The 68601-nt window shown below is 32.5% G+C and overlaps 4 protein-coding genes and 1 long non-coding RNA gene across 9 annotated transcripts; 2 read left to right on the forward strand and 3 right to left on the reverse strand.

The window, feature by feature from the left end:
- Window positions 1-331: 331 nt before the first annotated feature.
- Window positions 332-1315, reverse strand: LOC112792738 (uncharacterized mitochondrial protein AtMg00810-like). Its single transcript, XM_025836119.1, has one exon. It carries the CDS (start codon window positions 1313-1315, stop codon window positions 332-334), a length of 984 nt encoding a protein of 327 aa, XP_025691904.1.
- Window positions 1316-26690: 25375 nt separating this feature from the next.
- LOC112792105 (pentatricopeptide repeat-containing protein At4g20740) lies at window positions 26691-32424 on the reverse strand. Of its 2 annotated transcripts, none has more exons than XM_025835212.3 (4): window positions 32042-32424; window positions 28098-30556; window positions 27695-27853; window positions 26691-27042 (listed from the first exon to the last, which is right to left on the reverse strand). In XM_025835212.3, the coding sequence occupies exon 2, from the start codon at window positions 30482-30484 to the stop codon at window positions 28322-28324; it is 2163 nt and encodes a 720-aa protein (XP_025690997.1). In that variant the 5' UTR covers window positions 30485-30556; window positions 32042-32424; the 3' UTR covers window positions 26691-27042; window positions 27695-27853; window positions 28098-28321. The 2 variants fall into 2 exon arrangements, with proteins under 2 accessions (XP_025690997.1, XP_025690983.1); XM_025835198.3 differs by having other exon boundaries at window positions 28098-30620.
- A 711-nt stretch (window positions 32425-33135) lies between these two features.
- On the reverse strand, window positions 33136-34331 carry LOC112800374 (uncharacterized). Its single transcript, XR_003201442.3, has 5 exons — window positions 34073-34331; window positions 33885-33980; window positions 33665-33756; window positions 33451-33567; window positions 33136-33365 (listed from the first exon to the last, which is right to left on the reverse strand). It is a non-coding gene; the product is annotated as an uncharacterized lncRNA (long non-coding RNA).
- A 7491-nt stretch (window positions 34332-41822) lies between these two features.
- LOC112792126 (pleckstrin homology domain-containing protein 1) lies at window positions 41823-42693 on the forward strand. Its single transcript, XM_025835224.3, has one exon. It carries the CDS (start codon window positions 42068-42070, stop codon window positions 42551-42553), a length of 486 nt encoding a protein of 161 aa, XP_025691009.1. The 5' UTR covers window positions 41823-42067; the 3' UTR covers window positions 42554-42693.
- A 6625-nt stretch (window positions 42694-49318) lies between these two features.
- On the forward strand, window positions 49319-60702 carry LOC112792134 (villin-1). 4 transcript variants are annotated; one of them, XM_025835237.3, is made up of 23 exons: window positions 49319-49457; window positions 50229-50366; window positions 50784-50883; window positions 51127-51195; window positions 52055-52288; window positions 52580-52757; window positions 52866-52992; window positions 53336-53501; window positions 54394-54544; window positions 54645-54730; window positions 54828-54983; window positions 55389-55457; window positions 55553-55621; window positions 55715-55882; window positions 56364-56492; window positions 56660-56807; window positions 56944-56954; window positions 57460-57600; window positions 58147-58272; window positions 58410-58475; window positions 58612-58828; window positions 59848-60026; window positions 60300-60702. In XM_025835237.3, the coding sequence occupies exons 2-23, from the start codon at window positions 50311-50313 to the stop codon at window positions 60411-60413; spliced, it is 2760 nt and encodes a 919-aa protein (XP_025691022.1). In that variant the 5' UTR covers window positions 49319-49457; window positions 50229-50310; the 3' UTR covers window positions 60414-60702. The 4 variants fall into 4 exon arrangements, with proteins under 4 accessions (XP_025691022.1, XP_025691039.1, XP_072092396.1 ...); XM_025835254.3 differs by having other exon boundaries at window positions 55715-55852; XM_025835245.3 differs by having other exon boundaries at window positions 49445-49986.
- The last annotated feature ends 7899 nt before the right edge of the window (window positions 60703-68601 follow it).

The raw sequence follows: 68601 nt of genomic DNA on the forward strand, positions 1-68601 counted from the left end.
TTTCTTCTGATATCCTCCCTTAACCTAAAGGATGGTATCTTCCTGGCATTCCTTCTCCTAACAGCCTCCCTTAACTCAGAGTGTGGGGTTTGTGTCAACCACTCGAAGCTTCGGTCAGAAGTCAAGAAACGCGGTCTAAGGGAGTGGTTTGGTAAGTATTTCCGCAAGTTGATCCTGTGATGGGATGTGAATTACATGTGCAAGCTGTTGCACCACTCTGTTTCTCACAAAGTGGAGATCAATTTCAAAATGCTTCGATCGACAGTGGAGAATCGGATTCTTGGTCATCAGCACTGTGCTCTAATTGTCACAAAACAATGTTGGTGCTGAGCTAGGTGGTAGATGCATCTCTTGTAGCAGTTTTTTGCAACCAAATGGTGTCTGTCATGGCATCGGCTAGAGCTTGGAATTCAGCTTCAGTGCTGGACCTAGAGAATATCTGTTTCTTTCTGCTGGACCAAGTGATCAGGTTTGAGCCAAAGAAGACACAGTACCCTGAGACAGACTTGCAATCATCGGTGTCCGTGGCCCAGTCCGAGTCACAGAAGTTCATGACCCTCAAGCTATCACTCTTATGCAGCTGCAGCCCCATATTGATTGTCCTAGCTAGAAAATGAAGTATACGTTTGAACGCTTTCCAATGTTTGTCTGTTGGAGCATGCATGTACTGGGACACCTTACTGACAGAGTAAGCAATCTCAGGATGAGTGATGGTGGTGTACTGAAGCCCACCGACCACTGACCGGTAAAGTGAGGGATTGTGAAACGGGGAGCTGGGGGTTGCTGTGAGCTTGGGACTGCTTAGCATGGGAGTTGGGACTAGCTTGGAGTCACGCATGTTGGCCCTCCCTAGGAGCTCTTTGATGTACTTCGACTGCTTGAGAAGAAGAGCATTCGGTGAGCTTCTGACCACTTCAACTCCAAAAAAGAAACTCATTTCACCAAGATCTTTAAGGGTGAAGACTACATGCAGTTGGCGAATTAGGCCTTCAATTTCCTCTGCACATGGGCCAGTAACAAGAATGTTGTCAGCATAAGAGAATAGATAGATAGTGGACGTCGAGCTGTGGTGTACAAAGAGACAGGAGTCAGAGGTGGAACTTTTGAAGCCAAACTGGTGAAGTGTGCTACTCAATTTTAGGTACCACGCATGAGGCACTTGCTTCAACCGGTAGAGTGCCTTTTCCAATTTGTAGACAAGCCCAAAACCGAGCTCATATCCCTTTGGCTGTACCATATGTACGGTTTCATGCAGATCCCCATTAAAGAAAGCATTATTAAAGTCAAACTGTCTGACTTTCCAACTATTGGTCATTGCAACTGCTAGAACTGTTCTCACTGTAGCAGGCTTAGCAACTAGGCTTAGCCTCCCTTTAGTGAAACCCCTTAGCTACTAGCCAGACTTTATATTTTTGCACCATGCCATCAGGCTGCCGCTTCACACGGAAGACCCATTTGCACCCTATTGGGTTGGTACCAGCCGTTGCAAGAACCAGATCCCAGATCCGGTGTTTCAACAATGCACCAAATTCCTCATCCATCGTAGCCTTCCAGTACGGCGAGCTGAGTACCGGAGATACTGAAAGTGGTTCAGTCTCGGTGAGGTCCAGACTCACAGAGTTCTGAAGCTGCAGATGATACACTTTTGGTTTGAAGATGCCAACACGAGATCTGGTGACCATCGAGTGACTCCAAGGAGGAGCTGGTGCCAACGGATCTGTTTCCATAGTTAACCCTGCATCTGTACAAGAGGAAAACACAGCAAAACGAGGACATAAATCTGTATTGTTAGATAATGAACAAGGATTAGCATCGCTAGTATTGGCAATCAACTATATAGCACGGTTATTAGGGGTGGGGATGGCACCAAGAGTGGGCAAGGGAAGAGAGCTATAACCTTGAGCAGTGGCAGCAGGATTCAGGAGAAGATCGGCCACAGAAAGCGATGAGATGCCAGGAGAGGGATCAGGGGATGGATGAGAGGGGTCTGACTTTTGAGGGTCTGAGGACTGGAGGGAAGAATTAGAGGACAGAGGGGAAGCCAAGAGCTGTGAAGCAAGTTTGAAGAGTTGAGTGGATATGGCGTAGGGTTGATGAGGGATTGCACAGGTAACTTTTTGTTTTTGCAGGCTGGGAAAGAGGTTCGAAAAAGGAAAATCGGTTTCATCAAACAGCACATGCCTAGAGATACGAATTTTTTCAGATTGTGTCAAGCACTTGTAACCTTTATGAAAGAATGAGTAACCAAGAAGCAGGCACTTTATGATCTTAAAATTAAATTTGTGAAGTTGGTAATGCCGTAACTGTGGGTAACACAAGCATTCAAAGTTTTTGAGAGCTTTATAGTCTGGGATTCAGTGATGTAGTAGTTCAAGGGGGGATTTGTGGTTGGTGACAGAAAAGGGCAGCTGATTTTTCAGGTATGTAGCAGTGAGAAAGGCCTCATCCTAGAACTTCAGAGGCATAGAGGCTTGTGAGAGTAGGGTAAGTCCTATATCCGTTAAGGAATAACTCATTCTATGGGCAATTTCATGAGTATAGGGACAACTCATTCTATGGGCAATTTCATGTTGCATCAATGTCTTCGTGAAGTTTCAGGTGGTGTACTCCTTCCCATTATTTGTCTGCAATATTGTAATCATGCAACCTGTTTTATTTTAAAAGAGCAATTTGTATTGTAGAAATGCTTGATGTGCGTGAGCTTTATTGTGCAAAAGGTAAATGCATGTGTATTTGGTAGCTACATCAATGAACACTATATAGTGCCTATATCCAAAGCCACTAATTACAGGAGCTAGACCCTAAATATCCGTAAATACCAGTTCCAAGGGTTGAGTGTAGGTAGTTTTAGAATTTGAGAAAGGTAAATTGTGATGCTTGCCATAGCAACATGCACTGCAAAGGCCTTTTGTTACTTAAGAGCTGTTTTTATTGACTTCACGACTAGTAATATTACACAGTTTTATCACTGTTTGTACACTATGAGGAGCTGGATGTCCCAACTTTCTATGCCAAACATAAAAAATTTACACTGACTTAGACCTATAATTACTCTCTTCTAATCCTACAATGTAAACAGAATTTTCAACAGTGACTTTTGCAATGGCAGCATTGACTTGAGCCATATCAACATTGATAATAGAACCTTCACTTAATTCTAAATTAGAACTTAAGCTACAGCTGTGTTTTGTTGCATTTACAGTACTGTTTTTGTGGTTAGTGGAAACTAGGTAACTAAAGTTGTATGCACTAGACCTATTGTTGCAGCCCTCACTCTTTATTTTTGAGGTAGTACTGGCTTGGGCCTTTGCCAATACTCCAATAGCATCAAAATGATACAACCTTTGCCTAAGAGAGCCTTGGGAAAATGTCTTTCTTGTCTCCTGTGATTTAACAAAGTATAGATGGCCAGAATTTAAACAACACTCGGTTATCCAAAGCAAATTTTGCCACACTGATAAGATTCTTAAAGATTGAGGGAACATGAAGCAGGTTTTGTAGTTTAAAATAGGTTTGGGGTTTAGTTTATGAGAATAGAGCAGTTTTACCAACTCTAGAAATGGTCATACCTTGGCCATTACCTGTGAACACTTTATTTGTGCCATCATACTTTGTGCCTGTAATCAGACTGTTCCCATCGAAGGTCAGGTGGTGCGACGCGTCTGTGTCCAAATACCATACTTTATCTGTCAAGAGAGTGGACGGTGGTGCTGTAGCTAGGAGCGCACTGGCCTGATGCGGCGGCTGAGGCTGGTGAAATGCTTGTGAAGGAGGCAGTGGATGTGTGCTTGTGGCCGCAGTGTTTGGATTCGGATAGCTCGCATTGAAGCGATGGTAACACTCCCACACAGTATGGCCAGATCTTCCACATAGTTGGCACACGATGCGATTGTTCTGAAAACCAGATCTGTCACCTCTGTAGGTTCTTCTTCGTTTGTACCGACCTCTGAAACCCTGGAAGGCTTGACCTATACCTTGAAATCCTTGCTGATTTTAGTTGTCAAAGTAGGAATGTTGATGATTGAACTGCTACGACGGCGGATCTTTTTCTTGTTAGGGCGAGCTACGCTGTTATGAGGAGGTGCCTTCGCCTCCTTGAGTTAGGTTTACCTGGATCGTGCCTAATTCAACATTTTTGAACCATTCAATCAGCTCCTCTTGACTCAACAGTTGTGCTTCGACTTCACTCTCTGTAACAGTATCAGTTTTGGCGAAGATCATCATGATAAACACACTGTAGTCCTCCTTCAGTCCCTGAGTGATGGCATCGACAAATTCCTCATTTGAAAGTGGAGATCCCAGTGCGGAAAGAGCATTTTTAATTTTCTTGAGTTTGGACATATAATCAGTTGTTTCACCTTTGATTTTAACCTCTTATCAAAATACTCGTCAAGTTTATTCCAGATTTCACAGGCATACTCACAGTTTGCCAGCTAACTTGTGAACGATGGATCAACCGAGGCAAAGAACCAGGAAACGAGGAATTGATCATCCTTCTCCGGCGTCAGAAATTTTTGAGTTTCATTGTGTGAAATTCTGTCTTTCACACTCTCATACATGTATAGAATTTTCTTTGGATTCAAGTGATTTTTGAGGCCGTTTGACTTGATGAACGCAAGTGCTTGACGCTTCCATAGAACAAATTTGTTCTCATCTAGTTTCAAAGTGACTATATTGATGGATGATCACACTATTGCTGCTGCGGAAGCTACAGTAACATTAGCATCTGCCATGGTTCACAATCTGATGTTTTGAAAAAGGTATCAGAGATCTAGATGAGGTAACCAAAAAGAGAGAGGAAGAATCTGTGAGAGAGAGAGAGACAGATCTAGATTTAGAAAAATGAGAGAAATTGATTATTGTTGTTAAATTTGAACTGCAATATACAATTTATAGTGGTGTTGTTAGCTGGTGTCAGCTCACTATAGTCTTAACTGTCTTAATAGTTCTAACTTCTTTAACAATTAGCTTAACAAAATTGTATATTAGCTAACTACTTATTAGTTTCTTTTGATAATATCAAACTCTAATAAAATTTAAAAAAATACAATTATGAAACTAATATCAAAATTAAAAAGTAGAATAAGGATTAAGGACTTAAGTTATGTTCTGAAAAAAAAAAAATCATTAGTTGTTGGACTAAAAATGTTTTAATCTCTTTCCATAGTCAAAATATTTTATAAATATAAAAATCAGTTATCATATATTAATGTTTATTTATATGTGTTTATTTTTTAACATATTAGAGTACATAATCAACTATTAAAATAATATATATCATGATAAATTATCAAATATTTTATAGTAGAGTAATTCATATTTAAAATTAAATTTTATTATATTATTTATAAAATAAAAAATTTGGACGCTGACAAAATTGACCATAAAAAAATAAAATTAAAATTATACTCAGATAAATTTTATTTGATAAAAATAACTAATTATTAAATTTTTTTATAATTTTATAAATACCCCTCTCATTTTTCCTTCCTTCTTAAACCCTAACCCTAACCATTTAACTGCCCTTCCCTTCTTCTATCCTCTACCTTTCTCTACCTTATAAAATAATTAAATCATATTTAATTTATTAATAATTATAATAATTAATTATATATGTAAAGTATAATATATCAAACTGTCAGTTCACATATGTATTATGTATATAAAGTATTAATTTTATTAATAAAATATCATTTTTTTGAAAAAAAAAAGAAAATCCCTCTAAACACGATTTCTATTGTTTTAAAACTCGTAAAAGAATTCACTTTTTGTTTATTTTAATGGTAGGTTTTCATTTTTTATTGATACCAGTAAATAAGACTCTAAATTCTTCTACTATTAAAATTATTCTAAGAAAAAAAGGAACGATTAAATGATTAAGTTAGAATTAGGAAAAGAAAAAAGAATGAAATATTTACGAAATTATAAAAAAATTAATAATTAATTATTTTTGTCAAATAAAATTTATTTTATATAAATATAATTTTAATTTCAATTTCTTATACCCAATTTGATCGTTATCTGAATTTTTTATGATAAAAAATAATTATATATATATTTATTCCATATGAGTCATCATAAATACGGTACGTACACTGATATAGGTCAGAAAATAAAAGGTTAACCAAATGTCAATACATAATTCTCAATCTCATTCAAAGGTAAGGAGACCCGGAAATAATTGCATGTATCATTGTTGTGGGTCGGTGACATAAAATATTAAATATTGAGGGGTGTGCATGCATGCTAAGTATAGATTCTCATTCCCAAGAAAGTTTGTCAAACTTTCTAGCAACATAACATGGAGTATGGATACATCTATATTCTATAGTAAACATTAACAGTAACAATAAACTTATCTATAAACACGTGTAAAATTAATTGTTCCATACTAAAAGAATGAAAATTCTTACTTGTAAATCATTTTTTATTTATTTATTGTTTTTTCTCTTTTCTTCTTTCTTTCTTACTTTGATTTATTGAGGTCATGATTGGAGGTGCATTCGAATATATATTGGCCATAGATGCGCACAAGGAGGATGAAAGGTTTAAACTTTGCTGAAGATGAATGATGCAGTAGAAGGAAGTAGAGAGAAAAATGGAAAAGATGATTTATTTCTATTAAATGAGAACAAGAACACATGAATAATTTGGAATAATACATGTTTTAGCAATTAATTATTATGTTAAGTGGATATAAAAATCAATTATTAAATTATTTATTTATATATAAAATACCATTCGAATATGAAATATATATTAAAAAAATTAAATAATATATATTTATTTATATATAAATATATAATAATTAATTTTGTAGATGTACATAATATACCGACGAATTTATTAAAATTATTTAATTAATTTTTTAACTAGTTTAATTGTCTAAGTGTGTTTTTTTTATCACTTCTATCAACATAATTAATATTAATTTTATTATTTGAACTCTTTAATTGTTCTAATTAGAGTTGTTTATAATTTGGTCTAGTTCGAAAATTTGGTTTGGACCAATCAATTTAACTCAAATTCGGTCCGGTATAAATAAAAATTGGGTCAGACTCAAATTAAAGAAGATCTAATGTATCAATTAGGTTTAGGTCAGTATTTAGATTTCTCAACTCGTTCCAGTAATAAATAATCAACGGTCTCTTAAATGGATCTCGGATCACAATAAATCAGTTCTTAACTTGTCGGATTGGAAGATACCGTAAATAAAAAAAATCAACAATTTAAAATTACACTCACTTAGCCTCTCTCTCTCTCTCTCTCTCCCAAACACTAGCAACGCCCCTCTCTCTCTCTCTCTCTCTCTCTCTCTCTCTCTCTCTCTCTCTCTCTCTCTCTCTCTCTCTCTCTCTCTCTCCCTCCCAAACACTAGCAACGCCTCTCATTCTCTCTCTCAGCAAGCCATCACATTGGTGCCTCGCCTTTCCCTCTTTGTTGCAACTAAGAGTGATAAACGAAGCGAAACTACTACAAAAAATGTTGGTTAAAATGACGCTTATATTATGGCGATTTTATGTAACCGCCATAATTTTTGTTAATTTCGACAGAAATTAAAGTATGCCATATTATTCCAGTGATTGGTGGCGGTTTTTGTAGAATATGGTGGTTTAAAACGCCATTATCTTTAGTCTTCCTTTCTGTTTTCTTAAAAAATAAAAAGCTAAGACTTAGAGGTGATGTTGTGCATATGAGAGGATGAGAATGAGAGTAATGTTGCGAATGAGAGAATGAGTGTGACGTGTGAATGTGACGAACCAAACCCTAGTTTTCTACCGCCGTTCATCTTCTCACCACCGTTCAGCAAGTTACCGTAAGCAATGTTATCATTGTTGTTGCCTTTGGCGGAGGTTCTAGATCTGCTTCTCTGGCTTTAATTTGAGGTTTTATCGCCGTTGTTCATCATCGGCCATTCATTTGCGCGGCACCGCTCAGCTCCAAGTTGCCGCAAGCAACGTTATTGTTGTTTTTGTCTTTGGCGGAGGTTCTAGATCTGCTTCTCTGGCTTTGATTTGAGGTTTTATTGCCGCCATTCATCTCCCCGCTGTCGTTCATCTGCTTGTTGCCGTTCATCTCCTCACCGCCTTAAGCAACATCGTTGATGTTGCCTTCGGTGGAGCTTCTGCGATCTAATTTTTTGCTTTGATTTGGAGGTTTGCTTTCTGTTCACAACCGTTTATCATTTCTTCGCTGCCGCAAGCGATGTAGTTGTTGCTCTCTCTGACGGAGCTTCTGAGATGTAGTCCTTTAATTTCAATTTGCATATTCAATCTGGTTCTCTAGCTGTGAAGTTATTATTGTTGCCTCCAATTAAGCTTGTATGATTTGGTTCTACCATTCATATCAATTCACAGTAATCTACTTCATCTTTTTTTTTTATTTTCCTCCTCCATACGATTAAAATAGTGTTAACTAATTTAAATTACATGATTAATGTGCAATTAATTAATGATTACCTTATTGATATTAAAGTTTCAGGAAAAAGAGGTAGCAACATAAAGAGACCTAGTAATTTCGGAGGTTCCAAAGGAAAAGTTCCTCTTAGTGACCAATTTTCTAGAACACTTTTTGTAGGGAACATTAATAGCAATGTAGAATTGAATAATGTATATCCAAACCATGTATAACGCTTGCAAGCATAGTAGATTTGTTATGATTTCTCACTTCTGTATTCTCTTCTTCTTCGATCCACTCAACATTGTTCGTAGTGTGTTTCTGTTCATTTTTAATTTCTATTTTTATTCGCTTTCTCTTCTTATTCATTTTCAATTTTTATTTTTATTTTCTCTCTCTTCTTATTCATTCTCAATTGCTTGTTTTTTAACTGTATTTCAGTTCAGTATTGTTATGCTTGCTATGTGGTTGATGAATTTTCTGAGAGATGAGAAAAATGAAAAAGAATGGAACTTATTTTCTATTATAAATAATAATTCTTTGGTGCTTATTATTTTTTGTTACAGATGCATGTTCATCATTGTGTATTTTTGAAATTCAAAACTAGCTTAGCTCCCAATGTGAATCCAACAAGGACATGCTTTTTTTATTTTCTTTTTTCATCAATGTCATGACTTGTATGATCACATTTTGTTATTTACTTGAAGAAAGAAATAAAAGATTATAATAGAATCTTTTCCAACTGTGCGAGCACGGATTTCTTGCGAGGCTATTCGACTAATAACTTTAGTGACTGGAAGTCCTCCTTCCACTGCAGGAGTGAATGTGTCAAATTTAATGTACCAGATAATAAAATATCATTTTAATTTATGATACTACAAGCAAACATTTTATTTAAATGTAAGTAAAAATGACAGAAAATTTTGAATTTTGTAGAACTTATCAAGAGAGCAAATAAGAATTTGAAAAAAGATACTGAAAGTGAACTGCAAATTAGTGAGAATGATGATAATTTAATTAAAAAGAAATGAAAGCATAAGAACCTAGAAATTTAATTAACCTATATATTTCGATATGGGACAGGTTCACCCTCATTTTCTCTCTCACCAAAAAGAAAATTCCATAGACAATGTTATTATTTATTTATGATTTCTTTTATTTATATGAGTGAAAAAAAATGTCACGAGTGGTTGCATTGAATTGAGTATTCTCAAATCTCAAAGATTTTCCATTAGGTCACTCTCGTACGTAGTAACTAGCACATGCAACAACGATGTTCATGTCCATAAACTGTTGTTATTATGAAAATAAAAATTATACATTGAAAAATTAAAATAAAGCGTCGCATTGTGACAATTATTCATGTTATGTGTTGAGGAATGTTAACAAAGACTTCCAAGAGAATAGGACGATCGAGTGATATTAGAGCATATATATGATTAAGTCAAACAAATAAAGCTTCTAAAAGCAAAATTCCAAATAAAAATTTCTACTCATTAACAAATATATAGAATAGTAATAAGATGAGGAAACAATAATGCAATCGTTTTCATACAAAAACAAATCAAGCATAGTAAAGTCTATTTTATTTATTTTTAATTTTTAATTTATGTGTTTGAAATATTTGTTATGGAAAGCCACGTTAGTTTACGAAAGCGCTATATGAATGAAACTAATTAAATGAAACAATATATATGTTCAAAAAAGTTGAGCCAACATCATGTGGGAGAAAATGAAATACTACTATGTATCTTATCGTTTTTGTTTCACACTTATGCATTGAAATGAAAACATGGGTTTTTTTCTTCTTGGTTTCATGCATGAAATATTGAAATGAAAACATGTTAGAAGCATATTCTAGCTATGTGCCATATAGAATTTGCCAAAATGCTATGTATATATATGTATGACTTTTTATTAATCATCGATTGTCATTATCATTAATCATGTATTGCCCCCATCCCTCTTTTGTTACTTATATTTTGGCCTATAGCATAACTTCTTTTAATTAAATTATATAAATTCTATTAAGTATACACTAAAATCAGTCACTAATATAAAATATGTATTAAAAATAAATTAAATTAAATATATATTTATATATAAATTTATTGGACTGATTTAGTAATTAATTTATGTGCAAATAATATTTTTAAAATACTATATATAATAATATAAAATGTTTTACATAATCATCCAATTACATCTGTTTTTTTTATATGACTATTCACTTGGTCAATACAAAAATTAATTATTTTTACTGATGTAATATTATATAATTGAATACACTTATAAAATTACTTTACATTAATAGTGTATTAAAATTAAATTCCAATCTTATAAATGAATTTCATTCATAAAATTGTACCTCCTAAGATTCATATGGTGGAAAAAAATTTCATTAGATTTTTTTCTTTTATGTTTTTTAACGATTGTTTTAAAGAAAATAAGATTCTTTTTTGTGATTATAAATTTTGGAACATTTAATAGATTGAATATAAGCATTGATAATTTAATATTTTTTATATTTTCAACTAAAAGCTTTTGTTTTACAACCTTAATAATGTTCTTAGACGCTCGTTTATAACATCTTTATAGTAAGAAAATTAAAGTAGAAGACAAATATTATTGTATGATTTGAACCCTCCCATCATAGTTTAACTCAAATTGATGAAGTTATAACAAATTATGGGTAAACTCAAGGTAATCCAGGAGGCTGACCTGATTATATCACTAATTACTATTTAACTATTTCACATAATCTTATCTTAAGCTAATATGTGTAGATTTTCCATTACATATTTTATTCAAGCTCTGAACATGATAATTTATTTCACTATCACTATAAAGATAGTGACTTGAGCATGAAGAAAGAATATTTCATAGAAAAGTGAAATGATTATAAACTGAATGAATCACTATGATTAAGCTTATTGAATGTACATTATGTTACGCCATATATGTATACTACATACACAAGCTAATAAAGCTAAAGTGAGTAATCTTAACTAATATAACAGAATATGTTATTATTAATTAACCTTGACAATCACAATTCAAAGATTTATATGATTGCCTTGATTGGTGGTCTGTTGTCATCACTTGCACTAATTATCCAAGCATTAATACGTAGTGAAAAAGTCAAGAGATTTAACACATTTATTAAGCCAATATATTGAATTAGTACTTAATTTTTATACTATTAAAATTTGAAATTTAAAATTTAGTATTTAAGATTTAAATTTATCTAAATATTGATAAAAAAATTTAAATTTTGTTGGTCATATATCATTTTTTCGTTAAGACTTGGAAATTGTTATTGTCAGAGACATATTATTGGACAAAGGAGAGGAGTTAGTTTTGACAATGAAAGGGCTATAATCTCCCAAAATTTTTATAAGAGAACTAGTAGTATTATTATAAAAATAAATGTAGTTAAATTGATTTAAGTCACATATTTTTATATTAAGTTTGTGGAATTAACTCTATTTGTTCAATCTTTTTTATTTTAAACATTAATATATTGGACTTGAATTTTAATAGACTTTTTTAAATTAAAAATTTTATTTATTTATTCATACAAATTAAAATATCATTATTATTATTATCATTTATTATTATCATTATCAACAAGATTTTACAATTTTAATATTACGATTAATTGTAGTAAAACTAATTTCTTTTATTTATATAGTTATTTATTTTACAATAACATCTTGGTTTGGACTTTAATAGACTCTTACAAATTAAAAGTTTTATTGATTTATTTATACAAATTAAAATCTCATTCTCATTATTATTTATTATTCTCATTATCAACTAAATCTTATAATTTTAAGGTTGCAATTATTAGTTGTAGTAAAATTAATTTCTTTTATCTATAATGTTATTTATTTTACAATAACGTCTTGGCTTGGACTTTAATAGACTTTTACAAATTAAAAATATTATTGGCTTATTTATATAAATTAAAATCTCATTCTTATTATTATTTATTATTTTCATTATCAACTAGATCTTATAATTTTAATGTTAAAATTAGTTGTAGTAAAATTAATTTCTTTTATCTATATAGTTATTTATTTTATAATTTTAATTCTAAAATTTTTAAAGTATTTTATAATATCTGTCTATATAATTATTTATTTATCATCGTATTAATAATAAACTTAATAACAATTATATTTATAAATTTTATTTTAATATAAATACTATTATATAATTTTATGTTAAAACTTTTTGTCCTTCAAAAAATCTCTTCAAACTCCATCACTGTTTAGACAACAACTTATTGATAAATAATAAATTATTAAATAAAGTTTAAATTTATAGTAAATTTATTCTTAACCTATTAAATTGGGGGATATTATGAAAAAAATAACTTAAGATTTTGGAAAAAATGATTTCATGATATGATATCATAATTTTTATAATCGAAAGAGTTAGAGTTTAATTTTTATTAGACAAAAAAAATTAGCGGCATAAAACAAATTATAAAGAAAAAAGAGAAAACAAAAAGAAAATTTGTATAAAAATTCAAGTAAATTAAAAAAAGTCTTATCTAAAGAATATGTTAAAGATATAATTATTTATGTTTTTTTTATCAATATAAATTTTTTAACGAAATAATTTAATGAAATTTGCAAAATACTAGCTTGTAGTAATCTTGATCAAGCTCATTTTGTCTTTTCTAAGATATTCTAAAATCATTTGTATTTCTTTCCAGTGATTAGTATCAGGATCACTACTATATTTTGAAAGCTTACAAATCGCAAATGATATATATTAGGCCTTTTACAATACATCACATTCACATGCATAAGACTACCACAGTGAAACAAAATTTAAAAAGTTGTCAAATTTGATTTTAAAAAATTGTACTTTTTTGTATTAATAATTAAAATTTTGATTTTTTTTCTTTGCTAGCCGAGTCTAAAATGAATTTTTGCTTGCCTTGGTTTCAAATAAAACTGATTAATATTGGATATATTTTCACAATGAGATACTAAATGAAATGAAAACAATAAAACAAAAATTAGAATCCTTAATGCAAGTTTTTTAGTTAAACTCATGAAAAAGTATTTTTAATGTTTACAATATTATCCTAATTTGTATGTTTTACATGTTTTATTTAATATTTTAATTTATTTTGATGAAAATAATTGAGACCGAGAACTTTCAGTAATCTTTAAAAAAAACATTTTAATATATTCAATATTGCATATTTTTTCATTTTAATTCATGTGGTTGAAAAGTATAGATTTTTTATTTTAATAAATAAAATAAATATATTAATTATCGAATTAAATAATTTCAAAAGTTATTACTGAAATCCGTCATCTTGTCATATCTCGTTTACCCTGTGTACAAGATGAATTTACACGTATTTTGTTTACAGTGTAAACGAGATAAGACACGTAAATGTCATACGTGTATATCTTGTTTACACTTGAAACAAGATATGTGTAAATTCATCTCGTTTACAGTGTAAACATGATATGGCTTGGAGACGGCTATATATATATATATATATATATATATATATATATACTACTTTCTTTTCTTTTTTACTCCTTTCTGAGCATATAATAAAAAATTACGATGATGGCACGTGCAGCTGATAACGACAAAAACATCAACAGGCTGAACGACACTTCGCATTACGTTAGAATAGTCGACTTTGCGGTTAGTTTTAATTTATTATATTTTAAAAAGTCCTATATAAATAAATGTGTGTATATAGCTATGATTAGGATAGCAGTGAAGAAGTAGAATATAGCTTGTATAGTTAGCATGCAATAGGTAACTAGTAGAATTTAAAATTCTCTTTTATTTCACTTGTCTTAAGTTGTTAGTTCATAATTATTAGCTTGGAATGCTATCTAATTTAGTTATTTTACCTCCTTTTAATTTAATAATTAGAGTCTTTTTATATCACATATATTAAAACTTACGGAATAAGACTTTTCTAAAAAATATGCAACTAGATATGTAATTACATTATTATTTATAAAATCTATAATTTCTAAAGAAGTATTTATTTAGGTTTAATATTATTTTTTTTATATATCTAAGAGAAAATAAAAACATGATAGGAACTTTAAAAAAATATATATATGCACCTATTTAAAAAATTAGTGACATTGTACATTGTACGTTAAACTTAAAAGAACCAATAAAAATTTTAAAATTACTTATTGATAATTGTGAACATATATTTTTTTTTTTCAAAGGCCTCGCCTTCTACCACCCTGCCGAGTGAGTCACACCCTTCCTCCACCGGACGTCATCGTTCCGTATCTGAGAGAGGCTGGATTCAGAGACACAGTGTCTCTCAGGGACCTCACATTCGATAATGCCCTAATTACGACATTCGTGAAGCTATGGCGTCCGAAGACGCACACGTTTCATCTCTCGTGGGGTGAGGTTACTATCACCCTGTAGGACGTTGCGTACCACCTAGGGCTATGCGCCCACGGGGACCTTGTTGGGGGGTGCTTCCGTGACTTTGGTAGGTGGTACCACATGGAGATGTGGTAGTTGGTGGAGCGGCTGTTGGATGCCAGGCCTCTGGTGACTCAACAGCAGGCGACATAGAAGAAGGAGTCATTCACATTGAAGCTGGTGTGACTGCGGGATTGTGTTCGACAGATGCCTATTATGGACGACCCAGAAACCCTCCGACAGTACGCTAGATGCTACATCATGTTGCTGATCGGAGGATATCTGATGACGGATAAGTCAAACAACTTGGTCCATCTCCGATGGCTCCCACTTCTTCAGGACTTTAGCCAGTGTCGGGCATTGTCTTGGCGGCACACCAAGGTGTCATGAACATCGCTGGCTGCACTCTATTATTGATGTCCTGGATATACCAGCGATTTCCTCAGTGGTGTCTACCGGAGCGAGTGATCTACATGTATCCTATGGCGGCGAGGTAACAACTGTTTATGTCTTCATTTATTTATGAGTTTGTAATTATCTCGAGCTTCTGTATAATGAACTGGTTTTATTGTCTTTATTGGTATCAGGTTGGTTGGACTACAGCAGCAGAGCAAAAATCAGCATGAGACCAAGGTCCTGCATTAGAGAGTTTCGATTGACAAATTACGATTCGATGATGTTAGTACCATGCTTTACCTAACTGCAATTTCAGTTTAGTCGCTTATGTTGCATTTGTATAAGTACTAATTATTTGTTATGTCACGATTCTCTCAGTTTGTATGGAGGACGTATGATGACCCTGCTCTGGAGGCCCTGTGCCCTCCTAGGTTCGTCGAGGAGGAGGAGTAGAGGACATGGATGTCAGTTGTCCCTCTTGTCTACTTCAATGTTGTGCAGTTTCACCAGGTTGACTGGATGAAACGGCAATTCATTGGAGAGCGGCAGGTTCCTGGCACTTTAGTGAAGCTTCACAGGTATCGCTGAAACCTTATTTAAATTTGCCTCACTGATTTTAAAGTTAAATTATTACAATATACATATGTAGGCCACATCAACCCCGTCAGACTAGTTACTTCTCTGTATTTATTCTGACAGGTTTCTGACCTCTACTGGCCGGAGTGAGGATGTCTGGTGGCCTGACAGACATCGTGATTGGTACGAGTGCTGGGAGACCCGTTTCCATCCAGGTCACAGGATTTGCATTGTCCACACATTTGACACCAAGCCGACGCAGGAGTATTACGATTGGTGGCGAGGGGCTTGCCGTGTGAGGTACCTATCAGGTGAGGAAGTACTCGAGGATCCGAGGCTTGTCAAGTTATCCGCTGATGTACAGCCCACTGCCAGCCATCGAGAGACGATCTCCACCTTCCGCGGGGCGTGCCGGATTGGCATAGGCGTGCGGCTGAGGTTAGGGTTGATATCCGGCGACCTGCTCAGAGGGACAGGGGTGTTAGAGATCGGAGACCGGGGAGGGGGTTAGGCGGGAGAGGTTTAGACCTCGTTGGGCGTGACTGGATGTAGAGTTCAACGAGGAGGCAGAGTATGACCGACAGGAGGATCATGTAGACCTCCCGTCAGACAGAGAGGATGCACGTGCTCCTCCAGTTCCTCTACTTCCTCCTCTTCTACCTCCACCAGCCCATGCACCGCATCCTCCATCCGGATCAGGAGGGCCACAACATCGGGCCATCTGGGACACACCACCACCCATTTGGTATGATGCAGGACCATCGAGCATCCATCAGAAGGAGCAGATGGTGGAGGAGATATTCTTCGATGACACCTTTCAGCTTCATACCGCTGATCCAGCATCGTTGCAGCGCATAGCAAAGTCATTCCAGACTGGGAGAGAGCAGGGTGTCAGACAGTATCAGCATCCATCTGCGCTCGCGTATACCTCGACGTGGATGCCACATATATCGCCTGCATCTGGATCGTTATATGCGACGAGGTATCGACTGGGTGCACAGTATGCCACTTCGTGATCTACACTTTTCTGTAGGAGGGTTTCAAGTGATAGCTGTGATGGACCGCACCTTGTAGGACAGGGATGCTGACGGAGGAGTTGGACTGTATCATATAAGCAAGATGACCTTGTAGATGAGATTGCTGTCCAGCTGTCGGTGGTCCTGGGACATGGTGGGTGCTAAACAACTGTGAACTCCTCCAACCCTTCGGACCTCCCTGACGAAATAAAATAGTGATGTTTAGATGGCATGCATAAAAAATATGTAATCTATGGAAACCATGAACTACATGTTACCCCTCAATGAATCTTGAACTCACCAGCATCCGAGGTTCTGTCGAAAGACAACATGAAGACTCCATGGACAGCCATTTGTAGCTTGACGGCATTGCACATAGTATTTTAGTCGGTCGGATTCGATCACCCGGTACTTTGCACTTCGGCAAATACTGTAGTTTTTCACACCCTGCATCATTGCATCTCGGCATTTGAATGTGTGGCCGACCTGAAACTCTATCCCACCATCTAGGTTGGAATCATCCTCCCCCATGCTGGAAAATGAAGTTCTCTCATGCATGGCGTCTAGATCCAACGTATGTTAGTGACTTGGTACATCGGATAGCGCCGGAATTGGGAGGGGGAGAGGCAAAACATAGCGCACAGTTGTCTGAGCGGGCGTCTCTGGTACAAACTCCTCGTCATCACCCCCTTCGAAAGAGTCACTGTCGCTACTATCGGCAACGTACTCCTCATCAGAGTCTTCCTCACCCATCTCCTTGTCCTTCACTGGAATGGCGACATAAATGGGTGGTGGTATGAGAGGTCGGTCATCTTTTACGTAGGTCGAGTGAACAGAACTACTGCCACCAACATCTCCAACCTCGGCAGAAAACTCCATCACTTGCTCCGCTATGATTCTCCCATGGATGTCGAACATCAGTCGCACATACTCGTCCCCTATAAGTCGAAATAGTCAAAACTGGAACACTCCATTACCCAGCGGTGCCAGCAATCTATAGCCCAGTTTTCTGACCTCTCTCGTTTCGATGGCCCCAAGATTTCTTAATATCAAACTCTTCAACTCGTACAACGAACTCACACGCTAAGTCCGCAACAAAATCAGATTCTCACACTCAAATATCACCTCATTGCCGCCATTTCTCATACGACAATTGGGGTAAACACACACAACTATGTATACGCTATTACTGGCCATTGTTGCCTTCTTTTGTGAGAAAAACGGGACAGAAGAAGATATGAAATGAATGTGGAAAATCTCAAAGGTTAGACATCCTTTTATAACTGCTGGAAAATTGTTTACACGTATCTCATTTATAGTGTGAACGAGATATACACGTGTGATGTTTACGTGTCATATCTCGTTTACACTGTAAACAATGTACGTGTAAATTCATCTCGTTACAGTGTAAACAAAATTTGACAAGATGACAAATTTTAAAAAAAAAATTTCAAAATTATTGAATTCAGTAACTAATACATTTATTTTATTTATTAAAATAAAAAATTCTGAAAACTACCATAAATAAAAACCTTATTGTAACTATTTTGTATATATAGGTGGATATTCTGAGAGAAGGGAGGAGGAGTTAGGCTTATGTTATATACTTATATAGAAAATAAAAAAGAGCGGTGTAGATCATAACAATATGCAATACCAATATCATACCATTTTCATTATTTTTAGGTTTAATTAATTTATTATTTTCTATAATTTTATTAAATTTGTAATTAAATTTTTATATTATTTTTAATTTTATAATTAAATTATTTTTATATTAAAAGTATTTAACAGATTTTTTTTAAAAAAATATGTAGCAAAAAAAATTTAATTATATTCTTAATTGTTAGATACTTTTATTTTATAAAAACATATTTAATTAAATCTAAATTTTTTATATTAAAAAATATTTAATTATAAAATTAGAAAACATAAAGATTTAATTAAAAAATTATAAAAATATAATTATAAATTTAATAAAATTATAAAAAATAATATAATAATGCCAATTTAATATAATTATAATATAAAAAATTAAACCCTATTTTTATGTGTAGCTCTACTTGTGAATAATACAAATGATGAAGAGTGGTCACGGCATTTATAAAAGTGATGGGACATTGAATAATAATGCCCTTATTAGGTGTGAAAAGTCTAAACCATTGTCCCTGTCTGTTGGAGAGTACCTTAAAGCAGTGGGGTTGGTAACTCACTCACAACCAGCACTTTTTGATTGCTACACATTTCGTATTCAAAAACACTGAACTTGGTAACCTTATGACTTTTTAATTGCAAATTGTTGAAGCCAAACCACAAAAATCTTGAAACTATGTCACACATAGAACGAAATTAGAAAACACTGAAAAATAGATCATATATATACTTGTTTTAAAGATATATATATAGTTGTTCAATTTTATAACAGAAGCTATATAACTTATATAATAATATTTTACTTATTAAATAATTATTTTTTGGTACTCATATAGGATAATAATTTCTGATCTCTTATAGTGGTTTAGTTATACCTTGTAAATTACTCTAGATCTCTCCATATTGTGAAACGTGTTTTATTTAAATCTTTTCAAATTTTTAAGAAGCAATAATTTATTTTTCTATTTTATTCTTAATAATAAGGTAATTTCAAAAACGAACATGTTATTAATTTTATAAGTTTACACATGAATAATTATATCTCACATTAGTTATATATTTATATATATTAGCTACTATCAAGATTTTTTATTTACTTTTTGGAATATTTATGAATGCAAAAGTTTAGAGAGAGCAATAGTGAAAAATTGTGTGTATATATATATGATAAAGGGAATATTCCACTTGGGAAGATTCGCATGATCATCACTCCTATAGTTACATAAAAAGTTGGCATCGAGTAATAAAATTATTGGAATTTGTTACGGTGGCTTTTATATAAAGATAATTTTTTTTATGTAATCAATAATATAAATTTTTATTTTCAAATTTTGAAAATTAATTTTAATTAATAAAATATGTGACAATTTTTAAACCGTGTATACTACTATAAGAAATTAAGAATACTAATATCCTGAAATTATACATGGTACTGTACCAAAATTATTTGGTAGATGTTATGATTTTCTACCACCAATTATTGGAATGAGAATTGGAGGTTGAGATCCATGTGGTAGTCCTTCTTTGAATCTATAATTGTAAGGCTGTGATGTCAGCTTATTGTTACATTTATGACAAAAATAGAAATCAGAACGTGAATTGAAATTAGAATGTGAATATGAATGTAACCGCTATATATATGTGAATTCATCAATGTATCTGCAACCTCCCTTTCTTGCTTTAAATTTTTATTAAAAAATGCTACATAGATAATAAAAATTAACCACTAAATCAGTTATTATAAATTTATATATATAGTATTTAATTTATTTTTAATATATATTTTAGACAAATAGTTAATTTCATGACTTATTTTTTTTATACACCTAATATGATAGATTTTTATTGTGTCACATTTTTATTTTCACGCAAAGTTGTTCGTTCGTCAAGCTAATAATTAATACTGAAAAAAAAAATTCAAGTTTTAATTTGATTCATGCATCTACCATAACTGAACTGAATATTTTGTCTCTTTACCATTTATAAAATAACTATTTAATTTTCTCATAAACATATTATACTACTTAAGTTTATATTATTGCTGGCTTTGCATCGTTGCATCTGCATCTAATTTTGACTAAAAACATTAAGGCTGTGTTTGTTTTTGATAACAGAATAGGATAAGGCACTGAAAGCAGGATAAGATAAGACATTGATGGATAGAAACACAAAATTTTATATTTTTGTATTTTATTTGGTGATAAACTAGAACAAATTATGAAAATTTATTTTATTCTTATTTTGTTCTATTCACAAAATTTGAGATGAAAAATATAATAATAAAAAAATATAATTATAAAAAATTAACAAAAATAATAAAAAATAAGTTGTGTCTTTGTGTCTTTTCTGTCAGGATGAATACAAAATATACTAATTTAGTGTCTCTGAACACACTGTTTCTGTCCATATCTTTATTTTCCGCCAAACATAATTTTGTATCTGTGTCTATGTTTTAGTGTCCTGTCTTTGTAAACAAACACAATCTAAAGTATCACTAATTTGAGCGAAGTAAAATGAAGCAATAATTGCCATTTTTTAAAGACAAAACTTTCGCTTATAGAATAGTCAAAACAGTGAATTATAGATAGCAGAGGAAAACATATAATTTATATCTAATAAAAAATATAAATATTTTTTACGATGAACTATTATTATCTAATAGCTAAAAGACGCAATATTTAATTCCAAAAAATTTTAATTGTAATTCCTCCATCGTCAGAAAACTATTCCCTTGAATAATTGGCAGAGAATATAGTACCATGCACATAGTCCACAAAGTTATTGCACTACAAAAAACTAGAATTAAAAAAAAAGAAGATAAAACTTCTCTTTTATAGAAGAAACAAATTCGTTCATGGTGGTGTTACGTGTGTGTAACCCTAATAAAAAGGTGAGGTTTTATTTAGGCATGTAGATATGTTTAGTAGTTAGAATTTGGTTTGGAAAGAAACAGAAAATTTGTTTTGTTTTTTTGTCTTTAGATTTTTTCTTAGAATAAAAATATGACAAATTAAATTTGTCTCTTGAATTGTCTTATATATTCATATCAAACTTTTGATTATTCTAGTAATTAATATTTTATTAAAAAATATGTAAAATAATGTATATATGGCAAATAATTTAACAGATTTTATGAATTCGTAACAAATTTTTGTAAATATAATTATGAGTTTAATTTTGATACGATGACAGTATTAGGGGCGGAGCTTAGTTGAAATAAGGGGTCATGGTCCTCCAAAATTTTAAATATTAGTAGTATTTTTTAAAAAAATAAAAAATAGTTCAGTTAACTCAAATATTTTATTATGACTTAAAATATTTAGGTTCAATCTTCATCTCTTCTTTTTATTAACTTCAATAGTTTTTAGTTTTAAACATTCAAAACATGTTAGATTTGGACCAAACTGAGCGAGCTTTTGTTGGCTTTCACAACATATTAGCTACTACAGAGTGATCATTTTCAGCAATGAAAATAATGAAGACAAGATTAAGAAATAAGATGGAGGACGACTTTTTTGTGGATAATTTTGATATTTACATTGAGAAAATTTTAGTTTTGATTTAATTATTGAAGATTTTAAGTTACTAAATACTCTAAAAGTACTATTATAAACTATTTTATATTTTTTATCTGTAGAATTATTTATTTATTATTTTATTAGTAACAAACTTAAAGAATAATTATATTTATAAATTTTATTTTAATATAAATATTATTATTAAATTTGTGTTAAATTTTTAACTCTCCAAAATTTTGTTTCAAGCTCTGCCAATGAACAGTGTAAAGTATTTTACACAATCGTGCAATCATCACATCCGTTCTTTTAGATAATTATTCATGCTGTCAATGTAAAAGTAGTTATATTTGCTAATATAATGTTATATGATTGAACGTACGTGTAAAACAATTTTATATTAATAATGTATTAAAATTAAATTCATATAATTAAACAAAAATATTTTATAACAAAAAATAATAAAAATTAATTAAAATTTATCTTATTTAATATTTATTAATTCTAATAATAATTAATAAATATTAAATAGAACAAGTTGGACTTTTTTTTTTCTTTTGTCTCCTACACCACCACATGGAACTAAACCTAAAATAATATTTAAGAGATTGAATGAAAACTTATTGGTCCATTGAATATGGAGCAGCCGTGTCTAAGTAAAACTAGTACACTTTATTTATTTTGATAGATAATTCTGGTTAGCTTTACTTGGGAAACAAAAAATCTTTCCCAGCTTTTTCACTACTTGAAAGGGCATTTAGATGTGGCGTCTGTTGGGTTTTGCAGGTTTATAAACACCAATTTATTTCCAGCCAGATATTTAGAATTTGTGATGTGAATGTCATCAATAATATCTAATATCTATCTTGATTTTAGTTACTTAATTAGCTTGGTTCCACTTTGCTAGCACTACTCTTTAATAATTTAATGTGTTCTTATCTAATTTCTACTTACATGGAGGTAGCTCTATCAAGAAAGAAAATGATTTAACTTTAGCTATCCATGATTTAATTTAAAATTCTTATTTTTTAAATTTTAAAATCTAAAATTATTAATAATTAACTAATCATCTGATTTATGATTTATGATTTTATTTTTATTTTTTACTTTATTATTCATATTATTTACTATCCTTATTATCTCTCTATACTTTTTCTTTAATAATTAATTAATAATTTTTCATTTTAGTCTTACAAAATTAACAAATCCTCTAACTTAATCCCCCTCTTCTCCATAATATAAGATCAAATTACATTAGCATAATAACTGATAAGTGTTTTCATAGAATAAATAAACACTTGAATAATTTGTAAGACAAGCTAATATAATTAATTTTGTTGGTCATATTATTAGATATTTGGATTTTGTGACACAAGAAATGACGTTTATTTACAACCTTTATTTTTGTACAATTAGAGGGTCACCTACTACTTGATAAAAAGAATTTTTTTTTTTGGAAAAGTAGATTTGAGTGAAAAAGCAATTTTTTTTAATTTATAAAGAATATCTACATTATATATAATAAATTTTTTGATATACTTGTTTTCTACTCCCTCTCTTGACAAAAGTTTATCTAGATACATTAATCTTTCAATAATCTAAAAAGTGGAAAAGATATTTATTTTAAAACGAAAAACACAAAATATATATTAGATATATAACTGCTTGTGCTATCAGACCAAGCTTTTAAAATAAATAATTTTATACAACAACAATAAAGCATTATCTCGCTAAAGGGGAATTGAATGCTAAATTAGGGTTCTTCCAGAAGCGGTTGTTGTTTCTACGTGAACATAATCATGCAATAATAAGTCCAAACTAACTCAGCAGAAGAAAAACGTTGAGAAATTAAAAAAAAGAAGCTGAATAAATAACATGAATACATGATAGGATTTGACATATAATAATAAGGTGAAAACTCAAGTGCAGTCAACTTCACATAAAGTTGATGGTTGAGAGCGGTTAGATAATTTGACTAATTTGACTAAGTTTTTATCTAACGACTCTCAATTATCAACTTCACATGAAGTCGATTGCACCTAAATTTTCACCTAATAATAATAATAAGAAAAATGTTACAAGATCATCAGAATTTATTTATTTTGGTCATCAATTCAATTTCTTTATTCTAGTTTCTTTAATCTAAAAATTAAATAACATATTTTATCTCTGATGACGGCTAAAATAATAAATTTTGATGGCTCTAGCATTCCTCTAATAATAATAATAATAATAATAATAATAATAATAATAATATACGAGGACAAGAAGTCAAAATAAAAAGGCACTATACCCCAGCACTATGTACCCTAAGTATATTATGCCACATTCAATCTTCTTATCTCCTCATCCAATTCTTCTATTGTTCTAATCTCAATCTCCCTCTCTCTCACACGCACATTGTGGCTCTTTCTTTAATTTGTTCTCTTTTGCTACCAATAACATCATCAACCTAATATTGACCAAAATAACTTTCCGTGTATAGGCCTTATTCTCAGCCACTTATGAACAAAAATCCTAGTGTTGTTATGCATGGATGAGAGGATATTTTTGTAATATGAATTATTCACTTATGAACACTCGAATATATCCGTGAAAATATCATATAATATACGTACCACGCATAAATTTTCACTAAGAACTCTCGGTTATGTATATTTTATTTAGATTAATTTTTTTAATTAATGATAATAAAAATTCAGACATTATTTAAATTATGCGAAATTTTTAGATGAAAGAATAATCGATTGTAAGAAAATATCTTGGTGTTGGAATGTCCAAGTCACTATCTAGATGCCACACCTAATAGTCTCTATCGGCGATTGCTTCGACTTTGAGGGGCCAATTTTGATTGTTAGCATTCGTGAATTGATTTCCCATTCCTATTAATGCATAAATATATAGGTTACAAAGTCCTTATATTCACTATGAAATATAAATTGGGGGAGGATAATAATTAGGTTATCTTTGGTTGTCATTTAGTCCTTTTTTTTCAGATATTGCTAAATAAAAATTAGAATCCAAAAAACATGATATAGCATTGTTTGTCCTTTTCAATTTTTGTAAATAAAAAATGTTATCTTGATTAATTCATCACAAATAAAATAAGAGACAAGATAATAAAACTTATCGTACTATTATCACTTTAAAAGTCGTTAAACAATAAACACAAGGAAAATGGCGACTTTTAACTAAATTTTACTATAATATCTGAATACTAGACTAGTCACGAGCCACGACTGAGAATATTATCAGAACATTCATGCTCATTATTTTGAAAACAAAAATATTTTTTAGTAGAATTTAATTGAGATTACTTCATGTGATCTCTTTAATAAGTATCCTCAAACTCCAATTTTTTTCCACTAAAGTATTGATCTCCTAATATTTTTTAATAATACTATAATTAAAAAATGTACATAAAAAATACAAGTTAAATATAGACTTTTTAATTTTCTATGAATTAAATGTAGTGAAAGAACATTCAAAACTTTCTATAGGACACCTTTTAACTATACATATGTATGTATGTTTCACAAAGTTATTGTTTTTACGAGGGGGAGTATCTCATTATCTTTGGGTATTTTTTTTGTAAGGAGGATGAAATTGTACGGCTTCTAACCTTAGATATTATACATTACAACACTCATTCACACCCAAGACTAAGTTTCCATTAGGACAGTCAAATGAATTAGCCCAACTTGCCTAAACCTGCCGGTTAAACAAGCTGACCTATTTAAATCCATTTTATTTATGGATCATAATTTTTTAGCATAGACTGTTTATAAGCAGCCCCATAGTTCAACGGGATTGTCTATTTCTTTTATCTTTTTCTAAAAAATATTTTAACAAAAAATATCACTTAGATAAAAATATTAAAAAAATCTTTTTAGTTAATGAATTAAAATTTTAGGTTGGATAAGAGAGAATGTTGGCTAAAAGCCTAAAAGTGCTAATTTTGAAAAAAAATACAAAAACTTAAACGTGGGCTGTTTAGTCCACAAGTTCACCCATTTAACCTAAAATTTAAAAGGATATAATTTTAGAGAAAAAAAACCCACCTATTTAAACAGGTTAACGCCTTAACGGGTTGGCTTGACGAATTTGTCCCGTTTTGACATCCCTAGATCCCATCCACTATTAGTCTCGGCCATGTATTGAATCCGATGCACATATTGCAAGGCAAAGATCATAACCACTAGATTAAAGCCTTGCATATATGTATAAAACAGAGCAGGATAAATTGTGGATCGAAAATAAAAGGATAGTGGGTATATTGAGCCACAGTTCATGGATTGGATTGGTCCACTAGAGTTGCACCAACTCTTAAAGCGAAACAGGATGTTGGATTACAGCCCATTAAAAACTTGTGGATTAAAACTGTTTTAAGAAACTTCAAACTTCTGGCCCAAAAAAAAATTATCTACGGAAAAATTTGAACAGAAGAATAATCGCTTGATAACATAGCATGCACATGCCCCGTCCCAAAAAAAAAGAAAAAAACATAGCATGGACAGGCATGAGAATTACTTACAAGCATGTCACATCACATGCAAATGTCTTGCATAAAGCAATTTTCTAACACTAATGAATTGCTAATTTCTCCTCGAGAAGAGAATCGCTTAATTAATATTATGGGGGAAGAGTATCGGAAACACCCGGGTGTTTCAGTTATTTTAAACGTTAATCTGAATTATAAAAAAAATATATAATATATATTAATTAAAATCAATTATTAAAACAATTGGAACACCTGTGTTCTCAGTACCTCTGAAATTTTTCTAATATTATGATATTGTCTGGCTGTTATTCTTGAGGAGACAAGAATCACTTTATTGTTGTTGAAAGTTGTAACTAAACCCTAAGCTTAGTTATAAAACTAGAGACCATGACAAATTAATGTTTTCTTCCTACAAGGTGCCTTGCACATCAGGGAAAAAGTAATCTTAAGTATCTTACCATGGCTTTAGCTAGTTGACTGAAAATTCTCCCCAAATAATTTTAACATGCTTTATCAAGGTATATCACCATATATGATGAACCACCTGCATATGCACAAGAACGCAAGCCATTAGATTTGTGGTAAAAAAAACTACAGTAGTGTAAAAGCATCTCAAATGTATGTGTATCAACATAGATACAACAAAGCCTTATCAATAGAGGTAGGTTACATGATCAAACAACACCATTCTCTTTTGATAAGTTCTTCAAAGTTTTCTTTGTCTCCTCATATTCCTAGCAACCGGTATATCCCTCATTTGATCCACCTTCCCGGTAGTATTACTAAAATCATGTTTACATGGACACTGTGTTATCAAAGCGTAAATGCAGCTGACCCTTCTTGTTACCGGGAAAAATGGAAAACTTGATTGGTTATTTTGAAGTTACAGTGTTGCACAAAAAGAGCAGGGTACCCAACTATTATCATAGTAAAGATATTTGGCTGAAGATGATAAACAACTCAAATATTCAATAGGGGAAAACTAAAACAGAAATTATAAGTAGAGCATGAATAACAAATCTCTACAACTGGAAGCTTGGGACTAATTCGTCGCTAATCTCTAAATGCTTTCAAATGATATTTGGCATGAAGTGAAACTGTTGAATAAGCAAAGAAAAGAACTAAGAACAGAAAACAAGTCCGTACAAAATGTGCATGCTAATCTAATAATAATTGTGAATTGTTTTAATACATACTTTTGCTCTTGAGATATCAACAGCAATGGCGAATTGTGCTTCACAAATCTTCGTCTGTCCAATCAAATATTAAATTAGTTCAGCTTCGGCTCCTTAGGAAAGCATCTTCCTGTATATAACGTTCCAACAAAATGCATCTTGTCGGAATCATCACTGGACCTGAGAAATGAAATTGAGAAGTTACAACAAAGCTTTTTCAATGGGTTACAAGACCTAATGAGAGGAGTGAGAGGATAAAATAAGGAGAAGGATCATCTATGTAATACTCTTAATTCTACTCATCAAACAATACATTTATGTAAAAAAAATCATGAAGCAACGATGAGCTTATGCTATGGATTAATATCGAATGCACCGAGGTGACATTATTTTGTCAAAGAAGCAACAATGCAGAACAGATTACCTCGACAGAACTATGGATTATGAGTTATGTCCAGCAACCCAAGTCTGATGCTTTGAAAAATCATTTAAAGCTACCATCACACATATGAACCACAAGAAATAAGATGTTTGAGAAGCAGCCAACCACAACATTGGAACTCTCCATTCCCTACTGCTTTTCTGCATCACTATGCATATTCAACATGTTGAGAGAAGAAATACATCAATTGATCCGCACAACAGTTTTCAACTTGGCAAAAACTTAAAACCCTTTGATTTTAGTTTAGATTCTAAACCGAAGAGCTTAATTCCTGATAGCACCAAGTCTGCCGTCCTTTGCTTTGTGTGACTGATTAGTAATTCGTCATACACAATGGTGTCAGCTTCGGTTAACAATCTGCGATCCCTCAAGTTTGAAAAAACCTTCCTGGCCTCTTCAATTGTTCCATGCTTAGACATGCCAGATATAACTGCAGCACATGCGACAATGTCCAGAGGGCAACCCTGTTGCATCATCTCATTCAATACTTCAATCACTTTCTCGGCATCATTTGACTTACATGAGTGAATGATGGTAAGACTATATTTGAATTCCATAGGACCACTGTCTATGTTGGCAAGGCAATCACGGACAAGCATCATGCCTGCATCAATCTCGCCAATTTTACAAAGCCCCTTGGCAAGGGAACTGTAAGCAGCAACAGAAGGAATACAAGACATCTCAATGATCTTATTGTGATACTCACATGCCTCCTGAATTTTACCAAGATCAACATGGCATAGAATTGTTATACTGTATGTAAATGAGTCAGGTTTCAAGTTTGAGGCATTCATTTCGTCAAAGAGTAATAGAGCCTTCTTCATCTCACCAACCTTGTGTAGAGAATCCATAAGAATATTGTACATTTCAACACTAATATAACCTTTTGCCTTCAAGTGTGTAAAAGCCTCTAATGCTACTAATGGTCCCTCCTTCACCAGAAGGGATAAGAATTTGGCAAGATCATCAATAACTGGAAAACCTAACTTCTCCATCTGCTTGAGAAGCTTGAAGAGTTCTTCCATTTTTTTTGCTTTAGCATAACACAGCAACAATAGTTTCACTGATAAAAAATTTGGCTCAAGGCCCTCCTTAATAGTAACTTGGAAAAGCTTGTAAGCCTTCTCAATCTTATTCACATTGCATAAGCCTTCAATAAGGGAATTATAAATTTCTAAATCCGCCCTATATCCTGAGTTAACCAAATCCTTCAACAAATCGAAAGCAACACCAATCTTCTTTTCCGCCACAAACGACTCTATAAGTGACCCATATATAGCTCTATCTATCAAATGACCCTTACTCTTCATCTCCTTGAAGAACTCATAACCCTCTTCAACCCTCCCTCCTTTCGACAACCCTATAATTATAGTAGCATAAGCCATCACATCAGCCTGAACCTTATCCTTCTTCATTTCTTCCCAAACCCTCAAACAACCATCCAAATTTCCCTCCGGAACCAGCATCCGAACCAGAGCGGTATAAGCAAACACGTCCGGCTTGCACAAATTCACCCTCATTCTCTCCAAAACCTCCAGCATTTCGTCGATTCGCCCGGCCTTACACAGCCCCTTAATCAAAATCATGAAAGTAACAGCCTCTTCCACCAACCCATCCTCCCTAAAATCGTCATAAACCGAGAGCGCAAGATCCAAATGATCCGTCTTTACCAATGCATCCATAACCCTATTATACAAAAATACCCTAGGCTTAACACCAAACTTCTTCATCTTCTCATACACATAGTAAACCCTAAGTCCCCTATTGGCATCAGAATGCATTCTAATCAAAATCTCAAACTGCTTCTCACTGGGGGGTTTCCCCTGCGAGTCCATAAGTTCGGGCAGCTGGTCAGCTGCCCGGAACCGATTGCTACGGTTCAAGCAATAAGCAAAAGCATTATAGGATGCAAAATTATGGTGGAAGCCTTTCTGCTTACCAGCCCAATGGAAGAACTTGGAGGCGAGAGTAGGGTTTGTTTGGAGCTTGAGAACCTCAGCAACGAGGGTGGGTGGGACCCTACGGAGTTTGTTGAGCTCGGAAACCACGGAGGGGCCCCAGGTGTGGCGGTTCTTGCGGAATGCGTCGATGATGAATCGGGCGATGGGAGAGAGGCGAGGGGAGGAGGAGAATGAGAATGAAGGAGACGGGGAAGGAGGTGGTGAGGGGTTTTGGGGGAGGAAATGAGGGTCCCACTTGTGAATGTCGAAGGGAATGGAGAGTTTCGAGGGGGTCTTATGGGGTTTGAGGGTTTGGCGGTTCGAGAAGAGACCGCCGCGGACGGTTGGGCGGTTCTGGGAGGGCGTGCGGTGGCCGTAGAAGAAGTATGGCTTGTTTGCTTTGGGGGGTGGTGATGCTGGCGGGGGCATTTCTTAATTGGACTGCTTGCGGTGGTGGTGGTTGTGATTCCGGGGCCGGCGGTGAAAGGAAGAGGAGTGTGACTGTGTGAGAGCGAAGATCGAGCAGAGAAAAAAACTGCGTCAGTTTTACGAAGTTTATGTGTGCCTGCAAATTAATATTCTTGACATTAATTTTTGAAGTTTGATTTCAGCTTTTATCTTGTTGTGCAGCAAATTTCTCGATATAGGAGATTTATACAGTAGATATAGGAGTATAGGCCTATGGCAGTATTTTTTTACTTGTTATTGGGAATGGGTTTTGAGATGACACAACACAGCACAAACGTCCTAGTGAGAGTTAACTGAATGAACCATAGTTGTTAAATCCGAACAGGTGATAGAACCCATCAGGCTATTGAGTCACTAAATAGTTTAACTATACTTATTGGTTTAATTAATTAATTCAGTTTCACATAAATAAAAAATATAAAATAATAAAAAATTTAAAATTTAAAATTTAAGTCTCAAATTCTGATAGTGTATTTGATAAAGCCATCCTAAAACAATATATATACAACAGCAATAACATAGAATAATATATTACACTTTAAAACAAAAAAATGAATAATCTACCTAAGAATCAACAAGTTATAATCGATCAAAATCAATAACAATCAAGAATTAACAGATTTAGTTAATCAACATCATTAATCAATTACTCGGTTAATCAACTTATAACCAATTACTCAATTAATCAACTTATAACCAAGGTTCTACGAAATAATTGTTTTATAATAAAATAATAAATAAAATATAAATAAATACACTAAAACATAATTATAATCTAATATAAATTTTAAAATGTCATTTAAATTTAAAGTATTATAACAACTAAAGTCTTATGATTCTATTAAAATACAAACTAAAAAATCAAATAACATAAGGGAATATTCAAATATAAAAAACATAAAAATTTCTCATCAATCATCAAAATCCGCAAAAATTTACTGCAGATTCATTGCATAAAGATCATCTTCACCTTTATTTCCACCGTCTTAAACAGAAGAATCAAAAAATACACAAATAAATATTTTTTGATCATCCATAGCCGAAAGAAAAATTCATTGAATTAACTAACTAATTCAATTTATGCTTTTCTTTATTGAATTAACTTCAAAACTGAGCAATTTATGTTAGCACAACAATAAACAACTTTAACAAAAATTGACAAGATTTAACAAAGATTAATAAAGTTTTTAACATAATTTTAAGTTTTTAACAAGTCTAAGTACAAAAATTAACAAAGTTTCCCAATTTTAACAAACTTAGCACAATGATTAAGAACAGAAAAAAGCACAGAATGTCTGAACGAGCACAAAATTGATCATCAAGAAAATTTAACAACAAAGGAAAAAAGAATCAAGATTGAGCAGTGAATCAGTAACAGAGTTATCAAATTATCATCAAGCATTAAGACAGTAATAGAGTTATCATATTAAATATCATCAGGGAGCAAACTCAGCAAAGCCAATCAACTAAGAATAAACACCGAGAACTGAGCCACTGACTGAGCATTCGAGGCATTACCTCCAGCGAGGGCAGTGAGCAGAGGCTTGAGGGAGAGCGACGGACGACGGGAAGCTGGCGACAAACACTGGCGAGCTGGCGACGGACGATGGGGAGCTGGTGACGGACGACGGCGAGCTGGCGACGAACACTGACGACGCACACGACGGATGGACGACGGAAAAGAACTGCGGAGCAGGACCTGGAGATGCTCGCGTTGGCGAACTAAGGGAGGGTCTTCGAGCACGACGAACCAAGAGGATTAGCGAACGACCACGGTGAGACAGGAGGGCGGCGCGATGAGGCTAAGGTTATCAAGGAAGGGTTGTGCGATCGAAGACCTTTGGAACTTGGAAGAGCTGCGGGAGGGAGAGGGGAGAGACTGGGTTTCAGTCTTTCAGAACGGCAGAACCCTTTTCCTTTTTAAATTAAATATCAAAAGTCAAAACGGCATCATTTTAGATAAACCGGCCAGGTTCCGGTTCAGTTCAACCGACCAAGAACCAACCAATTCAACGTTTTTACTTTTTAGTACGGTTTCTCATTGGCGGTTTTTTTAGAGGACCGAACCGATAATACCATTGGTTCATGGTCAGACTGGCCCGACCAGCCGGTCATATCTGGTCTTCAGAACCATACTTTAACTCACGAGCTAAAATACTGATTACTGAATAACTTAAAGAAAATTTAAAAAATATACCCGATGCAATTTGCACTCAGCAGTGGGTAGTGAAGAGGGAGATCGGAGACAAGCACGGCGACGAAGACGACAACGTCAAGGACGCCAATGAAGGAGATGTACAGGGGCCAACGGGACGAGACAGAGTACCCGACACCAGCGCAGCAATCGGCCGGTGGTGTGAGCCTCTCAAGAGTCTCAGGTGGGGATCGGGGCTTCGTTAGCCGTTTTAGAGTTTCCCTTTTTGGTTAAGAGCAGCCGGTTCGAACTGAGTCTCACCGGTTCATTTTCATGTACCGTCAAATAGCTCACCCGGGCCAACCTTGTGACAAATTCGCCAGTTTTTCAGTTTGACTGGACAGATCGATCCGGTTTTGACAACTATGTAATGAACTCATGATTTGATAATAAAAAATGAGCGTAATTTTTTGTCAGATGAATTGAATTAGGTACTTGTGATTTAAATTGTGAAGGGTTACAAGAGAATGCAAAACATAGACAATGGTAATCACCTTTTCGAATATCTCAGGATAACAATCAGGGATATTACAAAACCTTCATTGACTATCTAGGAAAACAAATAATCGGAATATCTTATCACAGCTGTTGCTTGTCAGCTGAAAATTCTTCCCAACTCCCAAGCAATTTCATATATAATGAAATAACCTGCAAGAGAACAAGGAACCAAAAAGTAAGGGCATGAGTTGCATTTAAGAAAAATTAAAGGCATGTAAAAATAAGGGCTTCCAACCTTTATCTATGTAGTGGAGAACATAAAACTAATTAATCTACTGTCTCACATCAAGCTAAACCAAAATCACCAATCATGAGTGGATCATTGAAGACAATTTCTAAAAAATCGGATTCCCTGTGTCATGAAATTTAAATAACACAGAAATGTTACTGCAAATTCAGAAAGAAAATGTAAAAAAATTATACAAGGTCCTAAAGGCCAAAACCACTACCAGCAATGCAAAAGTAATATCGGCCTAGTCAACTTTTAGTGTTACCCTTTTCAATTTATCCTCTCGTGATGGTCCTAGTTTAAAATGAGCCCCTGCAGTTATAATATGTTTCATCATTTTACTTATTGCCACTTTGCTCCATCGGAATATTCATAATCAATGGCAGAAAGCTACATCTAGAAATCCATAATCAACTTCTGTACTGCTTTGTTTCAGATACCTGATCATTAAGCACTCTGCACATGTTTGAGAGTTCCAAGATTCCTGCTGGGGGAATCAGTGATGATTTGCATAACTCAGAGTAAGATTTATATAGCTGCAAGATTACTAGAACCTTAAGAATCAATATATATATTAAAATAAGAGGAATCATTTAATTTTTGCAAATTCAAAAGCTGTAAAGAGCACCTTTCCAAGGATTGTATCTTTCTTAGATCCACGGAAATATTTCATGGATGAGCAAAGTATAATCTGCAAAAGGTACAAATTCAGGGGTCAAAGGTTATAAACAGTAGCTTATTTGGTATTAAAACAATGCTTGTGCAATTAGGATTGGTTACTACTCTCTAAAAGAAGAACAAAAAACTTGATTACATGTTCAATACCTAATGATCCTTGTTAAATAAATCTTCAACGACCACCTACCCTCTTAATATATGAAATTGCTACGGGTGTGTTTCTTTACCCACCCTTCAACGACTTTCAACTTTCTATGACAGCTCAAATGTAGTCAATGCGAATTTTCTGTAAATTTCTGTCCAATTCTAGTTTACAGCGCAATTAAATTCTAGTTTACAGCGCAATTAACTTTATAGTAGAGACTATATTACAGAATTTTGGGAATTCATTATAATTAAGTGTCCAAATAAACATTTCTTTCATTTTCTCCGCTCATTTGATAGTACTCTTAAAAAATAGTTACATTGAAAGTAGAGATCACTTAGCCTAGCTTATATACTCCTCCTTTAGTGAACCGACGAGCGCGGGTCAGAGCAGCAGTACGAGTGTTAGAACCCCTTCTGAGATTATTGAGATTTATGATAATGAAGACGAGGATCCTGAGGAGTGTTCAGATGTGATTGAAAATTTTTCTGACGACGACAATTGATGCTTGGAAGCCGATGTGTTGAGTTAAGAAATTAACTAAATTAATTATTGATGACAAACATTATTTTTGGCAAAATAAATAATTAGAGTTGTTTAATTAATAAATATACATTGCTAATTATTTATGTTATGTTGCAGGCCATAATTCAAGTTAAGCAGCCCAAATGGTATGAAAATAATATAGCAATGCTGATGGGTAAATAAACTAGCACAGCCCAAAAGAAACAAAGCCAAAGGATCCAATAGGCCAAACGGGTTGCTTAATAAAAACCGGATCCAAGCCCGTATCCATCCCACAAAGCTTCTTTTGTAAGATTGATTTCTTCACTCCTCCAAAGTAAGCAACGTTCCTCTCCTCTCAAATCAAGTCAAATCATGGCATCAGAAAAGTAAGAAAGAGAAAGAGAGAAAAAAGTTCCTCCCTAAGCTAGTAACCAAAGAAGCAAGAGAGAGAGAGTTAAAGCTTGAAGCACAGAAGCTAAAACAGAAATTCCAAACTAAATCAAGCTTAAGAAAGGTAATCTATCTCATCTTGCATGCATCAGATCTTCATCCTTTCTTCCCAACTCTCTGCTCTATCCGAAAATGACATTCAAAGGAAAAGTTGATCTCTGTTCTTCACTGCTACAAATCCACAGTCACAAGAGATTCTTGGAGACCAAGTTGCATCTCTATGGTTCAGATTTGGTTGACCATTGGAAGACATTTTCGGTTACTCCTTCATGGCTTTCGGTCAAGTTGGAAAAGTCAGAAGCAAAGGTCCTACTTTGATGTTTGAGAAGAAAAAGTGAGCTTGGGGGTTGGAAAAGCTCAGTGCTCAAGGAGCTGACCTAGGAAGATGAACCCATCAACATGCTAGGAGATAAAAGAGGTTTGTTGTTCATTCAGAAACAAAGGAGAAAAAAACCAGAGTGTGAGAACAGTGTTCTGTTAGGAAGTTCATCTACTTGGATAATGCTTTCTTTCAAAAAAGCATTCGGCCAATACTGAAGAACTCAAGCTGAGGTTTGTGAATCTGGTTTTGCACATAGCAAAGAGGCTGCTGATGAAATCAATCTCCTTCATGTTTTACTGATTGTAATGTACTTTTTTAAGCTTATCTTTCTGTAATTTCTTGAGAGAAAAGGCAGTGTGAGAAAGCTTGAGAAAAAGCCATGAGTAGAAAAAGGCTGAGAGATACACTTGAGAGAAAAGCCTAGAGTTATTTTCTGATTTCTTTAGGTATGATTGTGTCTTGTATCTTGTACCTGTAAGGTATCCCTTTCTTAGTTGGGTTAGCACTAAGAGGTATAGTTAGGTATTAGCATAGCCAATGTCAAGTTAGGTTAGAACTTGAGTGTGAAAGGATTGGGTCAATCCTGTGTTATTGGTGTATGTAATACTGTTAACTATAGTGAAATTCTTCCATAGTTGTGGAGGAGACTGGATGAAGGTTGCATAGCACAAGGCAACCGAACCAGGATACTTGCTGGTGTTAGCTTTTCTCTTCTCTGATGTGTTCTATTTTCTGATTTTCATGAGACAAAAACAAATTGTCTCATAAATTTCCGCTGCTCAGTTCGAACAGAATCAGAATTGCAAAGTTATTTTAAAAGGGTAATAACAGCAAAATCAAAGGAAGGCATAGATTCAACCCCCCTTCTCTAAGCCTACCACAACCTTCACGATGATATGGGTTTTGGGAGTTTTTTTGTGTTAGCCTAACTTTTATGTTTAGTTTCTCACTTTTGATTAGACTTCTTAGAAGAGTAAAATGTATATAGTTGACTAGGCTAGTTTTCGGGTGCCAGCTTAGGGACTTCTTATATAGACCAGGGCCCGAAGTGTTGATTATGTATATAGTAACAAGATGTGAAGGGTTGTAGGCTAACTTATGACCTGTATGACAGTATATATATATATATATATATATATATATATATATATATATATATATATATATATATATATATATATATATATATATATATATATATATATATATATATATATATATATATATATATATATGTATGATGTATATTATCTTTATCTCTGATGTTTGTGTTATTTTATCGTAAAAGATCACAGGATTTGGAATCGAGAAGAGTATCAACGGTTGAAAAATGAGTCTTTCTCCATCTTTGTTGATAATCTCCCCAAAAACATTTCGAAGAATGAATTATTCCATCTGTTTAATTGGACTGGACGCATTAACGATATTTATGTATCACGAAAACAAAAAGGTGGTAATATATATTTTTGCATTCATCCGATACACAATGAAAGGTGGAGTTCTGAAGGCTATAACAGAAATGAATCATATAAGGTTGAGAGGGAAGATTTTGTACATGGGAGAAGCGAAGTATAGACGAACAACTGAGACAATGGTCCGAAAGATAGCTTAGGAAGAAGGTGATAGTCGGAACAAGAGAAACTCTCAACCTCAGGAAGGAGATAACCAAAAGCAAGTAGAGAAACTAACAAGGCACCAAAAAGAGCCAGACTCGTATGAAAATGGGTGGACAAAGAAAGTGAAAGTATCGGTGGTAAAAGAGAATCTGGAGTGGCTACAGAAAAGTCTGATTGGCAGTACGACGAAAGCAATTGATTTAAGTTTCTTGAAAAAGATTATTGGAAAAAACCTGTCTCAAGTTGTCCAAGTACGGGAATTGGGAGCATATAGAGTTCTTTTGACTTTTGATTCTGTATTGAATGCGGAAGAAGCATATACGTTTAAAATGCATTGCAATTCTTCCATAGTATATGGAGATGGGATGAGACGGAGCGATGTGAAACTCGAAGAGTGTGGTTAGAATGTTATGGGGTTCCGTTACATGCGTGGTCAGCATATACATTTAGTATGTTAAGAGGCCAATGGGGAAAAGTAGCCGGTTGTGACAAAGTGACAGAATCGTGCATGTCTTTTAGTGATGGACGAGTGCAAATTGATACTTGTATCATGGATATGATTAATGAATGGGTCCATATCACAATAGGTATAAATGGATTTGATGTGCTAATGAAAGAAGTGGGACAGGAGGCTTTTAGATTGAATTGTTATGAAGAAGCTAATGAAAAAAGTGACTATAGTTGTGAACAACGAAGAACAGTTGCAGAAAGGGAGTGTGTGGGTACGAGCTTAAGGAGTGCACGGGTTACAAAATCGGTGGTTTTCAACGACCAGGCTACCGATGTGGTGATGGGGGAGCTGAAGGAAGACGGAGAAGATAAGGGCAGGTTGGTAATTCCTGAAATTATTTTGAATGAGTGGATTAATGATCATTCAAAACAAAATCAGGTAAAAAGGGTAACATATCAACCAATTTATGAAGGAATTGAAGGGAGTGTGGATTGTGTGGGATGTGATCATATTAATTATGAAGCTGATTCTGAAGATACAGTAACATGGATTTATGAAGGTAACTTTAATAGATTAGAAAGGAAGGGCAAAAAGAATAAGAAAAAGAAAGTTCGTTGTAGGCTTGATGTTAAGCCCAACAATTTAAAGATGTCCAAAAAAGATAGAGAAGGATCTTTGGACCCGGCTTCCTCAATCAACCGGTTCGGTGATTTGGGTTGGGTCTAGAATTTGAGTTAGGCTTGATGGAAATAGAGCACGGTTTTCACGATAGGAATGGCACGCTAGAGAATGGTCTACGACAAGTGTGCAGGAAGCTGCATCTGCAAAACTTGCGCTAGAAACCAGCGTGGAGAAGATCGAAGGAGACCGAATCGGTGTTAAAGGAGGAAAGCTAAAGACTGGTCACGGCAAAAGAGGTTCAACGTGACAAAAAATGCGCAACCCTAATGGCACCTATGTTGGGTCATGAGATCGAGGAAGAGTTGGTGACAGAGAACCAAGCCGCTACTCTCCTGGCGGTGACATTGAATGAAGGGACTGGTGGGTTGGGTGTGTATGTTGATGATGATGGTGCAGAAGACGTTGAAGAAACACGTGATAGGGATGGCATTGTGAATAATAGTGGCATGGGTCTCAGCACAAAGGGAACAATATTGACAAAGAGACAGGGAGAGCTATCGGAACATGATGAAGAAGTAGTTGGGAAGAGGGTGGTTGATGATGGTGGTTCCGACAAGAATGAAGGAAGTGAGGGAAACATAAATAATATTTTGGAGGAGCAGATGTTTGAAAATAGAAAAACTTGGGAGCTAGCATTGGAATCGGGTGCAATTTTATACAATGAAAAAGATGATATTATGGCTATTCTCCAAGCATAAAATGAAGAAATTGCTCAGAAAAGAATATTAGCAAAACAGAAGCAAGACGCTGCAGGCCCAAAAATAAAAAAAATGTGTGCAATAATTTATTAAAATATTTTGTTCTTGGAATGGTAGGGGGTTAATGGGTGATGGAAAATTGAGTATGGTCAAAAACCTCAAGAAAAAATTTAAGTTGAATACGTTGGGCTTGTTTGAGATTAAGTGACGGGTAATGACAAAATTTGATGTAATAAGAATTCGGAAGAGTGATGCTGTGGATGAGAATATGTTGAGTTGGAGGGTGCTTCAAGTGTTTACTATTAATTTGGGATGAATTCATGTTTAAAATGAGTGGTTGTTATAAAGGAGAGTTTTAGTTGTGTATTGAAGGGGTCTTACTAAAAATAATTTCAATTATGCTTTCTGTGGTGTATGAAGTTCATAAGAGAAGATAAATTTGTTGTGTGGGAGAAATTGAGATATATTGCAGAGTTATGTCAGCCTTTATGGGAGACTTCAACGAGATTGTGTAGGTGGAGGGGAGAAAGGATGCTGTCAGATTAACAGAGTTTTAGTAAGAATTGATAAAAGAAGATATGCAACTGGTGGACTTTCGTTTAGCGATCTTACAATTTGATTGATAGAGTTTTAATAAGATTGGAGTGGTTGAAGATGTTTTTTCGAGTACAAAATTAGGAGTACAAAATCAAGAGTATACTATAAGAAGGAGGAGCACAAAAAACAGTTGATGAATTTCTTTGCATTTTTTTAACTTTTCTATTTGCTTGTTATTGTTCTTGCTCCACTTATTGTGTTGAGCTCTTTTGTTCAAAAAAAATTATTTAATGGCTACATACCGATGGGATTGGTTATAGGCTATAATTCTATCCGACCCGTACTGCACTCGTCGGATCGGATTGGATATCAGATATATCCGCATAATTAAAAAAGCTGTTTTAAAGTCCTGTTTGACTGTTTTTATAAAAAAAAAGTCCAAAAATCTATTTTTTTACCTGCTTAAGTCTATTTACTCTTAAAATATTATGAATAAAAGTTCTCTTGAATAACAAAAATAATAATAATAACACAAGATTTAAGTTTAATTATTTTAAGTTGAAGACAACATAAAAACTTAAAAATAAAATATCATAAACTATGCTATTTATATGAGACGTAGGGATATGAAGATCTGCGAATCGAATTTGCGAATATATCACTGCTAAATTTGCAATCCGATCCTATCATATTGCGGATCAGATTTGATCTAATTTGATAGCCTTGCGAATCGGATAATATCCACAAAATTCGAATCAGATACGGATAGCTACCGCAAATATATGGATATTATCTAATTCACGTGCAATCTTAGGTATATAAGAGGAAGAATGTTAACATATTCAATGCATATACCTGATAGTATTTGGTTTAATATCGTTACTAAAAATATTTGGTCACCTAATTTCTTTTATGAAAGTATATATTTAATTATTGATATTTTTATTATATTTTAAAAAATATGTGTAAATTTGTAAATAACTTGCTAATTTGAGGGTATTATAAGTTTATAACTGATTTGCTTACATTTAAACCTAATTTTAAATATGATGCTCATAGTGGTTATTTGTGACTCAGTAAGAAGATGTTTAGTTGGGAGGATAGGGGTAATTGGCTTTGGCTTTGGCGTCAACATGTTCCGGAAAAGCACAAATTTTTGGCCTGGCTATGTCTTCGGGAGGCTCTTCCTACTGCTGCATTTCGTTTTAGGAGGGGCATTTCGCACACGGATAGCTGTCCACGATGTTTCTCAGGTCAGGAATCGGTATTACATTGTATTCGGGATTGTCCAAAAGCCCAACTTGTTTGGTAAGCTTTAGGGATCTCCGATCAACCAGTGGATTTGATGAGTTGGTTCTTACATAATAGCAAACAGCGCCCCTTTAGATTCTTTTCTGGTCTCTGGTAGATTTGGCGTTCGAGGAATAACGAGATCTTTCATCCTCACGACCATTGGACCACAGACAAGGTGATTGGTATGGCTTTGTCCTTGGAAAAGGAGCTCCGAAATATTTTTGAGTTGCAACGACTGTCTATCCCCTCAACCATTAGTGGCTCTTGGATTCCCCCCTCAGTGGGTACCTTTAAGATTAATTGTGATGTTAACTATCCTGACAGTGGTGCTCGAGTTGATTTTGCTTGTGTTAGCAGAGATTGGAAGGGAAGGTGGCAACGAGGCTGTCTGGAAACAATTGAGAGTCGTAGCATTTTGCAAAGAGAGTTGTTTGCTATTTGGAGAGGCTTTCTTTTAGCATGGGACTCGGGACAAAGAGACATTATATGTGAGACAGATTGTGTGGAGGCTTTTACTATTGTCAATAATTCACAAGATTGCTCTGGGTTTATTGATCCTTTGGTGTTAAAAATTCGAGATATCATGTCTTGGAAATGGCGTGCTGATCTTCGGAAGATCTTGAGAGATGCAAATACAGTAGCAGACATAATGGCAAAGACCGCAATGAGGACCCTTTCTCCCCAAGTGAAGCTTCCATTGCCTTGGAAAGAATTTGAGAGTAGTATTCAACGGGACTGCCTTTCTTAAGCAGTTTCTTATTTTTTTCTCGTTCTTAGTTTTTGTTTATTTCTTTTAAGTCACCAAAAAATCGAATTTTAAATGTTCGTGTATCAAAAATATATTTTAAAAAATATTAATATTTATCTCAAATAATTTTTTTTGTTGACATTTATTTCAAATAATTAATTTAAAATAAAAATACCTTTCAAAAAAATAAAAACTAATTTGTTTTTAAATTATCGTTATATAAAAAAGTTTTTTTTTAAATTAAAAAAATCATAAATAAATTATAATTCAAATAAGATAATCTTGGTTACCTCGTTGCGGATTTGGAAAAATCTGATTTTGCCCATTGATAGATCACATCGAAAAATTGATAGAACAAATCCGGGTCGGGCGGGTAGTGAAATTATTGGTTCTAACTCCCAACTACGATCCCACTCACAGAGCGGAGAGCTTATCCCACTGAAGAGAGAGAAACAAGCGAGAGAGAAGAGAGCGAAGAAAACCTTGAACCTTCAATAATGGAGGATCTTTGGCGATCAGCAACGGGTCAAGACCCGCGTCCCGAAGACTACAACGGAATCGAGTTCTGGTCCAACCCTGAACGCTCCGGCTGGCTCACAAAACAAGGCGACTACATCAAAACCTGGCGCCGCCGCTGGTTCGTCTTGAAACAGGGCAAGCTCTTGTGGTTCAAGGATCCCTCCTCCGCTTCCTCACGCTCCTCCGTGCCACGTGGCGTCGTCAACGTTGCCAACTGCCTCACCGTTAAGGGAGCCGAGGACGTTCTCCACAGGCCCTCCGCTTTCGAGCTCTCCACGCCGCACAACACCATGTTCTTCCTCGCCGATTCCGATAAGGACAAGGAGGATTGGATCAACTCCATTGGCCGCGCGATTGTTCAGCACTCGCGCTCACTCGCCGATAATGAGGTCGTTGATTATGACAATAATAGAAACGCTGCTCGCGATGTTGATGATGGTAACAAGAACGATGCCACGCGCTGATTGTGTTTTTCACGCGCTTTCTCTCTGTTCTCTATTTTTGTTGTGGATTGCTTTGTTTAATGTGATGTGTATGTATAGTTTGTAAAATGTTTCGAATTTTTTTATCCTTTCTAATTTAATGTTGGTGATTGATAAAGAAATTGGCCTTTTGGATGGATGTGTGAGATTTTTTGCTTGTCTGGTGCCGATGTTGCAAAGCAAATCTAGTTGAATCTTAGGTTTGAATTTCTTGTTAACAAAGAAATATAATCTCTAGGGTTTTGAGTGATTTGGATATGTGAGATTTTGGGGGGTTTTGTCTGAAAGGGGTGTTGTAAACCTTGCTGAATTACTAGTGGTAGTGAGGAATTCTGTTCTGTTTATAAGTTAGGATCAGAGATGGGGTAACTGTGATGATCATTCTCGAAGGTTCAATTCCTTCTTTTGTTATTGAGATCGTAAGCATGGTTTAATTTAGGCCCTGACTCATGAAAATTTTTAAGTTAGTCACGAGATTGCATTGAATCAGAGTGCAGCATCATTCAATTTTGTCAATGATACTATCATTGACAAAATTGAACATTCTGAAAAGTCAGGAACTAAATTGGGATTTGGTGATATAAACTGGATTTTGTGATATTCACTATAGTTGGGTTATTCCCTAATGAATGAGATCTTTGGCTTTAAGGGATGATGGCATCTAACTGAGAACTAAGAGGAGGTGATTGGTAGTTAGATGATCTGATTGGGAGTGTGGTAATTGCCATTGAAGTATCTCAGGCATGTAGTTTCGGTTTACATATGATTTTCTTTTTGGAAAGTGCTATCTGATGATACCATGTTAGGGACTCAAGGTTGCATTTTGTTGGTTGTGCCTCACAGATCTTAATCTCAGGCATGTTGTTTCTGTTAATATCGTGTAAGGGACTTACAGTGTATTCTGCTGATTGTGCTTCACAGATCTTATTTCTCAGACACTGTTTCTGGTATAGTTAGCAGACTACATTTTTGACTCCATAACATGGTGTGTCTCTTTCCTCGGTGATTAACTGAGGCATATTCTGTTGTTGTTTTTGCTTACTCTCGCTGCCTTGTACTCCTCTTAATATTTGTTGGATTTGTTTTTCATATGAATCAATACGAGTTGGTTTCAACTGTTCTTTTAGTTTTTCTTTTCCAGAGTTCTTTGTTGATTAAGAAGTGCTTTGGATTTCTTTTAGTGACCCTTCATTCTTGACTTCCCCATTCTTTTCTCCTTTGCCTTCACTAAGTGTGCAAAACATAGCCGGATATATCAACATCCTGGAATGGTTGATCCCATAGATACATTTTAAGGACCCCCTTGCAATGAAAGTTAGGGAGCTTCATGAGGGGAGATATGATTTGTGCTTAACTTTCACAATAGAGGTCAGAGGACCTTACCAAAGATGTCTCTGCTTTGTGTAGGACTGTAGGGATAGGATAATGGGTTGTTGGTTTTTATTTTAGTATTTTCAGTTTCAAAATATGTGAAGAAAAATATGAAAACAATAATACAATAAGAAAACAAAAATAGAACAAAAAATACAGGATCTTTTTCAAATTTGTTGCAGAAATTGTCCAGTTGAAATTGTACAACAAATTCTTCTCCTGCTTGAGTACATGTCATTGCCACATCTCAACAAGAGGTTCATTAACAGCAGTATTTAGTAAAATAAGAGCTTGATATGGGATATGCAGGGGTAGGTTATTAGGATGGGGAAGGAATGAGGGAAAAATACAGATCATGGTCAGAAAAGCATTGCACAGCTTGGGCCCCCTTTGTTTTTTTTTTGTCACTTTTTTCATATTTTATCCTTTTTATACTATTTTTATTTTCAGTATTTTCTATTTTAAAAATAAAAAATACTAAAAATAAAAAAATTATTTTTACTTTTTTTTATTCACAAAATTCCGGAAAAAAAAACAAGTACTGAAAATAAAACATCTGAGTACGTAAACTAAATGTACTCTTCTGAGTTCTGATAAGTGATAATAAAATCCGGATGTGATGGTTCAATTTAGACCAAATATAATTATGTTTTTTTTTTCTTTTTTGTTTTTTTTTGGGCAATGAATATAGTTATATTTAAGTGATATTATTATGTTCCTTAGTTCTTTGACCTAAAGAGTGAAAGCCCTTAATCTTTGCCCAAGCGTCCTTATTTAGTACTCCTGATGCATTTCCTTGTGCTATGTTGATTTTTTTCCCCTCAATTAAAACTAACAATGTGTGGAAGAATGATTTTGTTACAGCTTTGCTTTAATCCTTCAACATAGCATGGTAAATGTTTTAACATAGCATGATAAATGTTTTTGTGATGCTTTACTTTAGCTAGACATGAATAGTAATGCTATTTTGCCCAATTTTTTTTGGAATAATTTTTGCTTGAAACAGCAAAGGGAAGCAAACTCAAGTAAAATAAAGTTATTTTCTTTGGATGGTTGGCCACATTCTTTTTATGGTTAATCAATGATCATTTTTATGTTACCCTTTTGCACATCAAATTAAGAACAATACAAACAACAAAAAATATAGATGAAAAACCAAGAGTAGGAATCCGGGTACATTTAATTAAAATTTTATATGTTTGTGTCATTTGTTGCTTTTATTCTTTTAACGGAAAAAATTCAGGTGCAGTCGACTTCACGTGAAGTTGATAGCGGAGAGTCGTTAGATGAAAATTTAGTCAATCATCTAACGGCTCTCAATTATCAACTTCATGTGAAGTCGACACTGCACTTGAGTTTTCACCTCTTTTAATTGACCATTAATTGCTAGGATGATTATGTTTTTTTTAATTCGGAATCAAATTTTATCATATATTTTTTCTTTTCTCTCAATTCAATTTTGTAATACATTACTAAGTTGATCAATAGCATTGATTTTCTCACTGTATTTAAAGAGAGAAGCACCAACCTAGGAGAAGAATAAATTATCTCTTCTCAAACACAAATTCACATCTGTAATTTTTATGACTTTGATTAAAACATTGGAGTTCTAAAACTTTGATTTGATCATCATCAGGATTGTTTTTTTTTACAAAGAAGGGTTTTTTTAAATAAATAAAATAAATATAAAATTTATCCATATAGATACGCATATAAAAAATTTACGTTTTTTTTTTACTTTGGTACATATTTCAGTTTTAAACAGGACATTTTTTATTAACGTATTATGTTTACAACAGTGATAATTTTAAAAAGATTTTGATTCTCTAAAGTTTGAATTTTACTTTAGAGAGTAATTGTGATCTCTCATCATTAATTGGCACATCGAACGAAGCATGTCTTATAAGGGTGTGGATACCTCTCTCTAACGCATTTTGACGAGTGAGAGTGATGTTTTGGCTATCATCCCTATCGTCAAAGGCAAAATCGTGAGACTTTATGTGCCAAAGCGGACAATATCGTGCTAGCGGGTGGTCTGGACTGTTACAGATGGTATCAGAATCATAATCCGGATCGATGTGCCAGCCAGGGCGCTAGACTCCCTTAGGGGATGGATTGTAAGTGCTAGCGGGTGGTCTGGGCTATTACAGATGGTATCAGAATCAATCCGGATCGATGTGCCAGCGAAGGCGCTGGGCTCCCTTAGGGGATGGATTGTAAGGCCCACATCGATTGGGGAGGGGAACGAAGTATGCCTTATAAGGGTGTGGATACCTCTTCCTAGCATCACGCGTTTTGACGAGTTATATTTATTTTATTTATTTAAAAAATCCTGATAAAGAATGATGGGGGAGTTTAGATCTATTTAAATCGTAATTATGTTTGATAACTAGAATTATTTGACCTAAGTATAGAGAATTAATTTTTAATTATTTAATATTAATTATTTTTATTATAAATTTATTCTTTCAAAACTTATCTTTTAATAAGGTTTTTAGGATTTATAATTTAAAAATATTAGTTGACGTTGATAAAAAAAATTAACTCTTTAGTTGTATTCAATTATTTGTAGGATTTATAATTTAAAAATATTAGTTGACATTGATAAAAAAAAATTTAACTCTTTAGTTGTATTCAATTATTTGTCTGATGTCATATAGGAAGAATTGAAGAACTGTGTTTGTTCCTCTCTCTTTTCAATCAACAAAGTAATTAATAATTAATCTTTAAAAAAATATTTAAAACTAAAACCCAATTAAAACATTCAAAATTTAAATAAAAATATGTAAAATGAGATAAAATACATCCGATTTAAGGTATAGAATTTAAAATTTAAGTTTATTATTGTGGATTTAAGATTTATAATTTAAGATAATCGAAGGCGGATTATTGTGGATTTAAGATTTATAATAGTATGAGTAATGATTGACTGTGAGATGGATGAAATTGTGGTATTTTTAGAAAAAAAAAGTAAAAAAAGACAAAAAAATAATTTCAAAAGATAAAATGTGATTTTTTTTATTGGATTTTTTGGCCAACTTTATAGTTTTTGGTTGAATTATTGGCGAACGGTATTAGTTCTCTAATATATTGGTTGAGTTGGAATCCCAAAATTAAATTAGATTTTTCACTTTTTAAAAATTATGAAAGATATTTACCCATAAAATATGAATATTGATAACAAGCTCATTTTAGTTGAGATTTTAACTCTAACCTAAATAAGCAGTAACATTTTTGGTTAATTATAAGTCAATAATATATTGTCACATTAGAAGGAATATTTTACCCTCTATATTATAAAAAGTTCTAGAGTAATTGCCATAATTTAATTAGATAATAGGATAAAATATTGGATTGCTTTCTGCCTAATTTCATCATTATCAAAAGTCCAAGAGCATGTGAATTTTTTTTTAATGCGAGAATATATACAATATTATTTTAAATTTTTAGTAGACCATGCTATACTGGCTAAATGATTATACTTGAAACATGCTTTCTTTTAATCATTCATATTTTTCCCTCTTTGAGTCGTTACAATTTTGAAACTTAATTAGTAGAGGTTCACAATCCAAATTAGGTTTAGCAAAATAAAGTTCGTCTTGAATCATATTTGGGTGCAACGATTAGCATTGGAACATTTTAAACGCGTCCAAAATATTGCTATCATTTCCTTTTTTTTAAGTCATGATTTCATGTTTATACAACATTTTAGATATATTATGACATCAGTTATATTTAGATATATTAATTTAAAATATTAATAAAATAATGACAAATAAAAAATATAGAAGAATAATTTGCACCTTTTCTTGTCTGGCCATTATAATTATCGGCATTCTTTTTAGGTGGTGGATTATTGACATTTTGATCTACCTAAGAATGTATTCTAAAGTCTAAACTGAAAAATATATCCAATTTCTTATATATATCCAATTTCTTAGGTAATTAATATCTCTGCTACTCTAGGTTATAAGGTTTAATGAGTTGTCAATATATGGTTAAGGTTTTGGAGATTTCATATATATTTTAAACAATATTCTGGGCAAAATTAGGAATATATTAATTTTAGAGTATTTTTATTTTCAATGACCAATATGAGACAATATAATAATAAATAGGTGAAATGGTGATTTAATATTTTTTAAATAAAAAACTCAACACAATAAAATAGAATAATAAAAATATATAAAAAAGTGTTAGATAAATCAAAAAATAAAATTTTATCTATAATCATCTCCAGCATTATAATTAATAATTATTAAGATAAATATCATTACACTCTTTGTAGCTTCTAAACGTTTTATTGATCATTTTAGCTGCATATATTTTTTAATTTCTAAAACTCTTATCATTTTTTTAACTAAGTATTTTAAATAATAACAAAAAATTCAATCAATCACCTTTTATCAATTTTATGCTCTTCCTTCCTTATATACACACTTATCCAACTTTTAAAGTATTGTTTAATTCATTTACATCATGTTGAATTAATTCATCAAATTCGTTAGAGTTTAAATATCTACTGAAGAGACAGAAAATGAGTTGTTGTCCATGATTTCGAATCTTTAAGATTAAAAATTTATTTAAGATTCTTTTTTTTAAATATGTTCTTGATTTCTTCTACTTCTCTCCACACTCACTATACTATAAAAAAAACTGAGAATTCAGAGAGTAAAAAAAATTGAATAATTCTAAGATGTGAGGAGAGGAAATGAGAGTTGAGAAGAGAAGAATGTAGTTCTCTTACTAGTTTTACAAGATGAAACTTACAAGAACAAACCTCAAATTTCTAGTCTCATTTTCTGAGTTTATATACTAACTGATTTAACTCATTTGCTAACTATAAATAAATATCTAATAACTAATTCAATTATTAGTTTATCAATTATCACTAACCGTCTCATAACTAATTTTCAAGTCAGAACTTACTAACGACTTATGCTACTGTTCCTGTATGATTTATACTTCATGTAATAGTATTTAAACAAGATAGAATAGTTAACATATTTTATTTTAGAAAAATTATAAACACACATAAAAAATTAATTATTACATTAATTATTTTGGTGAATGTTAAAGTTGACTTAACTCACTTTCACTAATCTAAATTCTAAAAAAGGAGTAGGGAGACAGCAAGCTAAGTACTGTTTGATTAATCATGATTATGGATATTGATTAAGCTTAGTGTAAACTGCAAAGTGAACCTTTTGTGGGTCCCTTTACAAGCTGGACGATAAAGTCAAGCATGCTTTCCTTCTTTTTATTTCTTTCTTTCATTTATTTATTTTTTAATTTTTTAATTTTTGTTGCTGCTTTTGGTGAAGTCACTTTCTATGTACCAAACAGTATTAATTAATCAATATTCCAAATAAACAATTTTTGTTTAGACTTTAGACTTTGAACGTGGCAAAATCGGAATATCCAAATTCCAACATTTGTTCTTTTTCCCCTCCTCTCTTGTCTCTGTTACTTCAATTCAATTCAATACGCGCTGAATCATCTGAACAAACGCAAGGTTTGATCTCAGATTCTGTTCATTCAATTTGTTCCATACATCAAAGCTTTGCAGATTCTCCGTTTTGTTTTGTTTTGTTTAAGCTTCTAGAAACTTCAGATCACTGGAATGGCCTTTGACCACTTGTCTTTAGTGATTTACTGATTTCAGTAGCTTAGATATGAGCATTTTGTGATTTGTAACGTGCACTGTGCTTGAATGTGATGTTGATTTGTTTCATTCATTTATTGTTTTTTGTTTTGTTCTTTTTGATAAATCTCAGGCATTTATTATTCCTTTGTCAAAATCTCTTGGATTTCTTGTTTTTGGTGGGGACAATCTTGTCACTTCTCAGTAGATTTAGATGTTTGTACTTTGAATTATGGACTATTCATGTTATAGAATGATTCAAATCTTAAAAGAAGTAAGCATACTGCAACTCATCTGAGAAGTTATCAAGCTGAATAAGAAAAGAACTATAACAGAAACATGGAAAAAGTTGATATGGGCTATGATAACAGCTTTCATTCATTGCCGTAATCGCTTGACAGTTGAGTAATCTACACTAGTTCAGTTATTATTCTTCTTTGAATGCCAAGTTTTCTGTTTGATGTTAGTTATTGCATAATGGTAGCTTTTCTTTGCTTAGCTTATTTACTATATATAATACCTAGTTCTCAGTATAAACTCCCCAAGTTTCATTCTTTCTCATTGCTTTGTCCCTAAATCTTACAAACCAGCTTTGATAACGTGGTCTGGAAAGTGAAATCATATTATTTACATTTGTCTCAGGTTCTGAGGACTAACATAAATCGTGGATTGAAGATTTATCTCATTATCAACTATTTTGGTGGAATATTAGAGCATACAGATAATGCCGGTTGCCAATAAAGACTTGGATTCTGCATTCCTAAATGCAGGAGCAAACCCGTATCCTTACAACCCATTTATGTTAAATTTCCTTATATTATGTGTTAAGTCTATTGAGTATTGACTATGCTCTAATTATCTTCAGGTTTAGTTTTTTATTTTTTATTTTTTTGATGCGCTAAAGAAAATTACAAATAAACTTGTATCTGCTATCATTAGATGAATTTCTTCTTCATTATTGAGGTGATGCTAAGAAAGGAAGTTGGAAAATCGGTTTTTGCATTTTAATAGTGGCCTGTTTTAAAAAGTAGTTGGTGGGCACATGAAGTGGTAGCCGGGAGACTTAACTTTTTAGTTTAATCTTTGTCTCCTAATTCTTCCAAATTTGTGTTTCACATAAAAGAAGAAATTTTGTTATAAAATGGACTTCCTTTCTTTCACCGGCTTTTCTGATTTTCACTTAATTTTCAATTTTAGAGGCTTAGAAATTTGGTGTATTGAGAATCAGCAGTTGGTTCCAGTGTCAAAATCAAGCCATGGAAGATTCTATACTGGAAGTGCATACATAGTTCTGAATGTAAGATACTGGCAACCTTATTTCTTTCTCAGTCCTTTTCAATTCATGAAGTCATTGATCGCTATATCACAATCGAAAAACCCAAGTTTTCAAAGATCCCATCACTATCCTTTCACTGTTTCACTATATTTTTTACTTTACCCTGCTGCTTTTGGATTTCAACTTCACCATAATGTCATTTTTAGTAGTTTTCTCTTTTCTGTATGTGAAATTGATACCTTTCTTTGTGTTTATGGAAAACAGGCAGTTTTTCCAAAAATTGGCACTCCTCAGTACGACATACATTATTGGCTGGGAAATGAAACAAAGAAGGTTTTTATCCACTCTTGTTTTACTGTCTTGCTTGCAGTGATAGTTGTTTATTACTCTTAATTCTTTTCAGGAACACTTGATTTTAAGCTTTATTACACTTATGTCTTCAGCCCTTAGCCTTAATGCAGTTCAACATTTTCCTAAAACAATTTTATGTCTTGTTTCTCATCATTTTTTTTATGAAATTAGATTGTTCTCTAATTTGAGTAGACGGTAGAACTTCTTATAGATGTAAAACCAAATGGAAGGGCTCATCAAACTATACTGACTAGTTTACAGTGCTGGAATTTCCAAAATAAAGCTTGCTTGACGTGCCATTGCTGATTTGGCTCATTTCTGTTTATCCGAAAGACATCAACAAAAAAGGGACTATTATGTCTGTGTATTGGATTATAACATTGTGCCATTATTAATAAATGTGGTTAGATAGATTGACTGAGGAAGGATATTTGGTATATTGGATCCAAGAAATCGGTGCCTAGAAGCTCATTCCAAAGTTACTTGTGTTATTAGTGAAACAAGTTTTATACAATAGTAGTTATGGACAAGTGTCATGTTGAAGCAATAATTGTTCTTTCAATGGAACAAATATCTATGAATAGATGGAGGATAGTCTAATAGTTGAAAGTAGAGAGAGAAAGATAAATATCACAGACAAAACTATTATAAAAAAAATTAGACTTTAATTGTTTCATTGTTAACATAGACACTAATTTATGCAGCCAATCCCACCATATCGGACAACTTGGTTGTTGTTGGAGAAAATATGATGAATTAAATAATGAACATAGTAATTGAGTTACATATGAGTGATGATTAAACAACATGATCTGCATATTGCACTGTTTCTCATAAGCAGGTGGACTCGGCTTTGGCATCAGAAAAGGCACTTGAGTTGGATGCAGCCTTAGGATCATGCAGTGTTCAATACAGGGAAATTCAAGGTCATGAATCACAGAAGTTTCTATCTTACTTCAAACCTTGTATTATACCCGTTGAGGGAGTGTTTACATCAAAGCAGGGGAGCTTGAATGGTGAATACCAAGTCCGCATGTACACATGCAAGGGGGAATATGTTGTTCATGTGAAAGAAGTAAGTTTTCTTTGAAGTTTGATAATTAACTGCTTCTATTTTCTGATAATGTCAATTTACTCCTTTGCTTACTCCTTTTGATAGAAAATTATAGTTGTATACACTAAAGCTATTTTCTATTTCCCTTGTCACTCCATAAATATTGTATGATCTTCAAATTAGTTCAACTGGATTTGCTTTTTTGGCCAATGATTTTTTCAAGGGGATGGAACATTGATTGTAAGCTTTACATGATTATTACTGTTGATCTGTTTAACAAATATCTGTATGACATGCTTATCGATTTGCTAGGTGCCTTTTCTGAGATCATCATTAAATCATGAAGATGTATTCATATTGGACACTGCATCAAAAATCTTCCTCTTCAGTGGATGCAATTCTACTATTCAAGAAAGAGCCAAAGGTTTGGAGGTTGTTCAGTATATCAAGGATAATAAGCATGGTGGAAAATGTGAGGTGGCAACAATAGGTTGGAATATGTGCTTCCTTTCTTTATTCTTATAACCATCTTTTTCTTTTCTTTTCTTTTTCTTTTTCTTCTTTTTTGAGTATACTCATCATTGTATAATTATTGTAGAGGATGGAAAATTTGTTGGTGATTCTGATGTGGGTGAGTTCTGGAGCTTCTTTGGTGGTTATGCTCCCATTCCCCGAGACCCACATTCTGTGCAAGAATCCGTGGTTCCATCTGTAAAGCTGTTTTGGTGAGCTTCAGAAATTCATGTGCATGTTGCTGGTGTGATTGCATCAATGCATGTGTTGATAATCCACACTTGCTTATCCTTATTCATCTTAAAGATCTCCAACGTTGTTATATTGGATCAATAGTGGAACTGATTAATATTGATATGCTTAACTTTTACCTTTACAGGATCAACTTAATAACATTAATGTTAAGAAACAATCTAATTCGTTTTGTTATTTGCTACAAATGAAAATAATTCTTTTAAGGAAATGTGTGAGATAGAGATAGAAGTAGAAAGTAATTCTGTTTACTTTCTGAAATACCTATGTTACTCTTAACTAAACAGTTTGTTTTCTCAATAGGATAAATTTACAGGGAAAACTTTGTGCAACTGGAAGTGAACCATTTAGCAAAGACATGCTTGAGACAGACAAGTGTTACATGTTGGATTGTGATAGCGAGATTTTTGTTTGGATGGGAAGGCAGACATTATTGACGGAAAGAAGGACAGCAACCAAAGCTACAGAAGTAAGAGTCCCTTTCTTTCAAGTTTCCCTTTTTTCTACTTTTCATGGAAGCCTCAGGTTTTTCTCGGTCTACGGTGCTATCTTTTAAGACTTAATTTACTTCCAAGTTCCAAAGAATCAGGCATGTTGAGATTGTGGGTTTTAGATAGAAGAGGCAGAAGAGAGAACAAAGGGTAAATGAATAATATTATGAAATAGGATGATGTGATACAATAGAAACACATTACTCCTATTTATAATAACAGGGATGGGGAAGCCGTAATCACAATCAAATAAGCAAATAATAACAATAAATATCAATATTAATTCTAAGAGATCACATCTGATATTCCTTAATGTTCTAGAGATATTATCTTGATTTCTAACAAGGCATATATACTTGTACTTATCTCAAATTTCATTCTCCAATTTAAATCCAGCTAACTTAGTGGATCTCTACCACACGCTCACTTTCCACCTTTGTTCTTGAAAATTTTATGTCAGAATCCTAACCATGTTATTATAGAGCCAAATTGTGTCCCCAAAAGAAATATATATTCTTAGGAGGGTTTGATCTTCAGATTTCATATTCTCTATATACCTTGTAGCCACAGTTCTTTTGTCACTTCAGCCATATACTCAAGAATTGAAACTAAAATCAATGCTTCATTATAAAATATGTTTATTGAAATGCTCTAGTTTAACTTTCAAAATCTAATTGATCCATTCTATCAATCTCAAACTACATTTCTTGATTAGTGCTGTGCTTAGATTTTAGTAAAGGGCAGTAAAATTGGAAATTTAGTAATAAATTCTTTGTTGAAATGTTCAAATGACAGATAAGTAAGACCAGGAAATTTTCCTTAAAGTGTTAAATGTCATGGCCTATTCTCACTACCATCTCCAAATACCAGGATTTTGTCAGAAATGAAGGCAGATCAAACAAGACTCATTTGGCATTTTTGTCAGAGGGATTGGAAAGTCCGATATTTCGGTCATATTTTACTAATTGGCCTAAAACAGCAGAGCCTAGGCTTTATGAGGAAGGCAAAGAAAAAGTAGCAGGTTTAGTACCTTATACAATTTAGTTGTGTTTAAGAAATATGCAATCATTTCCATAACCTGTAGTTAAATTTTGAACATTATTTTTCTTCTTTTGCCACAGCCATATTCAAGCATCAGGGTTATGATGTGAAAGAGCTTCCGGAAGAAGACAACGAGCCATCTATAGATTGTTCTGGGAAAATAAAAGTATCTTATTGCTCAAAACCTTGCTCTTTCTTGTTTCCAAATAGTCATACTTGTTTTTTAGCCAGTGTTAACTGTTAACTGAATACTGCAAATTCAGGTTTGGCTGGTGGATGGTGATGAATTATCTCTTCTTTCAGTTGCAGAGCTGACAAGGCTTTACAGCGGAGATAGCTATATAGTACAGTATACCTTTCCTGGAAATGGAAGGGATGAAACTCTCTTTTATGCTTGGCTTGGCTGCAAATCTGTAACAGTAAGCAATAGGCAATGTTTTTTGTTATGTATCCTGTAGGCAATTTTTTCTACTGAAATTCACATAAATTTATTAAGTTTTCAAAGTTATCTTATTTACAGACAATCTATTTCCTTTTCTTTAAAATAAAAATTATATACTATAGGATAGTCTAATGATGTTTTCTTAGTTTGTTGGAATTGCAGCCCATGATATCTTATTTGGCATTAAAATTAAAAGTGATTTGGAAGTGAAATTTTATTTCCAGAAGCTGTCTAAATTTTACCTTCAATCTTGTAATTATTATTATTATTTTTTCGTAGCCATGAATAAACTCGAATTCATGTATTTGGATAAGGGTTGGTGGTGGTGGTGGTTGTTATTGTGAAGAAACTCTTAATATGTTCTATTATTTTTGGCTTGCAGGAGGATAAAACAGCGGCCATTTCTCACATGAATATTATGGCTGATTCAGCAAGAACTAATCCAGTTGTGGTTAGTGACATTCTTGCCTGCTCTTTCATAATAAGTTGTCGAATAATTATGTGCAACAAATAAATTAATCTAATTTACATCACATGCCTGTTCAGGCTCAAATTCATGAGAGTAAGGAGCCAGTTCAGTTTTTCTCAATACTTCAGAGACTAATCATATTCAAGGTATGTACACACTATAATCTCATTTTAAGGCTATAGCTCGTAATTTTAATAGAAAGAAGCATGCGCTGAATTTTTCATTTTTCTTGTTGTAAGGGGGGAAACAGTTCAGGATATAAAAAGTTCATAGAAGAAAAAGGTATCACAGATGAAACCTACAATGAAACACAGGTAGCTCTGTTCAGAGTTCAAGGTACAAGTCCAGATAATATGCAGGCAATCCAAGTTGATCAAGTATGTTTCAGTGACATTCTTAACCCAGGGGTGAAAGTCCATTGTATTTTTTTTTTTTTAATCTCTAGTTACTAGAAAAACTGAGTTCCAAGGCTTGAAATGTTAAATGTGTTTTCTCTTTTGAATAAATAAATTAAATTGCATCAGTTAATTCCAAGCTTTAATAAAGCTCTTATTCAAGTTGAGAGCTGGAGTCACTAATATATTTCATTACTAACTGTTTCAAACTTTCAATATCTTGTTCTGATTGTATATGCATTAAAAAGTACTGCAGGACTGTAAGAAGTTAACATATTTATAGTTTTTAGTAAATATAATTTATTTGATGGAACCATAATAACATGATAATCAGAATAATTATTTTTATTTGTATTGTTTTCTCTTGGTCTGTTTAACTGATTTAATTGAAAACTGTTGGCTAGCACTAAATTGTATATTATGTTCAATTTCTCCATGTCGAATTTTCTCACTTTTCTATTCTTTCTTTGATCATATAACATAATTGTTATAGGTTTCAACTTCCCTGAATTCATCCTATTGCTACATTCTGCAAACTGAGGCATCTATCTTTACTTGGATTGGGAACCTATCTTCGGCTCGAGACCATAATCTTCTTGATAGAATGGTGGAATTGCTTAATGTATGTCACAATGCTACAATCTTATCTGAATGCTATTCTCTGGGAAAGAAAATTTAATAAAAGTTTTGGCATTTCGGTTCAGTTAAATTATGTGACTGGACATTATTTCTTTCTGTTTGTGCTATTTCTTCTAATGACTTGTGTAACATTTTGAATGCAACTTTCAGCCAAAGTGGCTACCTGTATCTGTGAGGGAAGGTAATGAACCCGATGATTTCTGGGATGCACTTGGTGGAAAGGCGGAGTATCTGAAAGGAAAAGAAATTCAAGGATTCGCAGATGATCCACATTTGTTTGCATTGAAAATAAATGGAGGTAAGAAGGATACCCTTTTGAGGAAAATAATCTGCTTCTCACTTGGTTTAGAATTATCCTGGATGAAATGACAGGGAATGCATGTCTAATTGATGGTTCTGTTTCTCACGCAAAATTTATTTGGATTCCATCTCAGGAGGTTTTAAGGTATATTGGTTCTACAAATTGAAACTCTTCATGTGCTTTATAAAATATTATGAATTGGATATCTATTACATATGGTTACATGTGTGTTTTGTTTGGCGTGCGGAAAGTACAAATCATGGTTCCAACTTCCAAGGAGAGGAGTCCATGTTTCAACTTATTTTGATATGTTGCTGAATTCATGTTGGGTTATATTTTAGCTTTAATTTTAAGGTTACCAATTGAAATTTTTTTATAAAAAGTATACAAAGTTTAAGCAGAAGGGAAAATAGCTCTCTTTTTCCACTGGGCCAAACCATGATTTGCTCACTATAAACCAAAAAACACCCTTAGCTTTTGAGAGTCAGCAAAACACATTATTGATGACGACAGACAATTCAAAAATAATTTAGTTTCATACAATATCGTCATTAATTATTATTGTTTCCATGTTTGCCAGGCTTTGTCAAATCATGTTATTAATAGTATCAGATTTGGACTAAGTGTGGCCTTGATACAACATTTTCAGGTGAAAGAGATATACAACTATACACAGGATGACTTAGTTACAGAAGATGTTTTATTGCTTGATTGCCAAAAAGAGATTTATGTTTGGATTGGCTTACATTCAACTGTCAACTCAAAACAAGAAGCTCTCAGCCTTGGATTGGTAAATTGTCTACTTTTCACTTGTGATCTTTTTAAATATATTTTTTCCTGAACTGATAGCCCATATGCCAAAATAACACTTAGAATTGTGAACTTGACAGTTAACACTGCTTCCTTATCCAAAGCTATATTAAAGGCATTTTGTCTGTTAATGGTCATTTCACTTGGCCGTTTATATTTCCTATACATTATTCAATGTTCATTGCTACTTTATTATACCTTGTAATTATTCTCATTTTTCTTTCGAAACATTGGACTTTAACCCTCTTGGACTCTGCTAGCGAATCAGCTTTAGTTCTTCAGTAAAAAGGAGTCCTACTGGTTGCGAAAATAAATTTTCTTCAGTGAGTTTAATTATAATTCGTAGAAAATAATTTGGATAGTTTTTTTCCCCACAGTTTATTATTAATTGTACGATAGCCGTGTGATAGGAAGTAATTCTTATTTCTCTATAAGATGAGATCAAATTTTACACTTTTCAGTTTAATATATAGACTTAACATTTGGTGCAGTATTTTCTTCTCACAATTGAAATTGTAATGAGCAGAAGTTTCTTGAAATGGATGTTCTTGTTGAAGGCCTCTCTCTGGATATTCCTGTTTATGTGGTAACTGAAGGTCATGAACCATCATTTTTCACTCGTTTCTTTTCATGGGATCACACAAAAGCAAATGTAAGTCTCATTTCTGAAGAGTCCAGTTTGACAGGACTGAAACTTCAAAAGACTAGAGGCAATTCCCTGCCACTTTATAGATCATGCTCTGGTCCTAAATCTGATAAACTTTTTTAACTGAAATGTGGTTGTTACAGATTCTTGGCAACTCCTTTGAACGAAAACTTGCAATTCTGAATAGAAAGTCAAAACCTTTAGTAGAAGTAAGTGACTTCCTGAACATATGTTTCTGTGAATTTTTGGTCTCGTCCTGGAAATTTTAAGCTGAGTTTTAGATAGCTTTCAGTTTTATTCCTTTGGCTTATGTGTCTTTCATCACCTTCTTAATCTACTATTCAGGGACACAATAGAATCCCATTGAAAGTCAACTCTAGGGAATCTACCTCTAATGGTCACAGAAGCATTTCTATTACACCCAGCACCCGCGGAAGAAGTAGTTCACCTGTACCTGGTGGTGCCGGCTCAGATTCTGGGCAATCAGGTGATCGGCTTCTTTTGAGCGCTGACTTGGTATCCAAGAAGCTCTTCGAAGGATCTCCTGCCAACAGCAGTGCTGGTAATAAGAATCCTTTTTATAAACAACAAAGTCTTTTCCCACCTAATATGGTTCAACGTGGATAAAAATAATGCTAGTGTCTTTCATAAATATATCTATGTTTAGCCCATATATATTTAAATCTTTTTTTAATAAAAATATTTTAAGTTTCTTTCATCAATGTTGTAATTTATTTAGTTCTATGTTGGGCTATATGGTGCATACTTTTTGCTGATGACATCGTGAAGAGAGGCTTTAGAGGTGTACAGTTTTGCATAAGCCGCAATAAGACAAAAATATATGAAATGTAAGTTAAGTAGGAGGAAGGGAAATATTAACACAAAGCGATTCAAGTATCCTGGGTGTATTATTTAGAAAAATAGAGATAGAGAAGGATGTATACCATAGGATTCAAGCAGTTAGTCAAAGTAGCAAAGTGTGTATAGATTTATATGCGACAAAAAAGGTACTTTTAGAACTTAAGAGTAAATGTTATCACTCTACTATTAGACCATTTATGTTTTATAGAATGGAGTGTTGGGCGGCAAAGGGTGGGCATGAGCATAAGCCAAGATGAGGATGCTTAGATTGATGAGTGACCATACATTTATAAGAGAAAAAGTTAGAGTAGCATTTATTGTTAAAAAATGTTGGAATCTCGTCTTATATGGTTTGGATATGTAGGGAGTAGACCAGTAGAGCATTTAGTTAGGAAGGTGGATTAGATGGAAGATAGACAAGTGACGAGAGGAAGAGGAAGACCTAAATAGATTGTACATGAGGTGGCCAAGAGAGACCTAATTTATTTATTGTAAAGAAGACTTCATAATTATTCTGTTGTCCAAAGTTTAGGTATGAATTTTAACCATTTGAACAAGTGGGACTAAATTTGGTGTATTATTTGAGTAAAATAGATATTTCTCACTGCTGTTGCCATCTACAAAATAAATTTTAGTATCTTGCAAATGGATTTCCTGAATGGCATTCAGTTTTTCACCTTTTTTATGATGATTTCATGGTTTATGTTTTTCTGTTCCCAGAACAAACAATGCCAGTTTCTGGTTCTCCAGGATCAGAATTGTGGTCCTCAAATGAGACTACAAGTATCATTCAGAAAGATAGAAATATTGATGGGGAGAATTTGATGGTACATCCTTATGAGCGGCTGAGGGTGGTTTCTGGTAATCCAGTAACTGGCATCGATTTAACGAAAAGAGAGGTATTTCTTGAACTGAAGAATTCTTGCAGCCAATTTTCTTATATTTACTCAACCTGTTCTTCTAGCAGCTTCAGATTTCTTTTCTTCCTGTTGAAGGATCACTGAGAAAAACCAACAAGTGAAAAACTAAAAAATGATAATTAAGTTCATTACACCATTCATTATTACTTTAAATTTCCATATTTTTTATTCTGTAGGTATTTTCTTCTTAGCCATTTTGATTTTCTTATGCTAAGAAAGTCTTCTTTTGACTATATATTCTGATGAAACTAGGCATATTTGTCCAATGAAGAGTTCCATGAGAAGTTTGGAATGCCCAAAACTGCCTTCTACAAGCTTCCTAAGTGGAAACAAAACAAATTGAAGATGTCCCTGGATTTATTTTAAGGCCAGGGTTTTTCAAGATAATCAAGATCATGGCCAAGAAATGCTTGTATTTTCTTGCAACACTATATATAGCATGATAGGAATTTTCTCTTATGTTGGTGCATATTGAGGTTTTGGGTTTGAGTGGCTCTCTTTTTTCTGTGATGTACATGAACTTTTCCACAAACATATTCTTTCATTTTATCTTACACTCTATTTTGTGATGAATTGATTATGGTTGAGGTATGCGTATTAAGGCTTTCCCTTAATAGAAAAAATGCAAGTTTATGAGTCGAGTTTACATTTTAAAGTTTAAGTTTTACGAATTAAGATAAACTTGAGTTTTTGGTGACCGAAATAAACTAAACAAAGAAAAACAAAACAAATAAAACAAATGATCTGTTTAAATAGAGGGACAGTTCCGTTTAAGACTATTTTTAAACTTCTCTCAAGGTGAAGGAAGCTCCACGTAAAAAACTTGTAACTTCTCGAGTTTGATTTCCTTGGTATAAAGCCATCTTCACTACTTTCTCAAATTAACTTAAAATAACAGCAATGTTAAGCAACGTTGACCATCTAGGAGGATGCTTGTGAAGGAGTGTACAAGTGCATAACCTTGTTCTTCAGTATTCAAATAAAAAAGAGAGTTTATATCTATGCATTTGTAACTAAAAAATTGTTATATTAATATAACATTAATTGTGTCATGTCAATAGCAAAATGTACATTTTGATTATGATACTTTTTCTTTTTTGTATTAAACTAGTCACTTAGTCAGGAACATGCGTCACGCAAGCTTCATTACAAGATGATGACTTCCATTATTATCAAAACCTTCATAATGAAATGTAAATTATATCCAATGTTGTCAAGGAAATAAAGATCACATCATGTATTGAATATCAAAATTTTCTTTTATTTTTGAAAAAAAAAATTATATTGCATATGTAAATTAATAAATAAATGTTTATAATTCCAAACCAAATTATCATCATTATTTTTAAATTATTTATCTATATTTTTTAATAATTTATCTATATAGTATATATCACTCTGCCTTCACCAGTCACCACATACATATTTTAGAGTAAACACTCAATTCAGTCCTTCTTCATTTTCACGAAGGACAAAGCGATCCCTATCCAAAAAAAAAAGACACTTCGACCCTCAACTTTTTTATTTTGGGACAATACAATCCCTCTGTTAAAAAAATCGTTAAATAATAACAAAAGTTAATTTTGTGGGAGGTTTTATTTGTATTTTGTGAGAGTTTTGAACCCTCATAAAAATAATTTCAACAATATAACCAATTATTACCACTATTACTACTACCTTCTTCATCCTCATTATTATCACTCATTCCTCTATTATTTTTATTGTATAGCTATATTTTATCATCATCATCATCATTATCTCATCTACCGTCATCATCATTAATATCAATATTATCAACATTAAAATTCTCTTCTTTCATTTTTTATTTGATATTATTTTTTCTTTAAAAAGTATTTGTATTACAATTACTTTTTTTGCGGTATCATTTTCATTAATGGTTTTTCTTCACTTAACTACTATTGGTGAAGGAATTTTTCAAAAACAAACTTCTTAACAGTTTATGGCAGCTTAAAATCCCCCAAAAAATATAAATAAAACCCTCATAAAACCAATATTTATTATTATTTAACAGATTTTTTAACAAAAAAATTATATTATTCCAAAATAAAAAAATTAAAAGTCGAAATATCTTTTTTTTTTTTAATAAGAATCGATTTATCCTTAGTGAAAATAAATAAGTATAGAATCAAGATGTTTACTCCATATTTTATCTTTTGTATGTGACTGTGTTGATAAGGAGGCCGAAAATCAAATAACACCTTCAGTGCAAGTAGCAAGGAATAACACATTTGTTGACACAGAAGCCCGGGATGGGACAGTGCCTTTAACACGATAAATAAAATAACTTGGAAGTTAATACTCAAATTTAAGAAGAATGAACAAAAATATACATAAATTTTTACATGGTAGATATATACTTCAATCTTTTAATAAAGTATTTATATATATTAATATCAAATTTTGTTGTTATTTTTACCCTTTTATTATTAGGATAATTTTATTGTAACTCTGTATATTGTGTGACATGATTTTTTTGATGATACAATAAAAATTAAATGATAAAAAAGATTTGTAAGTAATTTAAATTTTTAATTCTTTTTTTTTAATTTATTTTGAACATAGTCCTAACAGCTATTTTTGAGTTATATCCCTTGATTCACATTCACTTTTTGGAGAAGAAAGGAAAAGAACAAAAATTCTAAATCACTTGTAAATTTTTTTATATTCAAATTTAACATATTTAATAATTTATCATTTAGTTCTTAATGTGTTGTCATAAAAAAGTCATGTCACACAATACATATAGTTATCTGGTAGTTATTACCACCTAAAAAATTATTCAAATGACAAAAAAAATAAAAATGACAACGATATTTAATATTAGTATGTACAGATGATTTATTAAAAAATTAAATGTACATTTATTTACTGTATAAAAATTCATATGTATTTTTGTTTATTCTTTTTAAAATTATAGTTAAAGATTATACTTCATAAGTTTAACAATATATTATGGTGCCTATCCAAAAGAAAAAAATATATATTATGGTACTAATAAAACAAAAATTATAATAAGTAGTTTCAATTAATAAAGTATTAATACATACTCTATTAATAATTAAAATTAATAGACAACTTCTGAACTTATCGAGTATGATGTATAATCTTAATTTACGGTAAATATGTTTAATCATATTAATAAACTAATATTTAAGACTAATTAGTATATTAGTTAATTATGTATCCGCTATCAAATAGGTCTTTCATGTTGAAGGGCCTTTTATATGAATAAAGTTTTTTTTAAGGTATTATTCTATTCATTTTCATTAATCGGATCATGTGTTGAAGTTGTTTGTTATAGTAAATTCTAAAATGTTACATTTTAACAATTTTTGTATAATATTTTAGAGCGTTTAGAATTGTTCTAGGTGAATCTAAAATGTTTTAAAATGTCTTAAAAAATTATAAAAAATTTAAAAAAAATCATAAAATATTTTTGAAGAATGTAGATATGTATATAAATATAAAGATTGATTTAGAAGAATCTAAAAATATTTAAAGAAATATAATAAACTATATATTTATAATAAAAATTTTAGATAATTGATCTGGATTGTTAATTATATTTAATCTTAATCATCTATTTAAAGAGTGAATAACTATAAATAAGATGAGAGTTTGGGTATGTAAGTAATTTGTACAAACATTTATACAGGAAAGTGTTATTTTTACCAAAATTTCATTTTTTTATGTTTTTTTATATTTTTAATTTTCTTATTAAATATCGAGAATTAGGCTAACTTGGTCATAATTTAAGAATTTAGATGAGTCTAAGTGTCGATACGGTAGTGCTAAAGTGTGTTAAAAGTCATGACAATTCGGTATCAGAATAAGGTTCGAGAAGCAGTACAAGTAATCCATGGGTATGACTATGAAGTATGGAGCATGCTGAAACCTAAAGAAAAAAGGATAATTTCTTCTCAATGGAAAAGCGGAAAGGTTTGTTCTTCAATCGAGTCAAGAGGTAAGAACTCTGACGGCTTAGAAGAGATAGTTTTTTGTTGGAAAATGTTTTATCTTCTATAGACGTATGCTTCCAAATGATAGAACATGTCAAAAAAACCTTTGAAATTCATATGTCTTGAAAGAATTAGATGTTTTTAAAAAAAAAAACTCCAAATAAAAGATAAGTTTGAGAATACTTTGAAGCTATTCAAGAAAACTCGAATTTGGTTCGAAGAAATAAAACCTCAACCGACTATTATAAGGGAGATCACAAAGATTGATCTCCCAAAGTCAAAGGAGTTCAAGAGCGTAAGGGACACTCAAGAGATATTCTGCAGTATGTACTTTTATCAATTATTCGACCACCTCTTAGATTTTGAAATACTTTTTCATTTGTTATAGGAATACGAGTCTCGAAGGCTTCCTTGTCATATTCTATCATTTTTGAAAGGGCACATCTATATAGAATAAAACATTCTCCAACAAACAAATTCTCTTTTTTAAGATGTTAGAGTCCTTATTTTTTTACTCGCTTGAGGAACAAACTTTCTTATTTTTCCATTGAGAAGGAATAATCTTTTTTCTTTGGGTCTCACCATATTCTATAATCACACTAGAAGCTATACCTATAAATAATTTGTATTGTCTTTCAAATCTTACTCTGATACTAAATTGTCATAGACTTGCACACACTTCAATACTACTATATCAGTACTTAAACTTACTAAATTTTTTAGTTAAGACCAAATTAACTTAACCCTCGATATTTAACAAGAAAATTAAGAACACTAAATAGCATAAGAAAAATAAAATTTTGATGCAAAATAATACTTTACTACACAAGTACTTGCATAGATGGACTTACACACCCAAATTTTAAATTGTCAATTTTTTTTGTAGTTATTCACCTTTTAAATGAACGGTTATAATTAAATTTAATAAATAGTTTAAATTAATCATTCAGATTTTTATTACAAATATTTTATCTATTATGTTTATCTAAATTATTTTAGATTATTCTAAATTACCCTCTACACTTTTATACATATTTATAATCTTTTAGAATATTCTATGATGTTTTAGAATTTTTTAAAATTTATAAAATATTTTAAAATGTTTTAAAATTATTCAGAATATTTTTAAATATTCTAAAATACTATATGAATAATATTGAATGTAATATTTTAAATTTACTGTGACATGTTGCTCTAATTAAGAGAAAAAGAATAATAAAATATATTAATTGACTAACATTTTTTGTTTGTAGTTGTTTTACTACAAATATTAGTCTCTAATATTTTTCTACAAAATATCTCAATGCAAGAGGAACAATATCATAAAACTAATTATTTAAGAAGGATGACAATGTGGTACAATTTTCCAAGATGCTGACAATTATATTTTTTTTAAGCCATAAGAAATTCATTGGCTAAATAAGACAACTTCCATGAATTACGAACCAGACAGAATTAGATTGTAAAAAAATACCGCATCATGATTTAAGCTTACTCTTAGCAAAATAAAATAAAACAGTTCAAAGTAAAAAATTGATCAAGTCGCATATATCGCTAAATTTAAAATTAAAAACAAAATAGTAGCCCCCTTTTTTTGTTTCGATAATCCTAGACGTTTACTAATGATTAGAAGAAATTAGGCTTAATATAATGTCCAAAATTGCTAAAAAACTTGTCGCCTCATGGTGATAGGTTTTGGATTGCAAGTGCCTTTCGCTTTCTGGGTGTAAAGTGCATGCACCCATTAAAATCCAAAGAACGAATATGCCATTGGGCCGTATAAAATGTTCCATATCATGACATCAGAGTTCCGAATTTTGAAATATAAATGACCACACTTTGGTATCTGACTCCAAAAATATCGAAAAAAGTAAAAAATAAAATAAAATAAAATAAATAATAAATAGAACTGTGGTTATACTACGAAATTTGATAGGATCATTTATTCATTTTTAAGTATTTTTTATTTAAAAAAGTATTTTATTTTTTATTAATTAAATAAATTTTAATTTTTTATTTTATTTTATATGATTAATTGAAATTTAAAGGAATAATTTACTAATCAGATTAATTATATATTTTTAGTTTTTAAATAAATTACATATAATATTTTACGTAAAATGAAATTAAAAAAAGTTAAAGTCTATATAACCTACCATTTCATTTATTACCTTGTTATTTATTAAAAAGTATTATACTCTTTATTTTTTTAGAATGTATTAGTGTTCAAAAATACAAAGTTACAAAATGACAAGTATTAAGACTTAATAACAATATTTTAGCTCTAGTCTTATTTTCTTTAAATATAAAATAAAGTTTTAAAAAATAACAAGTATGTATATTTTTTAAAATTCTGTTTGTTGAAATACCAATGACGTCAAATGTGAAAAAAAAAATTATAACCACTTTATCCCTATGCCTTGTGATAACAAAATTAAGAATTTATTAAAACCTAAAACTATGTGTGAGATCTCTAAAGATGAAATTGAGTTACTCTGAATAAATCCTTTGAATGGGTAACAAAATATTATATACTAAGTTAATTATCAATGTAGGCTCATTTTTTAAAATATTGGACTGCAATTTGTGTTATGTATTATTATGATGTACTTGTGTATTTTACTCGCATACTAAAAAAAACAGAAAATTATTGTCCGTAATTTGTTAAAGACAGAAGAAAAAGACAAAAAATAAAGGAGCGATTATTGCGAGGATGTAAAAGAAAAATTGTGAAAAAGATAAAATAGTAGGGGCGACTTGTTAAATGGTGGAAGCGACTTGATGTATGGTAGAGACGAATTGATATATGGTGGGATAATTTCTCAGAGAAAAATAAAAAATTTGAATAGCAGTGACTATAAATAAGGACTCGGTCAAGACTTGATATTCATTTTGTTGTTCTTCGTCCTGCTCCTCTTCTTCTCTTATCTGTTTTTGTTTTTTGATATATTTGTTGTTCTTGTATTTAATTTTAAAAAAATTAATGAGAAAAATGGGTGATAGAGTTAGTTTGAGAGTGTATTTTAATAGTCAAATTTTATTTTAGACATATAAAGATGTAAAATATATGTGTGATAATCTATGTGATATTGTTGTTCCTTTCACCATATTATTTGAAGAATTAAAAGGTTATAATTTGTGAAATGATAGATCCACAAATATTAAAAAGAGTTATTAGTGTTGTGTACAGGTTGTTACATGATACAAGTGGTTTATAGTAATTGCTATTTATGCTAGCTTGTTAAGTATGTTACGTTTTCACTTGCCTTCCTTAGTTAATCATAATTAGTTGTGTCAAGTTGTATAGGAGTTAGTTAGAATTGTCTAATTATATATATCAGGCAGTTAGCGTTGTAATGGGTGTGACTCATCATTATTGCAAGTTTCACTTTTCATTCTCCTCCCAGTTTTCTCTGGCTCAGTATGCCTCTCACCTTGATCACACGCAACTTTTCACATGGTGCGGTGAGCGTGGATCGAGGAGCACAAGAATTTTGACTGAGGAGAGAGTAGCTTGTTCTTTGATTCACAAGCAATCATTGTGATCGAAGAAGTAGTGACGGGTCCGACTTTGAAGTTGAAGCAGATTCAATGTTCTTGGTTTCTCTAATTCATCAAGTTCTTCGCCGATATTCCTTGATTCTTTCTTCGTTCTTCTCAGAGTTCCTTTCTTTCTCATCTTTGATTCTTCTTCTTCTCTCTTGAACTCACACGACAGAATTTGATGAGAGCTCGGCCACTTTGCGATCTTAATTATTTCTCCGGCATGAAGTGACGAGTTTCCGATCAACGAGATCAACAGAGGAAGGCTCCAAATCTAATCATCAGGTTCGTCGATTATGGATGCAAATCCAAATTCAAGTCCCGAATCGGGAGGCTTCAACCCTACCATGGACATGCGGCAATTCACAGCGTTCTTCAATCAAGTTACGCAGATTCAAGGCCACATCAACAAGCAGTCGAATCCAAGTCAAGATCCTGCTAGTCCTTATTTTATTCTTCCTTTTGAAAATCCAGGTATACACATCACTAATGTTACTCTCTATGGTGCAAATTACGTTGCTTGGAGTAGGGCTATGGAAAGGGCTCTAAAGTCTAAGAACAAAATCAAGTTTATTGATGGTATTATTAAGAAACCTGAGAGCACAGACTCGATTTTTGAGGCATGGGAGAGATGTAATACATATGTAGTGGCTTAGATAAATCTCTCATTTAGTCCAGACATTTCTCAAAGTGTTCTTTGGACCAACATAGCATATGAATTGTGGAATGATTTAAACCATAGATATTACCAAGGTGATCGTTTTAGAGTTGCTGAACTAAATGAGGAATTGTATGCCCTTAAACAAGGTGACCTTACTGTTACTGCATATTTTGCCAAGCTCAAAACTATATGGGAGGAGCTTGATAATTTTAGACCGATTCCAATGTGTGCATGTGAGATGAAGTGTGACTGTGGACTGGGAATTATCAGAATGCAAAGGGAAGAAGATAGAGTTACAAAGTTCCTTAGGGGACTAGGTGAACAATACTCCAATGTCAAGTCACAAATTATGTTGATGGAAGAAATGCCA

Source organism: Arachis hypogaea, chromosome 1 (assembly GCF_003086295.3).
Source record: "Arachis hypogaea cultivar Tifrunner chromosome 1, arahy.Tifrunner.gnm2.J5K5, whole genome shotgun sequence".
Taxonomy (NCBI): Eukaryota; Viridiplantae; Streptophyta; class Magnoliopsida; order Fabales; family Fabaceae; genus Arachis; species Arachis hypogaea.

Bases quoted from the DNA above. Each gene is read 5' to 3' on its own strand.
- LOC112792738 (XM_025836119.1), bottom strand. From the start codon at position 1,315: ATGACCAATAGTTGGAAAGTCAGACAGTTTGACTTTAATAATGCTTTC.
- LOC112792105 (XM_025835212.3), bottom strand. From the start codon at position 30,484: ATGCCCCCGCCAGCATCACCACCCCCCAAAGCAAACAAGCCATACTTC.
- LOC112792126 (XM_025835224.3), top strand. From the start codon at position 42,068: ATGGAGGATCTTTGGCGATCAGCAACGGGTCAAGACCCGCGTCCCGAA.
- LOC112792134 (XM_025835237.3), top strand. From the start codon at position 50,311: ATGCCGGTTGCCAATAAAGACTTGGATTCTGCATTCCTAAATGCAGGA. The intron at 54,984-55,388 runs GTAAGCAATAGG...TTTGGCTTGCAG, and splicing joins TTGGCTGCAAATCTGTAACA to GAGGATAAAACAGCGGCCAT. The intron at 57,601-58,146 runs GTAAATTGTCTA...TGTAATGAGCAG, and splicing joins AAGCTCTCAGCCTTGGATTG to AAGTTTCTTGAAATGGATGT.